Genomic DNA, 72,089 nt, shown 5'->3' on the forward strand with positions numbered 1-72,089 from the left:
ACTCTAAAAGAATAATTTATTTTATATACCTATTAATTGCAAAATTGGGTAGTATGGGGGTATGGGGTAATTCCATTCAATTTTGGCAGACCACATTAATTGATAATATCTTACAGTGCAATTTGAAATACGTGATATCTTTTTGGTCTCCTTGTTCTGGAAATGCATCCTAATATTTCTAATAATGCCTGTTTTGATAGTTTTAATTATTGAAAAAAAATTTAAATTCTTTTCTTACCCCTAACTTTGATATGAGTTTCCTAAAACATTATTTTTTTGTTAGTTCAATTTTGGGACTTACCTTTACCACTGCAAAAATTTAAAACTGATCACATCGAAATCTTAGTCGCAGTGAACTCCAGCTTCCTCAGCTATCCTTCATAACTTCAAATTCAGATAACCAGAATAATCTGTGTTGCTTATCTTCTCACAAGCAACAGTATCCATACTACGATAAGGTGATAAGAACTGCATAGAATCCCCAAGGCAGGAGTCGAACCCCTTGTAAAACAATAAAACCTTGTTAGATTTGTACCTCTGTTCCTTTGTTAATAAAACCAGTATCTTGCTTGTTTTTTTCTAACTGCAACTAACCACTGAACTGATGGTTTCATTGATTTCATCACTTTAATCCCTACATAGCATACATATTACTCTTTCACTATTTAGTTTACACATAGCCATGTTGAAGTGCAGCCGTGGCCTGTTGAATGAATTTTGTAAGGGATTAACTTCTTTGAGTCAAATTGTATTATCCTGCATTAATTGCTTTGTAACCTACTTGCACACAACTATAAGCCTTGAGAATTTCTCTTTTCCAGTCCCAGAACAATGACATACACGAAAAGTAATCTCTGTCCAACTTGAAAAAAATTCTTTTTTAACTATTGCCAACATACCACTCAATGCCATTATTTAACATCTATCGTTTCCACATATGTCTCTTGAGCCTGTTTAATTTATGGGGTATGTCAACCACTTTCAACTCTCAGTAATATCTTTTTCAGTAAATACAACTTCACTATATTTAATCAACTCCTTTAAATCAAATGTGTTAAAGTTATTTGAACCAGGTATTGTTTATCTAATCTTCTTCTAACAGTATTTTTTGTTACTTAAACACTACCTACATATTAGCATTCAGAGAAATCTGATAACAACAGGAAAATTTTCCCTTTTTCTTGGGCAGAGGCAGATGTGAAACAGCAACTATTTATTAATTTGACTAATCAGTTGTCTTCAGATGCCAATTGCTTCTCTCCACCCTTTGTTTATGCATTTATATTTGAAACCGCTTTTTGTCATGTGAGATGTTCCCAGCATTCATATATATTTAATCTTTTTTCCTTCTCCTATTACATTCTTCACCTGTTTCTGCTTGTCTGTGTACTTTACCCAATCTTCCTGCTGGCTGGATTCTTTGTACATTTTGAAAGCCTTCTGCTTATCACTGCCATTACTCTTAAAAGACTGGGAAAGTCCAAAGGGAGTGCTTTTTGTTGAACATTCTTCCCCCCTTTATTAAAGAAGATAATAGGAATAATAGGATCATCTTAAATTTCCCTTGATTTTTTTTTTAAAGAAACATCAATTTTCTTCCATACATAAAGGTGTTCAAGTGGAGGTTCCTGCCAGCTGGTCACTCTAGTAATATCATTTAAAGGCAACAGCTTAGAATGGCTCCATTGCAAACAGCTGAAAGGGGGAGGAGGGTGAAATGTGTGCCTGGGACAGTTGAGTGCCACTCTGGAGTTGTCTGACCACAGAAAATCACACCAAGTGCTGGCAACAAAAATTCCTATACCCCTCTCAATAGATTGCCATCTTTGGACCTTTAATCTCTTTTAATTTGGCAGCACGAATTTGATTCAAAAGCATTTCCTTTTAAAGTAGTCTACAGGAATCTGTGTACATGCAAGACCAACCTGCAACTCATTGCTCTCACCAAGTGCCAGCACTCATTAGAAATGTATCTTGGGAAATTGTAAGAATCTATTCTAATGAATGAATGGAAAATAAGAGACTGTGAAACTGCTATTTCCCACAATGCACTCCCTTTGAAATCCACTGGGACTGTTGGATCACATAATCAGTATTCCAAATGTGACCTTATCAATAATCGATATAAGGTTAGAATAATTTGCTTTAATTCATTGTCAAATGCCCAGTAGACATTATTATATTCAAGACATACAATTATTCAGGCTATGTTTTCAATACTATTCACTTTAATCTTTACGCATCAGTATGTAGCAAAAAGGGGGATTTTAAATAGATTGGATGCTAATATAATTTTACATTCAGAGCAAAAGTCTTTTCCTGTTTGAATGTAGCTTGTCAGTGAAAAAACAGCAGCAAATTCAATCAGAAGAGATAAAAGTAAAAACCATTTACTGTACAATCTCACCATACAACCCTGGCACATCACAGTCAGTGAAGGATACACTGAAATAAATTGTCTTCCTTGCTGCCTGGGTATTAAAATTTCTCCAGATGGAGGGCAAGTAGAAAAATCTGGCATGGAGAATCATTTAATACTTTGGCAGTAAAAACAAAAATCTGTCCTATTCAACTGTGCTTACATCTAAAACACCATTTTCTGTGCAAGGTAAATCCTTTGTTATGCAAAACCAAATTTGGTACTAGACATTCAAACTGTAGAGAGACAAAGCATTTTCGTAATAACAGCAATTAGTAAAATTTTACATCCACTGGTTTTCAGATCCTTTTCGGTTTAATTGATACCTATATCCAATATAAAATTGAGATTAGTGTTGTTCATGTTCTGCAAAAAGAGAGGATTATGTGCATCATCAGTGCATAATTTTGGGCAGCTAAGGTAAACCTGATTTAATACTGTTCTTGGTTATAAAAAAATACATCTGTTTTTGTGCCAGTAAAGCCAATGCATATTATTAGCCAGACCCATTAGTGTATTCAGTGAGAAGCACCTATCTTGGATGTTATTATTTTTACTTTTAACCTACACATGGAAATGAATGGAAAAATAATTCAAAGTATAATTTTAATAATGGAATCTTCCTACAAATTTACATCTGTGAAATTCTATTTTCTTTATTGAGTTTAAATTCCTGCTTAACTCATAGGAACTGCCCTGGCATTACGTGTAACTTAAGTTGTTGGGTTTCAGTTCTGGATAGAGATCCAGACTTAATGGAAAATTCTGTAATTCATTTCAAATTTTGCTTCAGAAAGAGCCACTAAAAACTGATTTAAAAAATCTAATTGATAGTTAACCCATGTAAGAAATATATTATCTGAATGGTATTTTAATTCTCCATAGACCAATTTGGTTTTTATTGCCTATATATATTACACTCCCAATATCTGACCATGTCTTCCTGCTTCTTGTATTACCTACCCATAAATAAACCAGGCAATTAGTTTTTGTCTTTATTTATTGATCTAATGTGATATTATGTTGCCCTTTTGGAGGAATCAGAAGAACATGATAGATATCCAAAATGATGCCAAGGGTTAATACAATACTGGGATATAGTTGTTAATCCTAAGCATGTTGAGTCAGGCAGAACTCATGTAAAGTATGAGTACTGAATCAATAGAGACTCAGTCTGTAAATGGAATGCAGCTTTCTGAATGAATACAAGACAGAAACAGAAGAAGAATGCTGGAATAGCAGGGTGGCACAATGGTGTGGCTGTTAGTATCGTTCCCACACAGCTCCAGCCTGGGTTTGATCCTAACCTCCAGTACTGTTTGTGTGGAGTTTGCGCATTCTCCCTGTGACCTTAAAGGTTTTCCCCAGGTGCTCCGCTTTCCTTCCACATCCCAAAGATGCGCCAGTAGGTTAATTATCTGCTGTAAATTTCCCTTAGAATAGGTGGGTGACAGGTAAGTCAGGAGGGAGTTGATGGGTATGTGAGAGGGAATAGGTTACAGAGAAATGAGAAGAGAAAGGATTACTGGGAATGCTCTGGGAGTCAACTTAGATTCAACAGGCTGAATGGCCTCCTTCTATGTTGTAAGAAAATATGAAAATATGAGAATTCCTTGCTCTTCTGCACTGATAAAACACAAATCTTATCTGTTATAATATTGAGCCCCTAAGGTTTCCTTCAATAATACATTGCCTTCATAATTCAGGCTTATTGCTTGGGATTTTGCAAGTAGCTGCTGATATTTCCTTGGATTTCTCAATGCTACTGTGAGCTTTCCAGCATTATTGTTGGTTAAGCTTCATGCTGAAGTTGGTCCAGGCTTGAATTAGTGCATTTGAATGGAGAAGAACAATAGTGAGGAAAATGGGTACACCTAAAGCGATTTTAATTTTTAAAAAAATAATTGAATTAACTTTAATGAATTTAAGTATTTTTTGTGTTGTTTGGTCATTTTACAAATTTTATATTTTTACATTTTTTGAATTGGAATTGGTTTTTATTGTCAATAGTACTGAGGTACAGGGAAAAGCTTGTTTTGCATACCGTTCATACAGATCAATTCATTACACAGTGCACTGAGGTAGTACACAGTAAAACAAAACAAAATGCAGAGTATAAGGTCACAGTTACAGAGAAAGTGCAGTGCAAGTAGACAATAAGGTGCAAGGTTGTAACGAGGTAGATTGTGAGGTCAAGAGTCTATCTTGTACTAGGGAACCGTTCAATTGTCTTATAATAGCAGGATAGAAGCTGTCCTTGAGCCTGGTGGTACGTGCTTTCAGTCTTTTGTATCTTCTACCCAATGGGAGAGGAAAGAAGAGAGAATGTCCAGAGTGGGTGGGGTCTTTGATTATGCTGGCTGCTTTACCAAGGCAGCGAAAAGTATAGACAGAGTCCATGGGGGGGGGGGGGGGGGGGGGGGGGGGGGGGGGGGGGGCGGGGGAAGGCTGGTTTCCATGATATGCTGAGCTGTGTCCACAACTCTCTGCAGTTTCTTGCAGTCCTGGGAAGAGCAGTTGCCATACCAAGCAGTGATGCTTCCAGACAGGATGCTTTCTATGGTGCATCAATAAAAGTTGGTGAGGGTCAAAAAACTGGACATGCCAAATTTCTTTAGCCTCCTGAGGGAGTAGAGGCACTGGTGAGCTTTCTTGGCTGTGGAGTCTACATGGTTGGATCAAGACAGGCTACTGGTGATGTTCACTCCTTGGAACTTGAAGCTCTCTTGACCTCAGCATTGTTGATGTAGACAGGCTCATGTGCACCCCCCCCCCCCTTTCCTGTAATCAACGACCAGCTCTTTTGTTTTGCTGACATTGAGGGAAAGGTTGTCGTCATGACACCACGTTGCTAAGCTCTTTATCTCCTTCCTGTACTCCGACTCATCATTATTTGAGATCCGGCCCAGTATGGTGGTATCATCTGCAAACTTGTAGATGGAATTAGAGCAGATTTTGGCCACACAGTCATGAGTGTACAGGGAGTAGAGTAGGGGGCTGAGGACACAGCCTTGTGGGGCACCAGTGTTGAGAATAATTGTGCTGGAGGTATTGCTGCCTATCTTCACCGATTACAGTCTGTTGGTCAGGAAGTCAAGGATCCATTTGCAAAGGGAGATGTTGAGTCCCAGGTCTCAGAGTTTGGTGATGAGGTTGCTTTATGATTTTTGAATTATTGAAAAAATCATTAATAGTATATTTCATTTTAAATTAACATGATTGCTTGTGAATGTCAGAGACAGCTTCAACAGCCTGTTCAGATTCGACATATTGGGTTGGCCAGTTGGCAAAGCTTTTCATTCAAAGTATATGATCAGAAGCTCATGTGCTTTACCAGTTAGGAGGAAGTTTTGTTGAGTTGGAGTAGGGGCTCTTAAGATAAAAGTGGGTTATAGGTAGGTAGCTACCTTGGCCAGTATTAGACTCATAGAGTCATTCAGCTGGGAAACAAGCCATTTGGCTCCCCACGTCCAGTCTAACAAGTGGGCACCCATACATATTAATCCCATCTTCCAGCACATGGCCCATAGCCTGCTACTCCTAGGCAATTTAAATGCTCATCCAGATGCTTCTTAAATTCTGTCAATGACTCTGTCTCCAACACTCTCTCTGGCAATGCTAGACATCCTGCCACAAGAATTCTCTGTCATGTCTAGACATAGCAGCCTCAATCACAAAGCATTTTATGATGTTAAGTTCCGTCTGAGCATCAGTGTGGTGTAGAAGGAATATATAGAAACTGTCTTACTAATGCTGGGTTGGAGATGCCATGCCTTTCTGTAGTCAGACAACTTTGCAGCATCATCACCCAGGGTCCTCATCAACTCAGGCAATATTAGATGAATTTGAGAGACAAATTGGTGAGGAATCATTGGTGCACAGGTTAAACAAATGTAGGAATAGCACATATCCTTGAGGTAGCCCAAAATTATGAGAGGAGACTACAACCTTTCCTGCAAGCTACATACCCCAACACTACACTACAGCAGCTACAGCACTAGTAAGAGCAAGGTCTAGTCATTCATTGAAAGGATTAAACAGATAGCTGGATGCAGATGCAGCTACATTAAACCATTTTATGCTATTTATGACTTTGGTTAAGGCTGATCGGAGAGGATCAAATGAAGGGTTATGATTAAGACATGCTTAGCTTTGTTAGTTGGTAATCTAATTAAGGACTTTGGGAAGAAAAGGAGGTTTTTAATGGAGTGATTGCTAGGAGCTGGGATGTAGCTTCTCACCAGGATGGTGCAAAGGAGGGGAATTGTGACTGAAGATAGTAGCAGAATGAGGCCCCTTTCAGATTTAATCAGTACATGTTGTTCATTCTAAGTCATCCATCAAATGAGCTGAGCCACTTCAGAGGAGCAGGTAAGAATTAACCATATTATGGAGAGTTATAGTTGCTGAAAGGCCAGACCAGGTAAGGAAGATGGATTTCCTTCCTGGAAGGACATAAGCGGGGAGGTTTATCAACAATCTGGTGGTTTCATCGCAATTGTTACAGATATTTTTTTAAAATTTCAGATTTATTTAATTATTTGAGTGGGAATGAAGATCATATCCAGAGTTGTCCCCAGGCCTCTGGATACTAGTGAAGTTACTTTCTTCTTCCTTACCCTTGTTGATGCAACAGACTTCTATATTTTCTGTTTTAGTTTCAGAATTCTAACATTACCAGAGTTTGATGTATCATGTGTGTTTCTGGATCACAACTCAACAATGCAAAAACGTGGAATGGTAATAAAAATCCATCGACCTTTATTTTTTTAAAATGTCATACGTTTTATAGGGCAACCTTGTAACATGATTGCAAATCTCTCCTTTGACTCTTAGGTCACCAGCATTCAAAGATACTGTGAATGGACTGTGATGTACTGGTTGCCTTATGTGGTAAAGCATTCTGCATTCAGTAGCAAAAATGTTCCACTATTACAGCCACCACCTCCAACAACGCCCTCCACACACCACACCACCCCCCCCCCCCCCCACCTTCTAAAGACTGGCTTAGCTTCATTCCTGAGAGCTAGAACTGCAGTCACAGCACTGATCTCTGGGAGACTAAAAGTGGTTCCCCTTTGACCTGGCAGGCAACGATTTCATACAGGCTGTCAGCATGATTGATTGATTTAAGGTCAGATCAAAGCCGGCAGATTCCAGAAAGCTTGTCGATAGCCAGGCATGAAAAAAAATATATACTTGATGACAAGGTCCATAATCACTGGAAAGTACTGATTACACACTAGAGTAGCAGAGGTTTGGTTTTTATTTATTATCTTACACTAATAATAACCCTTTTCCTCATTTAGTCCACACACCTCTAACTACCCTAAGCTGTATACCTAGGATTTTATTAGATACAGATTAAGTGGCATTGATTCAGCTCCTCATTAAATGTGGTACCTTGGGGCCACAGGCTCCATGGCCTTGTGGTCTTGGCTAATCCACTGAGGCTTTAAGTAGTTTGCTGTACTCAATCGATAAATATGGCAGTTTGTGTCTAGTTTATTCAATAGAAAGAACCCATCAAATGAAGAAAGGCTATCTGGCAGATATAGTTTAAGTCCATTCACAAAGTTAATTTTCATCAGTGCCCTTAACATTAGGATCCTGGGCAATGTTGACTATGTTAAAAATAAGCAACTTATGCATATCTCTTCGATTATTGTATTAATATTAATCATTGGCAGCCTTCTGAATCACAATTAAACATTAATGCTGTAGCTTAAATAGGCATTTTTAAATTGTCTCTGTCTGGTGTAGAGGACACAAGCAGCCAAAAAATAGTGTTACTATACTGTATTTACACCAGCACTTGGCTGGGGTTCTGAGAGTCCAAGTGATGTGTCCAGCTCTTTCATGTGGGAGGACACTTGGAACAATCTGTGATCGCTGCAGGACTCCAGTTTAATTTTGAGATACAGATAGGCATAGCATGTGTAGCTGCTACATTGTCAATTTTACAGGAGCTGTCTATCCAACAGTTTATAAAGAGCTACTAGAGATTGTTCAAAATCTTTGATTTCCTGCACATTTATATTTGTATGTGTAGCCTTTGCTTTAAAATATAGACCTTTAAATATAGTTTTATTTTCCAAATCCTTCCTGCAGAAATATAATCAGGGATTCAAAATAGGATCCTCCCCACCTTCTCACATTCGTGCAACTCAGCACCATCTGAAACCCAGGGTTAATGGAGCAAATGGATCAAAATTTGATTCATGAAATCCATGTACTGCCCTTGGGGCACAAGACGCAAGGCAAATATCATGCCAGACTTTATCTGGTAGCAGATAAAAGTGGGCTAGGATGAATTGCTTCCCCGTTGACTTTCTATTAACAACAGTAAATCTTGTGTCTGAAACTCAAGAAAAACAAACAGAATAACTAACTGCACATTAATAAAACAACTCTAAAAATACATGATGTGGGAACTGAAATGCTGGTCTGTTCTGTGTTACATTGGAAACTTCCATATGATGCACATTTTCACTTAGGTCCCTTGTGAAAGAACATTCCTCTTCCAACTTCCAGTTCACTTTTTTTCTCTCTGTTGCAGCTGACTGAGATGCAGGGATTCCTGTTAGTACTCTTAGGAAGACCCCTGGTGGCCAATATTGTCAATTCATAAACAGCACTTCTAGTAAGTTCAGTATCGCCACTAACCTATATCAAAGGCTAAAGTCAAAGCACTGTTAATACTTGTAGGTTAGTTTATTACAGAATTTAAACTAGCTGTAATGTCAGGGTCCAGAAAGATTAGTCGTGTCATTGAAAGAATACTTACAGGATAATATCTGAAATGATAATATTTGAAAATATTTATTTTGAAAGGAAAGTTATTGTTCAAGATCTAGGCAACATTCAGGCCTGGGCTGATAAATGGCAAGTAACATTTGTGCCACAAGGGTGTCAAATATTGACCATCTCCAACAAGGAAAGTTTAACCACCTACCATTCACATTCAATCACATTACATCACTAGGTCTTCCACCATCAACATCATGTTGGGTACCACAGACCGGAAAGTCAAAGGAATCACTAATTAAATACTGTGCCCACAAGGTTAGAGGCCCTTATCACCCCAAAGCTTTCCCATCATCTACCAGGCAGAATTCAGGATTGTGATGGAATATTCTTTCCTTGCTTGATGAGTGCAGCTTCAACAAAACTCAAGATGCTTGACAGCATCCAAAACGAAGTGATCAATTGATTGGTACTCCATCAGTCACCTTGGGCATTTGTTCCCTTCACTATCAGTGTACAGCGGCTGCAGTGTGTCCCACCTACAAATGCACTGCAGTTACTTGCCTAGGCTAGTCCTACAGCACCTTCCAAACCTGCCACCTCTCCCACCAAGAAGGAAAAGCACATCAGATGCATGGCAATACCACCACCTGCAGGTTCCCCTCCAAACTGCACACCATTCTGACTTGGAAATATATTGCTGGCCTTCATTGTCACTGACTCTAAATTCTGAAACTCCCTCTTAATAACACTGTGGGAGTACTTTTACTCGAAGTCCTGCAGTGGTTAAAGAAGGTGGCACCTTCTCAAGGGCAATTAGAGATGGTCAATAAGTGTTCACTAGTGGCGCCCATTAATTAATCAAAAACAACCTTCATGTTTAAAATTTATTTGAAGCTGGAACTAAAAATCAAATTAATTATTACTCTTTGTTTGCATTTCTCACTAAGATGCAAACTTCAGTGACTTAAAGGATCACCACACTGCAGGATCCTCAGGAGCATTGAAGTACAGGGGGACCTTGGCACTCTGAAAGTGGCAACAGAAGTGGATAGGGTGGTAAAGGCGGCGTACAACATTCTTGCCTTCATCAGTTGGAGTGCTGAGTATAAATTCAGGAAGTCATGTTGCGGCCATATTAAACTTTGGTTAGGCCACATTTGGAGTATTGTATCAGTTCTGGTTGCTGCATTCCAGGACGAATGTGGAGGCTTTGGAAACAAGAAGAGGTTCACCAGGACTTTGCCTGGATTAGAGAGTAGTGGCTACAAGGTAATAAGCTGGACAAACTTGTATTGTTTTCTCCGGAGCATTAGAGGCTGAGGCAACCTGATAGAAGTTTATAAAATTGAGGTAGATTCTCAGTCTTTTTCCCCCCCAGAGTGGAAGTATCAAATTCTCGAGAACATAGCTTTAAGGAGAGAGTGGGAAAGTTTAAAGGAGACTTATGAGACAGAGACACAGAGACAGAGACCTTTATTTAAGAAATCTTTATTAGTCACATGTACATCGAAAAACACAGTGAAATACATCTTTTTGTGTAGTATGTTCTGGGGGCAGCCCGCAAGTGTCATCACGCTTCTGGCACCAACATAGCATAACACAGCTTCCTAACCCATACATCTTTGGAATGTGGGAGGAAACCAGAACACCCAGAAGAAACCCGCACAGTCATGGGGAGAACATACAAACTCCTTACGGACAGTGGCCATTAATGAACCCGGGTCGCTGGTGCTGTAATAGAGTTATGCTAACTGCTACACGGAAAGTGGTAGGTACCTGGAACGTGTTGCCAGTGGAGATGGTGGAACAGATATAATAGCAACATTTAAGAGGCATTTAGACAGGCACATAAATGGGCAAGGAGTGGAGGGATATAGACCATGTGCAGGCAGATGGGTTTGATTTGGATTGGCATTATGGTCAGCACAGACATTATAGGATGAAGGGCTTTTCCTCTGCTGTACTGTTCTATATCTATATCAATATCAGACCATCAACAACTGCAGCCTTAAATTTATGAACTTTTAAGTTTGACTGAAATCAAAGCTACTAAGTTTATTCAGGAGACGTGATCTCTCAGGATGTATTTGTCCGTGTCATTTCCTATAAAACTAACTTCAGAAAGATTGCTTGTAATAGGAAATCCCATATAATATTGCATTATACCAGATGAAAATAATGTAAATATAATCTTATCTTTCAGAAAAAATTAAAATGGCATGTCTGTGTAGTCCTAAAACCAAAAATGATTACAGCCCTATTCAATGTCAGGGTCAGCGTGCATGTGTCAGAGAAAAACTGATATTATGCAGGATTGTGGATAATCCAGAAACTCTATTCTACAATCCAATACTACCATTTTACTGTGGAAAAAATATTAGGTTCAAAATGGGGAGGAAGAGATAGAGGTAGAAAGGTTTAGGAAGGAAATTCCAGAATTTAAGACCTACACAGCTGGTTGTCAATAGTATGAACCCTCTATGTTCTGATAAATTCAGAAATTTAAACTAATTGAAAACAGAATATATAAAATTCAGAAAAATGAGTCATAGAAAAAAATGTTCTGAGTCCATTAAGAATTAGTCCATATGAATAACTTTATTTTTGCCCGTGGTCAGAGGATGTTGTTTGGGTCCTTTGTCATTGACTGTGGTCATTACCTAGTACATGAGATCGTTTTACCTGTTATTTGTCAGCCCAAGCCCAGAAATTGTCTAAAACCTTGTGTAGACTGCATAGACAGATCAGCTCTGAATAGAGGTGAAGACTGGAAACTCATCAGCTGAACTTTGTCCCTGAACTTCAGACAGAATTAAATCCCTCAATGAAGTAGCAAAAGGTAATTGGACCCAGGATACAGCCCTGATAAACACCAGGAGCAATGCCAAAATCCTGCTATTATTGGACTCTAACAAATATGATCAGTTCCCTCCACTTCAGGTCCACCTGTAAGCTCCAGGGACTTTTCTTATTAAACCTGCATTAAACTTAATGTTGTTTGGGCTCCCTGGTGCCACACTCAGTGGAATACCGTGGTGTTGAAGTCTCTCCTTAATGTTCTAGTCTTGAGTCTGAAAAATCTGCAAAAGGTTTCTGAACCATTGGAGTAGATAAGGATTAGTCTATTCATGACATTAGATACTACCTATTGTTTTAGTGTTTAATATATTAAAAACAAGTGAAAATATTATATTATATTTGATGACCTTCTTCTGCAAGCAAGTGAGCCCCAAGGGAAGTCCTAGGTTGTGTAAGAATAACACATTTATCTAGTGCTTTTTGATTGCCCCAAAGTGCTTGATCACCAATACAGCACTTTGGATTTGTGGTTACTGCTATAATTTGGGAAACACAGAAATGAATAATGTGCACAGTAAGGTCCCACAAACAACAATATGATAATTACCTTATTGTCTAGAAATTAAACCCATTTGCTTATATTTTTTAATCCATGATTTTACAGAGAAGCCATTTTGCGCATGTGAGATTGCACATATGATCATCTCTCAGTCAAGTATTGACCATTGGGAAACTGATCCAGTCACTTAATGGGGGAAGTTCATCAAAATGCGATTGATGTTTTTCTAATGTCATAAGCACATCTAATGTTGTCATTAGTGTACAATGGCCATTTTTTTTCATTTACCAACAGAACCTAGCTGCTAAACGTGAACCTTTTAGTTGTATTTAGCACTCAGAGAAACTGATGTCCTTGTTTTACTATCTCCACCGCATCTGTTCTTCAGATGAGGGTTTCTGTTCCAGGACATCTGAAATGTCTTCCTTTTTCAAGAAATGAGACTTTCTCTCGACTGATGTTGATGGAGCCCTCACCTGTATGTCCTCCATTTACCAGACATTTGCTCTCACCCAGCCTCCCTGCAGACAGCTGAGCTAGAGCAACAATCTGCTGGAGGAGCTCAGTGGGTTGAGCAGTATCTTCTGGAGCAACAAACAATCTGCTGGAGGAACTCAGCAGGTCAAGCAGCAATTGAGATTTTCTGTTTTCAGAACAGAGATAGAGTTCCCCTGGTCTTTACCTCTTACCTGATCAGCCTCCACATCCAGCTTGTCATTCTTCATCATTTCCACCAGATGCTACCAATCACACCTTCCCCTCCTCACTTCTTTCAGCTGTCTGCTGGGATCACTCCCTCCATGACTCCCTGGTTCGCTCATCCCTTCCCACCAACCCTTCCCATCTCCTGGCACCCCTGCCACCATAGGACATGCAACAGCTGTTCCTACGTCTCTTACCTAATGGCAATCTGGCTAAATGTGACATTATGAACCACTCTCTCCAAGATCAGCACTCAGTGATTTGGAATTTGTATAAAACAGATAAAGTATTTACTAATTAAAGGTGGATAGGTGAGGTAAAACATAATTTGCTTCTTTAAGGTGGTAAATTGCAATAATTGATCTTACAACTAATAAATGTAAAGTATATCTATCCCTTAAGGTCACTTTGGACTTCAATACAACCTGACTTTTCATTTCAGTACTATTTTTGACTTATCAAAACTAAGACATTTAACTTCCAATGATTACTATTTACGACTATAGTGTTTCTCTCTGCAGATTATCTGGAATAATCTTTCAAGAAATATTTTTACTCTTAAGGCAAAGCCCATCTGTGTTTGATCTCTCCGTCAGAGGCTGCTAGGAAGTGTGACTCCATCCTGGATGAGGTCAAGAAGCAGATGGAGCAGATTCAAAGATTACATGAAAGAAACAGTAAGAACAATGCTTCTTAAACTATTTCCTTCTGAAATGCTTGATGTTTTTTGAAAAATGTTGTGAGAGGTTACTTTTTCAGCTTTTACATTTGACCTTTTAATACATAGGGGCAGCCAACACAGAATTGCATTCAACTTCCAAAAGCTTAGATACCTAAGGATTTCCATCAGACTGCAGTATTGTCAGCAGGAGATTTCTTCAGATACTATTCATCTACGTAAAATTATTTCCTAATAAAATAGACTTCAAAAGGTGTGTTTAAGTTTTGCAAGAACTTTTCCCTTGAACAACTAAGCTTCAGGGTTTAGCTTTAAAGGATTTTATGAATATTTTGAACATACTGCATGATTATTTTTAAATTTCCACCTTCAGTTCATGAAACTATTAACTCTATGCTGAGTTGTACATTGAACATTACAGCACAGTACAGGCCCTTCAGCCCACGATGTTGTGCCAACATTTTATCCTGCTCTAAGATCTATCTAATCTTTCCCTCCCACATAGCCCTCCATTCCTCTGTCATTCAAGTGGCTATCTAAGAGTCTCTTAAATGTCCCTAATGACTCATGACTGTGTGGCCAGATTCTGCTCTAACTCTATCTACAAGTTTGCAGATGATACCAACGTTGTAGGCAGTATCTCAAACAGCAATGAGTCAGAGTACAGGAAGGAGATAGATAGCTTAGTGGAATGGTGTCATGACAACAACCTTTCCCTCAATATCAACAAAACTAAAGAGCTGGTCATTGACTTCAGGAAAGGGGGCAGTGTACATGCACCTGTCTACATCAATGGTGCTGAGGTCGAGAGGGTTGACAGCTTCAAGTTCCTGGGAGCGAACATCACCAACAACGTGTCCTGGTCAAATCACGTAGATGCCACGGCCAAGAAAGCTCACCAGCACCTCTACTTCCTTAGGAGGCTAAAGAAATTTGGTTTGTCCTTTTTGACTCTCACCAACTTTTACCGATGCACCATAGAAAGCATCCTATCTGGATGTATCATGGCTTGGTATGGCAACTGCTCTGCCCAGGACCGCAAGAAGCTGCAAAGAGTTGTGGACACAGCCCAGCACATCACAGACACCAGCCTCCCCTCCTTGGACTCTGTCTTTACCTCTCGTTGTCTTGCTGAAGCAGCCAGCATAATTAAAGACCCCACCCACCCGGGTCATTCTCTCTTCTCCCCTCTTCCGTCAGGTAGAAGATACAGGAGCCTGAGGGCACGTACCACCAGACTTAAGGACAGCTTCTACCCCACTGTGATAAGACTATTGAACGGTTCCCTTATACAATGAGATGGACTATGACCTCACAATCTACCTTGTTGTGACCTTGCACCTCATTGCACTGCACTTTCTCTGTAGCTGTGACACTTTACTCTATACTGTTATTATTTTTTTTTACCTCTACTACATCAATACACTCTGTACTAACTCAATGCAACTGCACTGTGTAATGAATTGACCTGTATGATCAGTTTGTAAGCCAAGCTTTTCACTGTACCCCGGTACAAGTGACAATAATAAACCAATAATGTATCTGCCTCCACAACCTCTTCCAGCAGTGCGTTCCATGCACCCACCACTCTGTGTAAAAGACCTACCTCTGACATCCCCCCCCATAGCTTCCTCCAATCATCTTAAAATTATGTCCCCTCGTGTTAGCCAATTTCGTTCTGGGAAAAAGTCTCTGACTGTCCACTCGATCTATGCCTCTTATCATCTTGTACACCTTTATCAAGTCACCTCTCATCCTCCTTCTCTCCAAAGAGAAAAGCCCTAGCTCACTCAACATCTTCTCATAAAAATGATTCCCAATCCAGACAGCATCCTGGTAAATCTCCTCTGCACCGTCTCTAGAGCTTCCACATCCTTCCTATAATGAGGCAACCAGAACTGAACACAATACTCCTAGTGTAGTCTAACCAGAGTTTTATAGAGCTGCGATATTACTTCATAGCTCTTGAACTCAATACCCAGATTAATGAAAGCCAACACACTATACGCCTTCTTAACAACCCACGCAGCAACCTTGAGGGATCTATGGATGTGGACACCAAGATCCCTCTGTTCCTCCTCAATTAACCTCGTATTCTTTCTTCAAATTCAAATCTTCCAAAGTGTATCACTTCACACTTTCTCGGGTTAAACTCTATCTACTACTTCTCAGCCCAGCTCTGCATCCTATCAATGTCCTGCTATAACCTACAGCAACCTTCTACACTATCCACACCACCAACCTTCGTGTCATCTGCAAACTTACTAACCCACCCTTCCATATCCTCATCCAAGTCATTTATATAAAAAAAAATCACAAAGAGCAGGGGTCCCAGAACAGATCCCTGTGGAACTCCACTGGTCACCGACCTCCAGTCAGAATACGCTCCATCTACAACCACCCTCTATCTTCTATGGGCGAGCCAATACTGAATTCACACAGCTAACTTTTCCTGGATCCCATGTCTCCTGACTTTCTGAACAAGCCTTCCATGAGGAACCTTATCAAAAGCCTTACTAAAATCCATGTACACCACATCCACTGCTCGACCTTCATCAATGTGCTTTGTCCCATCCTCAAAGAATTCAATCAGGCTCATGAGGCATGACCTGCCCCTCACAAAGCCGTGCTGATTTATCAGCCCATGCTTCTCCAAATGCCCATAAATCCTGCCTCTAAGAATCTTCTCCAGTAATTTGCCCACTACTGAAGCAAGACTCACTGGTCTGTAATTCTCAGGGTTATCCTTACCCCCTTTCTTGAATAAAAGAACAAGATTTGCCACCCTGCAATCATCTGGCACTACTCCTGTGGCCAGTGAGGATGCAAAGATCATCGCCAAAGGCACAGCAATCTCTTCCCTCGCTTCCTGTAATAATCTTGGATATATCCCATCCAGCCCTGGTGACATCCATCCTAATGTTTTTCAAAAGTTCCAGCACACCCCCTTTCCTCAAGAGGAGTCGCCCTAACACATCAGCCTGTTGTATGCCATCCTCAAACGTCAAGGTCACTCTTACTGGTGAATACTGAAGCGAAATATTCATTAAGGACCTCCCCTACCTCTTCCGACTCCAGGCACGTTTCCTCTTTTATCCCTGACTCTGGTCATCCTCCTATTCTTCACGTGTAGAACACCTTGGTTTTCCCTGATCCTACTCACCAAGGCTTCTCATACCCCCTTCTAGCTCTCCTAAGTTCATTCTTAAGCTCCTTCCTGGCTACCTTGCAACTCTCCAGAGCCCTGTCTGATCCTTGCTTTCTAAGGTAAGCTTCCTTCTTCCTTGTAACAAGATATTCTACATCTCTTGTCAACCACAGTTCCTTCACTCTACCACCCTTACCCTGCCTCAATGGAACAAACCTATCCAGAACCCCATGCAAGTACTCCCTAAACAACCTCCACATTTCCATTGTGCACTTCCCAAGAACATCTGTTCCTAATTTATGCTCCCAAGTTCCTGCCTAATAGCATCATAATTCCTGCACCCCCAATTAAATGCTTTCCCATATCGTCTGCTCCTATCCCTCTCCAAGGCCATGGTAAAAGGTCAAAGAGTCATGGTCACTGTCTCCAAAATGCTCTCCCACTGAGAAATCTGAAACCTGATCAGGCTCATTGCCTAGTACCAGGTCCAGTATGGCCTCTCCTCCAGTCAGCCTGTCCACATATTTGTCAGGAGTCCTTCCTGGACACTTAACAAATCCTGCCCCATCTATTGCATTTACACTAAGGAGGTGCCAATCAATATTACGGAAGTTGAAATCACCCATGACAACAACCCTGTTATTTTTGCACCTCTCCAAAGTCTGCCTCCCAATCTGCTCCTCAGTGTTTCTGCTGCTATTGGGCAGGGGGGGGGGGGGGTGTCTGTAGAATACCCCCAGTAGAGTAATCGCTCCCTTCCTGTTTCTGACTTCCACCCACACTGACTCAGTAGACGATCCCTCCAGGACATCCTCTCTTGCTACAGCTGTGATACTGTCCCTGATCAGCAAAGTCACACCCCCAGCTCTTACCTTCATCTCTGTCCCCTTTGAAACATCTAAACCCCAGAATATCCAGCAATCATTCCTGCCTTTGTGACAGCCAAGTCTCTGTAATGGCCACAACATCGTCGTTCGACGTACTTACCTATACTCTAAGTTCATCGCCCTTGTTCCTGATACTTCTTGCATTAAAGTAGACACTTCAACCCACCCAACTGACTGCAATTTTGCCCTTTCAACTGCCTATCCTTCCTCACAGTCTTTCTACACTCTGCATCTACTTGTACACTAAATGCACCAACCTCTGACCTATTACTTGGGTTCCCATCCCCCTGGGAAACTAATTTAAACCCTCCCCAATAGCTCTAGCAAACCTGCCCACAAGAATATTGGTCCCCCTCCAGTTCAGGTGTAACCTGTCCTTTTTGTACAGGTCGTACCTTTCCCAGAAGAGATCCCAATGATCAACAAATCTGAAACCCTGCCCCAACTCCTCACCCATGCATTCCTGCTCAACCATTCCTGCTCAAACTACTCGTATCCTCACTGGTGCACGGCACAGGCAGCAATCCAGAGATTACGAGCCTTAAGGTTCTGCTTTTCAGTTTCCTAACTAGCTCCATATATTCCCTCTTAAGGGCCTCGTCTCTTTTCCTACCTATGTCATTAGTACCAATATGTATCATGACTTCTGGTTGTTCGCCCTCCCCCTTCAGAATGCTGTGATCCAAGGCTTCCCTGACCCTGGCACCTGGGAGACAACATACCATCCAGGAGTCTTTCACATCCACAGAATCTCCTGTCTGCCCCCATTACTATGGAATCCCCTATCACCACCGCCCTCCTCTTCTCCCATCTTCCCTTCTGCACCACACAACCAGGCTCAGTACCAGAGACCCAGTTACTGTATCTTCCCCCTGGTAGGTCATCCTCCCCCAACAGTACCCAAAGTGGTATACCTGTTATTCAGGAGAACAACCAGATGGGTACTCTACACTACCTGCCTATTCTCCTTCCTTCTCCTGACACTCACCCAGCTACCTGCCTTCTGCAGCTTAGGAGTGACTGCCTCCCTGTAGCTCTTGTCTACAAACTCCTCATTATCCTGTAGGAGCCAGAGGTGTTCCAGCTGCAGTTCCAGTTCCCTAACATAGCCTGTAAGGAGCTGCAGCTGGATGCACCTCATGCAGACTTAGCTATCAGGGAGACTGGATGTGTCTCTGAACTCCCACATCTCACAAGCTGAACACACCACTGACCCTGGAGCCATTCTAATTACTCTACCATGGCACTAAAGGAACAATCAGAGAAAGGAAGACAGAAGGAAACTCATCAGAGACTTACCTCAGCATCCACCTCCTCTCACCAAAGCCTCAAGTACTCCACTCTAACACTAGTCCACTCCACTGATACCTACCTTCCTTTTATTCACTGCTGTTAATTAGCCAATCAATGAGTAACAATTTGCAAATGTGCCTCTTTTAGATTCTTGCAAGGTGCAACTCACAAGCACACGAACAGAGACTCACCTCTTTTCAAAGCTCCGGCTCTAAATCTCCTCAAAGGTTGGAATCATCCAGTGATTCACCAAAATCATAATGTTATTTTCTCAATCTGGAATGTGAGTGATAGCAGGTCCTGAATGGAACCACCAGACACAATTAACTTCTCACCTCACATGATGTCCATACACATGTAATGTGCATTTATTCAATATAAACAAATATGAAGTTTTATGATTCAAATCCCTTTGGAGAGGTTTCCAACCGCATCACATGATCTGTACTGCCACTTATTAAGTCATAAATTACAAACTATATGATTGTAATAAACTATCTTTCCTCATCCTTCTTGATATTCTTGCAGTTGTTGACAGAATGTACTACACCATCCTTCTCCAAAACTTTTTCTCTGTTCTACCTGGGGCTGAGACTTCCCTTGCCTAGTCCATCTTTTTTTTTTGTTTCATAGAGTTATACAGCATGGAAACAGGCCCTTCGGCCCAACTCATCCATGCCAACCAAGATGCCTATCTATGTTAATCCTACTTGCCTGTGTTTGGCCCATTTCACTCCAAACTTATTTTGCAGAGACTAGATGGGAGCTCTAGGACACCTCCTTTTACCTCTCCCTGGATCAGGACCCAACTGATGGTCATCAGGCCACTGTTTTCCCATACTGTCGCAGACTTCATCACTTCTAGAGACGTACCCTCCACAGCCTCCAAACCTGATTGTTCCCCAAACCTGCAATGCCCATTTCTATCTCCTACCTAAGATTCACAAATAAGAATTCCCTGGTAGGCACATTGCTTCTGCATGCTCCTGCCCTACTGAATTCAGCTCCTCGTATCTCAACTCTATCTTGTCACCTCCGCAACCCCCCACCCCCCCCCCCCCCCCCCCCGTACAGCCCCTTCCCACCTACTACATCTGGGGCAGCTCACATGCTCTCCACCACTTCAACAACTTTCAATTCCCTGGCCCTCACCGCCTCATTTTCACCGTGCATGTCCAGTCCCTGTTACACTTCTATTCCCCCAACAGGAAGGCCTTGGGGCACTCTGTTTCTTTCTGGAACACAGACCTCCACCAACACCCTCTTCCACCTGGAAGAACTTGTGCTTACCCTCAACAACTTATCTTTTGACTCCTCCCACTTTCTCCATATCAAAGGTGTAGCCATGAGTTCTTCCATGAGCCCCAGCTATGCCTGCCTTTTCACTGGCTACGTGGAGCAGCCCATGTTCCAAACCTACCCTGACACCAATCCCCAACTCTTTGCCCGCTACATCGATGACTGAATTGGTGCCACTTACTGCACCTGTGCAGAAGTCGTCAATTTTATCAGCTTCGCTACCAGCTTCCACCCCACCCTCAAGTTCACTTGGTCCATCTCTGACACCTCTCTGCCCTTTTTTGATATCTCTGTCTCCATCTCAGCATACAGATTATCCACCAACATCTACTACAAATCCATTGGCAAGCACAGCTACCTTGACTACACCTCCTCCAACCCTGTCACTTATAAGGACGTCATTCCTTTTTCTCAGTTCCTCCATGTCCGCTGCATTTGTTCTTGAGATGAGGCCTTCCACTCCAGGACATCTGAGGTGTCATCCTTTCTCAGAAAATGGTGTACCCCCCCCACCACCCCCCCTCACTGTTATTGATGGAGCATGTCCTCTGTTTTCCACATTTCTGCTCTCAAGCCATCCACGTCCTTCCCTCCACCCCCGCCCCCCCCCCCCCCAGTCACAACAGGGATAGAGTTCCCCTGCTCCTCACCCATCACCTCACCAACCTGCACATTTGCACATCCAGCGTATCATTCTTTGCAACTTCTGCCAGCTACAAGGTGATCCCAGCATCAACCACATCTTCCCCACCCCACCCCTTCCTGCTTTCTACAGGGATCACTCCCTCCATGACTCCTTGTCTGCTCATCCCTCCCCAGGCACCCTCCCTTGTAACCACAAAATATGTAACACCTGTCCCTCCACTCCCTCTTCACCACCATCTGGGGCCTAAACAGCCCTTCCAGGTGAGGCGGTCTTTCACATGCATATCCCTCAGCATTATTTATTGCATCCAGTGCTCCTCTACACCAGTGAGACCGGACACAGACTGGGCAACCGATTCACCAAGTACCTGCGCTTCATCTTCCATGGACATCTGGATCTCCCAGTTGCCAGCCATTTTAATTCTCTACTCCTCTTTTAATTCCCACACCAATATGTCTGTCCCTGGCCTCCTCTACTGCCAAGTTGAGGCTAGACGCAAACTAGAGGAACAGCACCTCATATTCAGCCTAGGTAACCTACAACCTGGCAGCATTAGTATTGAATTCTCCAACTTCCAGTAACTGCTCCCCCTCTGTCCCTTTTTTCTCCCCTCCTGATCCACCTGACCCCCATCACCATGTCCCTTTCCCTCCTCCACCCTTTCCATCCGCCTGTCACCCAGGCACTCCTCCCACTGGTTCCCCTCCCCACCTCCCTCCCCTTTATTCCATGCTCTGTCCTCTCCTATCAGATTCCATCATCTTCAACCCTTCGTCACGTCCACCTATCACCTCCCAGCTTCTGAAGCCATTCCCACTTTCTCCTCCCCATCAGTCTATCAATTCCTCTACCCCCCTCACCTGGATCTACCTATCATCTGCCAGCTCTTACCTTTCAGTCCAGCTGAAGGGTTTCAACCTGAATTCTTTTCGGCAGGATTCTCCAATAGGTTATAAAAATGACTGTGGTAATTCCAAGGTATCGCCTACGAAAAGTTCCCATTAAAGGGTCACAGAATTTGCTGCTGCATAAGTACCAGAAACTGCCCTTACTAGAGAAAAACTCAATTGCTCTGTAATACACCCAACCACTCTCTTGCTTTCATAGAGTTGCCATCAGCAATTCAAGTACTGAAATCCCTATATTCTGCTCAACCATGCACCCTGCATCACATCAACCCAAGCTTTGGTTACTGATCACATCAAGGTGAAAATCTCCTGATTAATACTGGTTAATTATGCCAGATTGTGCAACTGTACAAATATTACCCGAGAACTAGTAGAGGCTTATTTATAAATTCCTTCTCATCTCACCGCTTGGTTGTCTGCTGAACCTCTGTTGTGGTTCTTGTATAAGAGTGGCTGATTAGGTGATCATAACTTGCAAGACCCATTAATGTAGCAACATTGAGCTTCAGCAGAAAAGCGAAAGCAGAATCAGGGAAAGTGGAATGAGTAGGAAATATACTCAGTGACAAACTGGACAGGACAGACAGATTTTAACAATCTAAACTATAAGGCAATGGCTGACTACAGATTAGAAAAAATGATTAGGGTGCAATAATCCTCTTTATAAAGAAATTGGGCCACCTGCTGCAAAAAGATGCCTCCAATACCACTGGGAATCTTTAAAAAATGCCAATTTTACACGAAATACTTATGTTCTGTTGGCACTGTGATTAGCAGGACTCAAAAGGTGTAGCTGAAGAGACAGATTCTTAAGTGGCTTCACAGAGAATTCCAAAGAGCAGAGTGCAGTCTTGAGAACGATCAAATGATGGCTCAGCAGATACATGCTGGACTCCAAAGATAAGATGGACTTGGAAAGAATGGCCATGGAGCAAATCCTCTGGGGAAAAGGGAATCAATTAAGCGTCAGGCATTTTTGTAAGAAATGACATTGACAAGGGATTGCAATAATGGAAAACCTATGTCACTCAACATTCATGTCAAATCTTAAGTTTAAGGATTTTGATAATTTCACATTTTAACAACTAGTTTTGTTTTCCTTTCTCATTATAGCACTAAGAATCATAGAACAGTACAGCACAATACAGGCCCTTCGGCCCACAATGTTGTGCTGACCTTTAAACCTTACCTAAGACTATCTAACCTCTACCTCCCCCATATCCCTCTATTTTAAATTCCTCCATATGCTTATCAGAAAATGCTTATCCATGCTTATCAGAAAACAGAAATATTGAACAGCTTAGGCCCTATCCATAGAGAGAGAGAGAGAGAAACAAAAGTTAATTTGTCAAGCTGATATCTATTAATGTATCAGTGAGGTTAAAAATGATTTTCTGATTGAAAATCAGAAATGTTTAACAATTGACAAGATTATCTCTAAATAACAATGGCTGGCATGTAATTTTCAGATTTTTACCTGCTCTATCACCTTTAGTAGCTGGTTCAACCAGAGGCTTTGCCAGCTTGTTCATCCACTTGAAAGTGAGAGATTACAGCCAGACCTTATATGGGCTGACCTGATATGCCCTAATAGCATCGTCTAGTTGTAAAACTAATGTCATATTTACATATGGAGAAAAGTGCAGTTTTAGCATACAAGATTCCCAGCTGGTCACAACCGTTAGACATCCATTTAGGTGTGAGTTAGAGAAGCGGAGGATGGTAAAAGTGTAGCTTAATGTGTTAATTATCACAATGACGCAAACATTTAGTTTATGTATACACAATTCTCTTGATAATTAATTCAACAGTAAACTGAAGAATTCTTAGTCATACATAGGTTCACTAAAAGCTTACATCGTATTTGCACAAATCACTCCAGACCTTAAATATTACAAAAGGAAAGCGACAGTCAAAGTAACCAGTTCTTCTTCAATTTTACATAAAGGTACATCTTACAGTTAGTTTTAAATATTTTAACGCAAACTTGCAGATGTGACACTAGGGCATTCATCTGCCATTCTGATTACTATCACATATAATGCCAACTATATTACTGCAAAAGATTTTAAAGTACATTATAGGGAACGTATTTTAAAACAGTATATTTTTTAATTACTCATTACATATACAATGCTATGTAGATAATATGAAGAACAGTTTGCTCCACTTCCACATTTTCTTCCATCCATACTACATTATGTCAATCAGAGGGTGGCTTTATTTGCTTTGCAGCTTCAAGTTTGGTTAGCATTTCTTCCCACTGAACAAACTGTTTTGAAAGGAGCAAAATCTGAGGGACATAGTTAAGGTAAATTGAAAGGTATTTGTGGCACCCTGAAAGGACAATACAGAATTATAATGTTCAAGTGTTAACTCCAAATATGAATTCCACTGCAAAAGCAAAATGCAGTAAATGCTGAGGATTTGAAGTAATTAAAAAAGAGAAAACAAATACTGAACAGCTTAGGCCCTATCCATAGAGAGAGAAACAAAAGTTAATTTGTCAAGCTGATATCTATTAATGTATCAGAACCAGAAAAAGTTAAAACAAGTTTTAAAATAGAGAAAAAAAACAAAAGGGAATGACTGTGGAAAGGCACAAGGCAAGAGAAATCGAATGACAAAAGGAATTAAACTACATTCATTAAATCACAATAAAAAAAAAGGTTCCTTAGTTATTCTCCATGTGTTCCAGCAGCCCACAACAGCACCAAAACAAAAATGTCTCCTGCAGCCATTCCTCGTGTTATGGCCGTTCAGAAATTCCCCCTTCTAGAATTCACAAATCACTACCCAAAACTTTGAGATATGGAATGAGCTCCTACAGAATTTATGTGGGAAAAGTAAATAAACACAAAATTTTCCTTTTTTCCAACTTGCATTTCTTGATGCACAGATGATGTGGCTTCGCATTATGGAAAATTGTGATACTGACCATTTTCTAGGAATGCATCAACATTCTCTTCCGTGCGCACCCCCCCCCCCCCCCCAACACACACAGAACCACCTCCCAGTCACCTGTACACCGTAATTTCGAAGTTTGTCTTGAAACTGTCTCTTTAATGAAATAACATTGGCCCAAAAGTAAGGTGGACAAACCTCAAGTGCACCTTTCATTTTGTCTTGTGGCTACTGAACTGTCAAAAAGATTCATGGAAATTTCAGTCCACAAAGAATCTAGATTAGAGTTCCCCAAACTTTACTTCAAATCATAAAACATTTCAGATTCACCAAGCTATGAATATATCCCTGGCAGCATGCATTTTATATTTTAATCCCTTAAGTGCCAATTTTTTTTTTAATCTGCCTGACTCACTCCATTTGCCAAGAATCTTCCTGACCATCTATTCCTATCATCCATCCAGTTGTCTCCCTCTGTCCTCTGCCACCACCACCAATGGCCTGGTCAATCACTAAGCTTTTCTCTATTGAGCACCAGCAGATGCCTTTCATACCCCAAGGTACATGTATCAGAATTTGGGAGCCTTCAGTCTAGATTCCCTGCAGCTAGTAATTTCAATGAACCTTTTTGCTCATGTAGTCACTAGACAAAATGAAAAGTTTTATCCACTTTTGCTCATCATTTCTTATCAGATGTATCCATCTGAATCCAAAATTCCCTTTGACAGAATCATGTTACTATATAAAACCAGCTGGAAATCATCATCATCCTCAGTCCACACGACACAACTTGAAAAGAGGCAGGCAAGTCTTCTTCAAGCTGTCTACTGCAGTGTCAATGCTATTGTGCTAAGTGAACTAGAATTCCACACAAACAACATGATCTGAGGAACCATATAAAAGAATTATGAATGTTATAAACTGAAGGATACCATTTTGTTATACTCATCTAGCATCTTGGTTACATCTTCTGTGATTGCATTACATTGATCCTGCATAAAACACAAGAAAGAAAATGTGTAGGACAATGGATTTAAAAACATCTAAGCTGAGAACAGTAAAGTGATCAATACAGATCATTAAATAGACAGATTTTTGTCTAAAATTTATTTGGACATATTATTCTTTCAAAAATTTACAAATAACGCTTTAAATAAAACAGTAAAGAAATCAGATTGGAGGGTTTACTGCATCCCAATTTTTAGACTTGATAGTGAACTAAAAATTATTCTATGAAACAAACTCAATTAAGAAATGTATAAAATTTGGTGAAAATAAAATACCTGTTCCTGAATTTGAACCTGGGTCAGTGCTTGCACCCTTGAAGAATAGTTAGGCACAGCTGAAGGAATACAAGCAACAAGTTAGTGGTTTTTTTACACAATAAACAGTAGTGTTACATTCTGCACCATTCATGCAAAAAGGGAAAGAGGGGATCTATCAGAAGGAAAACGTTAAAACAAGTTTCAGGGTACAGAGAAAGTAGAGCAAAACGAAAGGGAAAGACTGAAAGGGCAAGGGAAGGGAAAGTGGGCAAGGGGAAGCAGGGCTCAGGGAAAGTGACGGCAGTAAGGAGAGGAGGAAAGAGTTTCTTCACGTAAGGTTCCTTCATGTTCTTTGTGCTTTTAAGGGCAAAATTGTGCACAAAGAGAAAGTAAAAAGAACACAAGCATCATCGGAATAAATAGAGTACTGTGGTTAAAAACAGAGATTGGAAGAAAAGTGGGACATTTTCTGGTACATGCTCACATTTACCTTTAATGTGCTCACTCTCGAGATAAGGCTGCTGTTTTTTCACCATTTCTAGAAGACGCACTTGGGAATGAATGAATTGCTCCTCTACAATGGAAGAGAAGAAAAAAAAATCAAAGCTAGTAAGGCTTTGTCATGTATTCCACAAACTAACACACACTCAAGTCTCACAAATATGCCAGCACAACTGTCACCTTGTGTACTGCAACAATTCTGTACAGTATTTGCCACCGGAATGTATTAGAACGTAATTTACAATTAGACTGATTTAACAGGTAGGTGAGATATGGAAATTTACAATACATTTTACTTTTCTTGCAGTATGTATCTGTTGGGTATAGTCAGGTGGAATGAACACTTGCCAGATCAGTTTCCAAACTACATTCACAATTACTTATCTGTTCTCCAACCCGTTCAATTTTACAGATTCTTCTCACTAACTTCTGGCAGTGGAATTTAGGGCATAATGGAAGTATACAAGTTTCCTCTCTGACTACAGGTAATTTTCCAGATTTCAGGGATGCAAATATTCTGCTCAATGTGCAGTCAGTTCCAGCTACATCACTGGTATAACAATCAAGCCTCCTGAATGAACACTGTTGTCTGGTTGTATAGTCTTTGACTAGACTATTGAGCTTCTCACACCTATTCTGCCATTCAGTTACATTGTAGCCAATCTGTGACGTATCTGCACAATCCTAACTCCTGTACCGTATTCCCTTTAATAGCTTTGGTTGACAAATTTCAGATTTAAATTCTCAGATTTAAAATGAATAGTTCATTTACATCAATTGCTTTCTGTAAGAGTATTTGAAATTTTTACCACTCTTTGCATGCTTGGTAATTTAACACGTGCCCAGGTAGAAAAAAATATGTAACACTCTATCGAAGTTCAATATGAAAATCAGCAGTGGCATGATCATTCATCTGTGTTGTAACTTCTTCACAGCACATACTACTCTAGTACTCTCAAATATAGAGCTAGCATTCTATTAGCCTTTATGATTATTTTCTGTATCGAAGGCACAGTGACACAGCAACTGGAGCTGCTGTTTCACAGAGCCAGAGACCTGGGTTCAATCCTGATTGTGGGTGCCATCTGTTTGAAGGTTCCATGTTCTCCTTGTGAATGTGTGGGTTTTCCCTCAGATGTTCCTGCTTCCCCCCCACATCCCAAAGACATGCGAGTTGGTTGGTTGGTTAATTGCTTACTGTTAACTGGTCTTAGTGTGTAGGTGAGTGGTAGAATCTGGGGTGTGGGGGTGGGGGAATTAATGGAGAGGAATTAACAAAGGGTTAGTGTAAAAGGGTAGTTGATGGCTGGCATGTAGTTGGTGGGCCAAAGGGCCTGTTTACATGCTGTATCCCACTGACTCTAACATATTGAAATGATGTATTTGATTTTCCAAATCTTTGTACCTTCTGTGTTTTGAGATTAACTTTTCTGAAATTGTTTTTTTTTTAAATTTAACTTATATTGCCTACGTTATTCTTGTGTCATCAGTAAATTTAAGTGCCATTTTCAATAGGAAGGGTAGCTAAGTGGTTTAGCTACTGGCATCCAAAGACCTTTAAATGCCCTTTGACATAGCCTAACAAGGCACTCCATTCAATGAATAATTAGAGCACCTTGCCAGAAATGCCCACATCCTGTGAATGAATAAATAATATCAAAGTAATTTTCAAATACAGTGAATAGCTGAAGGCCCAAAAAAGATTCTTACAGGAGAATGTGAATATCTGCCCACTGTTCCTCTTCTGTTTTCTCCAGTTTCCAAACTGGGACAACTTTTTCTCCAATTCCATCAAAAGTGATGAACAATCTCCGAACATAACAAATACCTTCTGAACATCCATCGGCATATCCCTGCCCCTTACTTCATAATTTCTTCAAAAATTTCAATCAGGCTGGTCAGGTTTGACCCAGCTTTTACAATTCTATACAGGGTCTTTCCAATAAATGCAAAATTGTCAAATCATTCAGTCACACCATCTTTAATTATGGACTCTGGTAATTTCCTGAACACAGTGCAGAGATTCAGCATCTTTAAGACAGATATTCTATAGATCAGGATATAGAGACGAGTTTTGAAAGCCTCATGAAAACAACATTACTTTTGCAACATGCATTCCTTTGGGGGTAATAAATCCCCAGGCCCTGATGAACTTCATTGGTTTTAATTCGCCAAAATTCCCCAAATTAAGGGGATGGTTCTATTTTACTGGACAATAGCAAATTAATTTCTTAGGTTATTCTGTGGATATAGGGGAACTGGTGGATGCACTATTCACCATACTAAACTTAAATTACCAGAAGATATTTGATAAAGTGCCACTGCAAAGGCTGATGTGGAAACTAAAAGCTCATGATGTAGTGGGAGATAGACTGGCTGTCTAACAAGACTGATACAGTAGCACAGAAAGGTTTTATTCTGGTTGTAAAAATATACCAAGTGTTGTGACACAGGGATCAGTGCTGGATCCTCAACATTTTACAATTTATATGAATAACTTTGATAAAGGAACAAGTGTGCTTGCTAAATTTGCTGATGACAAAGTTAGGCAGAAAATGAGGTGAAAGGACACAAGGAGGCAAGAAAGGGATATTGACAGGTTAAGTATGTGGGCAAAAATCTGGCAAATAGTCTAATATCAGACAATGTGAAAAGTGTCCATTTTGGAGGAAGAAAATAAAAAACAGTTCTAAATGGCAAAATTTCAGAGCTGAGATGCAGAGGTATCGAGACATTCCAGTGCATGATTCATACAAGATTAGTATACAAGCGCAGCAAGTAATCAGGAAAGCCAACAGAATGTTATTATTTATTGCTGAATACAAATATAATTAGGGTATGCTTCAATTTACATGAGGCATTGGCGAGACTGCATCTGCAGTACAGTACACGGTAGATGTCTACTGATTTAAGAAAGGATGTAATGCATTTGAAGCAGATCAGAGAAGGTTTAATAGACAAATACTTGGAATGGGCAGGTTGTTCTATGAGGAAGGATTACACAAGCTAAGCTAGAGTTTGGAACAGTAGGAGGTAACTTAATTAAACATAGAAGATCCTGATGGGGAATTTGTTTCTTTTGTGGGAGAATGCAGAACTGTTTAAAAATAAGGCACTGACCATTTACAATAGGAGTGAGGTGAAATCTTTGCTTCAGGGGGTATCAAGCCTAGAAACTCTTCCTCAAAGGGTGGTTGAGGTTATGTGGCAGCACATTAATGCAGCGGTTGCTCCAGTTTCCTCCCATATCCCAAAGATGTGCAAGTGGGTTAATTGGCTGGTTGCCCTGGTGGAGGTAATAGGCATGTGAGAGAGCGAGAGAGAACAAACAGATTGTATGGAAGTAAGTAGGAGAATAGGACTTATGGAATTGATCTGAGAATTGGCAATAGAATCTCACAAGAAGTTAGGACAAATGAGAAAATATGACAATCAGAAACAATCTTACTGAATGGCAGGGCAGGCTTGAGGGCTGAGTGTCCTACTCCTCCTCCTGATTCTTATGCTCATATGTGGAACTTCTGCATTAATGAATTCTGCCATTCCACAGTTACCAGGGAACTTGTACACAACTTCCTACATCTTTCACTAAAGTCCTACTTGCCTGCTTACTTTTAATTATATTCTCGCAACATTGAAGTGATTTGACTCAGACTACTCATCTTGTTTACTACTTTCCTCATTTTTCCTGCAAGGCCTTTAATCTGAAAAGGTTGTTCTCAGATCCTGACCGTCCTATTGCCAAATCTAAGTAAGAGCTACCACCTTCAATTTGTGCCTACATCAACTAGTTCCTTATCGCTTGCATGCCGAGTCCCTATGTGGGCCGGTCCTTATACTAAACATGTCTATTCAAATATTTCTTACTTTTCTCTCCTGATTTAAGCACCTCACATGCTTTACCTTTCTCGTTAGCTACAGTGTTCAAAGCAACCACTTCTAACAATTCAGCTCCCTTCCCTTTTACTCATTTTGAAGCCATTAAGATTCCTTCTCCCTCGAGCCCACTGATCTACTAGTTGAAAGTTCCTGTTACAGCCTATTTATCCTTTGTGTTAGGTCTCTCATTCTAGCCTTGTTCGGATGGAGCAGAGTTTTGTCCCATCAAACGGCATAGCGCTGCTCCTTTCTTATGTTCTTTCATCTTATCAACTTCTGTGAAGTCTTTTGAAGTTAAGATTCCAGCACATACTGATCTTTAAAGTAATTTCTATGGCTCTGTGAATTTCAAAAGTCAAATAAAACCTTTGCAAGAATATTAAATTAGACATTTTTCAAATATGTCTTTACACAAAAGCAAATGTAGTCAATAAATGATCAAAGAGGGCAGACTTTATATTAACAGTATTTATTCCTAACACTGTCAGTGACTTGGGATTAGAAAGCAGCAATCACAGCAGTAGACTGCTGTTTAAAGAACTGAGGGAAAAAAAAGAGTAACTAAGAGCAATAAGGTTAATTTATCCAGAATAATATAGTGAGCGAATGATAGTTGTGTGTAAAATATGTGCACGATCTGTCACTTAAAACAGGGCAGTCAATGAGGTTAATTCGTAGAAAATATAAATGAGATTTACTGCTAATAGTATTTTTACTGAGATCTTTGAAGATTAAGTAATTGATCCTTACCTGCTAGAATGAACTCTAGTTTCATAGCATCTGGAACATCAATTCTGTCTATGTACTGAGGGTCCAAGTACTTTATTAGATCATCAACTGTAAATATTGAAATCACACAAAGCTCGTTAAAGCTTACAGAAAAAGGCAGGAACCTTACAAAGACACTAAAATTGACTCTGCACAACACTAATGCAAAGAAAATCTGTCCATTAACCAATTAATCATGTGGACAAAATCAACCAGGTTGGCAGGACATGACCACTTTTGCTGGAAGTAATGCTTATAGTCTAATAGCAGCTTCTCTCTCCCTTTATCTCTAATAATCCCTTCTATCTGCTTGCTAATGCTTTGAGTCATAGCCATGGGGCTATAATTTCCTAGTTATTGCTCTTTTAAATATGGGCATTACATAGACTTCTTTTAATCCATGAAAACCTCCATCTACAAGGACCATTGATTACATAAGAAAAAAACTCATCTTGTCCCCACTTTGTTTTGTGAAGCACCCGTGTTCAGTTCACAGGAGTGACCCTGAGGTTCCAGCTGCTTGCCACTTTAAACTCTGCCCTGTTTCCACTTTAACCTTTCTGTCTGTGCCCTCCTAAACTGTTACAACAAGGCCTAACACAAGCTCTAGGAGAAACCCCTCATCTTCTGCCAGGGCATGTTGCAGCCTGCGGGACTCAATATCCAATTCTCCAACTTTACGTAACTCATTCTTCCTATCTGTACCTGAACTGGCCATTTCTACCCCTCATCATTTTGGCTCAGTTTTTCTGTTTCTATTCTCACAGTCTGACCGACTGAATATGCTGCCATTAACAACACATCATACAGCCAAAGAATAGTATGCTGGTAACTGCATTCATTAACTCGCTTGGACTCACCCTATCAGAAATACCCCCACTGTAATACCCATCCCTCCCCCCACCTTCTCCCTCACTGAAACCCAACTCATAATTCTCTCTATTCCAATTCTGACAAAAAGCCTCGGACCAGAAAAGTTAACCGTTTCTCTTTCCACAGATGGTGCCTGGCTTGCTGTGCATTTCCAGCATATTCTGTTTTATTTCAGATTTTGATTTTCTGTTAGTTCAGCATGTACATCGCGAAAATCGTATGCTTTCAGTTAGCACCAGATCCAGAGCTCTAGCAGTTGAACACCGAATCTCGATCTCTTCAGTGGGCCAGTATAAACTTGGTTAATATTGATACAGGTTTTCTGCATCATGGGAGTTTAACCAACAGCAGCAAATCATTAATTTTTTGGATATTATTTTGTATAATCGATTGCTCTTACATGTGCAAACCTCTGGCTTTAAACAGAACTCCATTATCTCATCCACTAAAGCCATTAAAGCTGGTCACACTCACTCAGTCACAACACAACCCAAACTGCAGACAAGCGCTAACATCTGAGGAAACAATCATCATTCCTTCAATTACAAAAAGTTTTCTTAACAAGTGATTCTTCTCAATGATTCTGCCATTGTGTTGACTCTAGCAATCAGAACATTTGCTCAATCAATGCTGTTTCTGAAATACTTACTTCTCTCATCAAACTCATAACATTTCTATAACAGAAAATAAAAATCTACTGCATAGACTGCCATCCTAATTTATTCCCTGCATCTCAAAACTCCTTTGGCTCTTTTACTTACACTACCTTTTTAAACCAATACATGGTGATATTTGATCGTTACTTCCAGATTCACCTTTTATTTTCAATTTAGTTTATATTTTTCAAACTGCATAGTTATTGCTTTTAATCTTTACTTTAAAACTACAATACATGAATAATTTTTCCTAGTATAAAATCTGGGAACGCAAAGTGAATAGGATTGGAATCAAGTTATGTAGAAAAGATAAGCATATTAGTGATAAGCATATTAGGAAAAAGTTTCAAAATGAATGCAATACGTAGTTCAATCTTGCACTGAGCATAATTTATACTTACTTTTCTTATACAAAGACTTTATCCTCTCCCTTTTGCTGGAAATATTACCCAAAGAGGCCTGGATTTTTACAACAGCATCGGTAAACTAGAAAACAATGGAAGTCACTGGATAAGTGAGCATTGTGTAAATTTTGGGTCAAGATCTTTTTACTACAACATTAAAGCTGGATCCTTTTCTCACCTTCAATCAAAATCTGGCAGTGATTTTTTGATCACAACTGATTCCCATACGCCAGTGCAATTATTGTGCACACATAACATCCTAACATCTATATTTTACAGCAAATAATTGAAAAAATGAACCGTTTCAAAAAGAACAGGCAACTTTTTATTCCAAACTGGATTCTCAGAAAAATGCTATAATTTAAATGGAATTCCCATTAAAAGTAGAATTACTCTTGCCCTTTTTTTGCCACTATCAAAAATGTCTCATCCTTCATTAATTTCAATCAAAATGTTTCCCTGCTTCAATCTGAGGTTCCCACCTGCTTTAAGAAGACCACCAGCACGCCAGTACCTAAGAAAATCAAGATAACATGTCTTAATGACTACTGCCCAGTGGCCCTGACATCCACCATCACGAAGTGCTTTGAGAGGCTGGTCATGGTACGCATTAATTCCAGCCTCCCAGACAACCTCAACCCACTGCAATTTGCCTACTGCCAAAACAGGTCTACGGCAGAAGCCATCTCCCTGGCCCTACAATCATCTCTGGAGCATCTGAACAGTAAAGACACCTACGACAGACTATTGTTTATTGACTACAACTCTGTCCTCAATACTACAACTCCAAGCAAACTCATCTCCAAACTCAGAGACCTGGGACGCAACACATCCCTTTGCAAATGGATCCTTGACTTCCTGACCAACAGAACACAATCAGTGAGGATAGGTAGCAACACCTCTGCCATAATTATCCTCAACATGTTTGAAGATGGTACCACCATAGTGGGCCATATCTCAAATAATGATATGTCAGAGTACAGGAAGGAGATAAAGAACCTAGTGACATGGTGTTATGACAACAACCTTTCCCTCAATGTCAGCTAAACAAAAGAGCAGGACAGGAAGGGGGTCAGTGCACATGCCCCTGTTTACATCAACGGTGCTGAAGTCATGAGAGTTGAGAGCTTCAAGTTCCTAGGAGTGAACATCACCAATAGCCTGTATTGGTCTAACCATGTAGACACCACGGCCAAGAAAGATCACCGGCACCTCTACTTCCTCAGGAGGCTAAAGAAATTTGGCATGTCCCCTTTGACCGTCACCAATTTTTATTGATGCACCACAGAAAGCATCCTATCTGGATGCAACTGCTCTGCCCAGGACCGCGAGAAACTAGAGTTGTGGACACAGCTCAGCACATCGTGGAAAACATCCTGACCTCCATAGACTCTGTCTACACTTCTCTGCGCCTCGGTAAAGCAGCCAGCATAATCAAAGACCCCACCCACCCCTGACATTCTCTCTTCTCCCCCCTCCAATCGGGCAGAAGATACAAAAAGCCTGAAACCACGTACCACAAGGCTCAAGGGCAGCTTCTATCCTGCTGTTATAAGACTATTGAATGGTTCCCTAGTACAATAAGATGGACTCTTGACCTCATAATCTACCTTCTTATGACCTTGCACCTTACTGCTTACCTGCACTTTCTCTGTAACACTTTATTCTCATTGTTATTGTTTTATTTTGTACTACCGCAATGTACTGTTGTAATGAATTGATCAGTATGCATGGTATGCAAGACAAGTTTTTCTCTGTACCTTGGTACATGTGACAATAATAACCAATTTACCAAAGAGTATAGCCAATCGATTAATGACCACGAAATTCATTCATGTTTGAGTAAATTTGTTTTTATTCTTTTCAATTATTTATGTGCGCATAATGGTCTAGGATGTATATAATTGTTGAGCAGAATATCGACTAGAGAGAATGCACTTATAGTACATCTTATAAAGCTGCAACACTTTGGTTTAGCCACTAGAGACTGCAAGTGATCTGCAAACAAGTTAAATACAGGTAGTTCCCAGGTTACAACAGAGTTCCATTCCCGAGAACTGTTTGTAACCCAAACTTTTCACAAGTTGGAAATGAACAAAAACAATGTGGGAGAGGATCACAGAAACAAGTGTGACAGGAGAGTGAGCAAGCGTGGGAAGAGTGGCCACCAGCCAGCCTCAATGACTCAATGAGTGCCTGAGTGAGTCTGCTCAGCGCTCCCAGCTCTGCTTGGCTCAATCCCGCCTCTGACAGTTGCAGCTTGATGGGGTGGGTGGGAGAGGGGTAGAGAAGGCACACAGAAATGCCCGGTTCCAACCCAGCAGAAGATGCCTGCAGTCCCCAGGAAATCCATCCTGCCAGTCTCCCAAATGCTCACTCAGATGTACAGGGTTTCCATAAAGTGGGCATTTATAGCTCAGGAGGACTTGTAAGATCATTTCCCCAGAATTCAACTTAATTCCAGTACTTCAGCAGACAAACTGAAATTTGTAAAATGATTTATCCCTTGATAAACCTAAGTGCTCAATAACTCTTAGATAGTACTTATTTAATGCTCTTGGGATAAAGAAAATCACAGCTCATTTAAGTCACTTAAATGGTAAAATATCTGTTTACATTTCTGCCTAAATAAGATAAATATCTTGAAATTGGTCAACACAGCATCACGTTTGGGTAATATGATTCAACTTCAATAAAAAGTTATTTCCAAAGTGAAATCAGATGCACACTCCACACAAAATTAGAAAACAGAAGGAAGTCATTCAACTCACCTTGTTCATGCTCATCAATAAAAGAGCTACACAAACTCAACCCACTTTCCAATATTAGGCTTGTAGCCCATTCTATAAGTACACTGCCCAACAAAGCTTTCTTCCCCCCCCCCCCCCCCCCCCAACAACTGAAGCTAAATCCTGACGGTGCTGTTGGACTCTACATAGGAAATCGCAGACCTTTAGAATTTATAACAAGGAGAGAGGAATTTTCAGTCTGTAGAATTTTCAGTCTCCTTTCATCTGGATGTGGACCAACCCTCTACTATCCAGCCGTGGACCAGGCAAGCTTTCTTACAACTGGAGTATTGTGCATCATTTTGGTCCCCTTACCCAAGAAAGGACATGGTGGCATTCGAGGAAAGGAGATTCGCCAGGTTTATGAGCAGATTATCCTACAAGAGGATAGAGAGGTTAAGTCTTTATTCTTTCTTTAGGAGAATGAAGAGATGATCTTATTGAAATAAGATCCTGTGGGTAGATGTTGAGATGTTTTCGCTAGTGTGAGAGTCTCGAACAAGGAGGTAGGTTCCAAGGGGCCGATCATTTAAAACTGAGATACAATGATACCTTCACAAGGGGTAATGGGTCCCTGGAATCCAACCCCCTAGAGGGTTGTGGGATCTGGATCTTTAAAGTGAAGGTAGCTGAATCTTTGACAGACCGGGGGATTGAGGGTCATGGGGACCGACCCAGAAGGGGAGCACAGATCAGCCACCGTCATGTTGAAAGGCGGGGCGGGTTAGAGGGGCCGAGTGGCCTTCTGTTCCCATTGTCTCGCGTTCCGCCACTCCCCCAGGCCCGCCGGCCCTCACTCCCCTTGCCCTCGGCCCAATCCCTCCCCCTACCTGGGCTGCCTGCACCGGCCTCTCTCCGTACAGACGAGCCTCCAGCTTCTCCAGGCGGCTCTGCAACCGCTTCAGCTCCGCCATCGTCGCCGGTCGCTGGTCGCTCGACCCCGCCCGGCCGTCGCACAGGAAGTGGCGTCAGAGAAAGAGAGAGACACGCCGGCGATATCCGGTGGGAGTGAGGCAGAGGCTGTGTCCCGGGCACCGTCGGAGGTGTTGCTGCCGCCGCTGGGCTGCAGGTCAGTGTTACACGGACACTCGGCTTGTTATACAGGTCAGTGTTGCACAGACACCCGGCACATAGATACCTGGTCCACAGGTTGGACTGGGTACCGGTCAGTGCTGCATAGGCCAGCATTACACAGGTACCCGGTCCACAGGTCTAGCGCTACACAGGCACAGGTCAGCGTTACACAGACACCCGGCACATGGGAACCTGGTCCTGTGTAACACTGACCTGTGGACTGGGTACCTGGTCAGCGCTACACAGGCCAACGTTACACAGGTACCTGGTCCACAGGCCAACGTTACACAGGTGGAGACACAAAAGATTCTGTAGATGCTGGAATCTGGAGCCACACACACAAAATGCTGGAGGAACTCAGCAGGTCAGGCGGCATCTATGGAGGGAAATAAACAGTAGACATTTCAGGTCGAAACCCTCCATAAGAACTAGCAAGGAAGAGGGCAGAAGCTGGAATAAGGTTGGGGGAGGGGCACAGGCTGGCAGGTGAGAGGGCAGAAGGGGGTGGGGAGAGGGAGGATGAAAGGGAATGATGCAGGAAGCTGAAAGGTGATAGGAGAAAAAGGGTTGAAGAAGAAGGAATCTGATAGCAGAGGACAATAGACCATGGACTAAAGGGAAGGAGGTGGGGAGGGGAAAGAGAAGGGGTTAGGGGGCCACAGGAATGAGGGAAAACAGAGGGGAAGTGTTACCAGAAGAGAAATCGATGTTGATGCTGTCAGGTTGGAGACTACCAAGGCGGAATATGAAGCGTTACTCCTCCAACCTGCGTTTAGCCTTAATGTGGCAGTAGAGGAGGCTGTGGATAGACATGCTGGGATGTGGAATTGAAGTAGGTGGCCACTGGGAGATCCTGGCTGTTGCAGCAGACGGAGCGAAGGCATGCGACGAAGCGATCACCCAATCTGTATTGGGTCTCACCGACGTAGCAGAGGCACTGGATGCAATAAATGACACCCTCGGATTCACAGGTGAAGCAGTGCCTCACCTGGAAGGACTGTCTGGGGCCCTGAATGGTAGTGAGGGAGGAGATGTAGGGGCAGGTGTAGCATTAGTATGGTTGAAGGGATAAAGTGGAGGGACCAGGTACTTTGTCTGTCCTCAGTTAGTGTGAGGAAGATATGCCCAGAAGATCCAGAGCTACTTCTCTGATACCATGGACACTAGACGTCTGTGGCAGGGCATCCAGGCCATCACGGACCAGAGCCCCCCACCTTGCACTTGTGACAGTGACGCCTCCCTCCCAGATGCACTGAACGACTTCTGTGCTCGGTTTGATGTACTTAACAATGAACCTGCGAGCAAGACACCTTCACCGCTCAATGACCAGGTATTTTGTCTTTCCTCAGCTAGTGTGAGGAAGATATTATCCAGGGTTGACCCTCGGAAATCAGCGGGACCTGATAACAGTCCGTGTGCTCAGGGACTGCGCAGCCCAGCTGGCAGGTGTATTCACCGACATCTTTAATGTTTCTTTGAGCCAAGCAGTTGTCCCTGTATGTTTCAAATCTACCTCCATTATACCAGTGCCTAAAAAGATGCCTGTAACCTGTTTAAATGACTACCGCCCAGTGGCACTGACTTCAGTCATCATGAAGTGCTTCGAGAGGTTAGTCTTGCAACACATTAAATCCATTTTCCCTCCCTTACTGGACCCCCTTCAGTTTGCATACCACCGCAATCGGTCAACTGAAGATGCAGTGTCCTTTGCCCTGCACCTGGCTTTGTCTCACCTAGATCAAAAGGACACATGTTAGAATGCTCTTTATAGACTTCAGCTCTGCCTTTAGTACTATCATCCCACAGAACCTCATAAGGAAGTTACACCTACTGGGCCTTAGCACCTCCACCTGTAATTGGATTCTGGACTTCCTCTCTGAAAGGCCACAGTCAGTTCGTATTGGAAATACCACCTCAAAAATCACCAGGCTGAGCACTGGAGCTCAGTCCACTGCTGTTCATGCTGCTGACCCATGACTGTTCTGCTAACTCAAGCTCCAACCATATCATCAAGTTTGCTGATGATACAACAGTGGTGGGCCTCATCAGCAGGAATGATGAAACAGCTTACAGAGAGGTGGCGGCGAGGCTGGTGGATTGGTGCTCAGTCAACAATCTCTCCTTGAATGTGGACAAAACAAGAGAGATGATTGTGGATTTTAGAAAGGCTCAGGCTGACCACTTACTCCCGTGCATCAGTGGCGTCATTGTACAGAGAGTCAGCTGTTATAAGTTCTTGGGAATACATATAGCAGACGACCTGTCCTGGTCAACTAACATCTCTTCCCTTGCCAAGAAGGCACAGCAGCGTCTCCACTTTTTACAGCGGCTGAAAAGAGCAAACCTGCCCTCCCCCACCCTCACTACATTCTACAGGGGTACCATTGACAGTGTCCTGACTAGCTGCATCTCTGCCTGGTACAGTAACTGTAACATCTCTGACCGTAAGTCTTTGCAGAGAATTGCGAGTACAGCGAAAAAGATCACTGGAGTACCTCTTTCCTCCATCTCGGATGTTTACAATACATGATGCACGCATAAGGTTTATAGAATTATAGACGACCCCTCTCATCCCTCCCACGACCTATTTGTCCCACTGCCGTCTGGCAAGCGGTACCGGAGCATCCGGGCCAGAACTGCTAGATTGCACAACAGTTTTTCTCCCCCAGGCTGTCAGGCTCCTGAATACCCTGGTAGACAAATGCCGCGTCAAAAGCTCTGGTTTGCACAACGGCGTATAAGAACTTTGGCTGCTGCTGAACATGTTTATACAATGAGTACAACACACTGAGCTCGTATTTCTCTTGTCCAACTCGGTTTTGCACTAACTCTGCACTAAATTTGTATTTTGTATATACCGTATTTTTGCACTATTTGTACTTGCACTATTTTTTATTTGATTTTTTGTTTTTTGTTGTGTTTATTGCATGTCTCCTGTTCTATGTATGTCCTCTGTTGTGAGAGTCTGGGGGAAATGACATTTTGTTCCGTCATGTGTTTTTATAGCATGGATGAATGACAATAAAGTAACTTGAACTTGAATAAGTGCTGGGGGGGGGGGGCCTCATCAGTGGGGAGGGAGAAGTGGACAAGGGAGTTGCAGAGAGAGCAGTCCCTGAGGAAAGTGAAGAGGGGGGGAGAAGTGCCTGGTGGTGGGATCCCATTGGAGGTGGCAGTAGTTGTAGGTTACACAGGTACCTGTTATGCAGGTCAGCGCTACCCAGGTACCGGTTATGCAGGTCAACAGAGTGGGGAATGTTCGGCATCTGACTTTTCAGAATTGGGAAAATCCTATCGCTGAAACAAAGGTGGAGTCGGGGAGGGAGCTGAAGGAGAATCTTAAGGGTAGGAGGTGGGATGGGACAAGTATAGAAACAAGGAGGTATGGATTGTGTTCTGGTGCACTCGGGTCCAATGCTGCTTTCCTTCCTCAACCTTTCCTATTCGTGCCGTTATCTGGGAAAGAATGTTAATATATTGAAAGTAGTTCAGAATCAGGTTTATTATCACTGACATATGTCATGAAATTTGTTTTGCAGTAGCAGTACAGTGCAAGACATAAAGACATAAAAATTACTATGTTACAAAAATAAACAGTGTTAAAGAGGTGTAACGAGGTAGCGTTTATGGACCATTCAGAAATCTGATGGCGGAGGGAAAAAAGCTGTTCCTGAAACGTTGAGTGTGGGTCTTCAGGCTCCTGTACCTCCTCCCTGATGGTAGTAATGTGAAGAGGGCATGTGCTGGGTGGTGAGGGTCCTTAATGATGGATGCCACCTTCTTGAGGCACTGCCTCTTGAAGGTTTATTAAATTCACATGTGGAATGGGTGGGTTATTGCCTGAGAAAAGGGCGCTCAGGCTAAATGTGCCCAGTATAATTTAGAATAGTCAAGGGGACTTGATTGGAACAAGAACCTTAGGGGGCTTGACAGAGTAGACATATAGAGAATGTTTCCTTTTGTGAGAAAATATAGGACCAGGAGCCGTCTCCTATTTAATGCAGATGAAGGGATTTTATTTTCCCTCAGTAGGTCATGAGTCTTTGGATGGCACAGTAGTGCAGCTAGTAGAGCTGTTGCCTCTCAGTTTCAGAAACCCAGGTTCAATCCTCATCTTTGACACAGAGTGTGGAGTTTGCATCATGCCTCATGCCCTCTAGATTTCTCCTTCAACTCCCTGTGGTTACCAATTTCCTCCTGATGCTCCCGTTTCTACTTGCATCCTAAGAATGTACAGGTTGGTAGGTTAATTGGCTGTTGTAAATTGCCCTTTGGTATACAAGTGCATGGTAGAATGTGGGGCGAGTTGATGGGAATGTGGGAAGAATAAAATGGGTTAGTGTAGGATTCATATAAAAATGGGTGCTTGATGCCTGGTGTGGATTTGGTGGGCCATGAGGCTAGTTTCTATGTAGTATCTCATGATTCTACCTCAAAGGCATTGGAAGCAGTCACTATCGAATCAAACAAGCTTACAGCACAAAAATTACCGCATCCACATGGACCTATTTTGCCTATCTACATTAATCCCACTTGCCTACATTAAGACTGTATCCTTTTTATGCCTTGCCTTTTAAGTGTCTGCCTAAATGCCTCTTTAATGTAGTAATTGTATCTGATTCCACTACCACCTCTGGCGGTGTATTCCAGATATCTACCATTCTGTGTAATAAAAAACTTTCCCCTAATATCCTCTTTAAATCCCCTATCTCTCACCTTAAAGCTCTTCTTTTTCATGGGAAAAAGATTTGATTACCTACCTTATATATGAACATAGAACATACAGCACAGAACAGGCCCTTCAGCCCACAATGTTGTGCTGACACAGCTATTCCCTCCTACCTACAGAATGCCCATATCCCTCTATTTTCCTCTCATTCATGTGCCCATCCAAGCACCTGTTTATAGCCCCCAATGAATTTGTCTTCACCACCCTATCAGGCAACGCATTCCAGGCATCCACTACTCTCTCAGTAAAAAAAAAAGTGCCCCTCACGTCTGTTCTGAACCTACCCCTTCTCACCTTAAATGCATGCCCTCTGGTATTGGATCGCTGATAATGTTATCAGGACCCCCACAGCCTCCCTTGCTCCAGGGAAAACAAGTCCAGTCTATCCATTCTCTCCTCATAGCTAAAGTCCTTCAATCCAGGCTCTGGTGAACCTCCTCTGCACTCTCTCTAGCGCAATCACATGCTGCCTATTGTTTGGCAAGCAGAACTGCACACAATATTCCAAGTGCAGCCTAACCAGTGTTTTGTAAAGTTGCAATGAAATGTTCCAACCCTTATATTCCATGTCCTGACCTATGAAGACAAGCATGAATGTGGTTAAGGCAGGTAGAGAGACGCTTGATAAGCCATGGGGTGAGAGGGTACTTTGAATAAAGGGGAATACAGAATTGAGGCTGCAGACAGATCAAGCATGATCTTATTTAAAGGCTTGAAGGGCTGTGTGGCCCACTCCTGCTCTTTTCGTCTTCCAGGATCTGGAGCACGTCACCTAGGTACTTCTAGGTGAAGCAATGTCACCTTCAAAACTCAGTAAATTTAGCATTGAGTTTGTCTTTTCTGATCATAACTAGCTTTTTCTGGTGGATACTGCTGATGATTTTGGTCTTTGTAAATCTCTTTATTTCTCTTTCTCTTGGCTGGGGTTTCTGGAACTAGATAAGATGAGATATCTTTATTAGTCACATGTACATCAAAACACATGGTGAAATGCATCTTTTACGTAGAGTGTTCTGGGGGCAGCCCTCAAGTGTCACCACGCTTCCTGCACCAACATAGCATGCCCACAACTTCCTAACCCATACGTCCTTGGAATGTGGGAGGAAACCAGAGCACCTGGAAGAAACCCATGCAGACGTGGGGAGAACGTACAAACTCCTTACAGACAGTGGCCAAAGTTGAACCCGGGTTGCTGGCACTGTAATAGCATTATGCTAACTGCTACACTACCGTGTCATGTGGTCATATGTGGTCAGTGATTTGTGACAATGGAAAAAATCTTCGCCCTGATGGGAATAAGCGTTTACCCCCAAAAATTTTCTACTCAAGAGATTGATAGATTTTAGATATTAAGGAAATCTGGTGCACGGGATAGTGTAGGGAAAATCAACCATAATCTTATTGAAAGCTGTAGCAGGCACATGGGGCCAAATAGCCTACTTCTGCTTCTAATTCTTGGGTTCCTATGATACTGTTTTACTTATTGTACCTTTTGTCTTGCACTTTCATTCCTTTAGTTCATTAAATCCGTCCTGCCTTGCACTTTTTCACAGACTTTGTCCTGGCAAGCGCTCCCCATCCCAAACTTTTCCCTGTTTCTGCAAATTTGGAACATTTTGTGTCTCAAACTTTCACCAAAAGATGCTGATTTCAAGCATTAATTCAGTTTCCCTCCTCAAAGATGCACCCTGACCTGATTATTTCTGTTTGTTGAACTCGGACTTCCCAGGTATATTAAGGTTAAGATTAGGAGAAGAGGCAGAATTTCAAAGAGCAAGAGTTCTGAATCACAACCAATATTTAGGCTGCATATTGGTATGTCTCTATAATCAAGTAGAATTAAAATTATTAGATAATTTCCTTTCCAACCATGCCTGGAGAATGGACAGTAAGTGACTCTTTGAACGTATACTGTGTGTGTGTGTAACTATCCTCCAGTCACTGCATTTTGATGGAGAAGTCACCCTGTGATTTTTGAGGAGACATTGCTATAGTTTTGATTTTGAGTTCCTTTTATTTCATTCTGCAGTAACCATGCTATCTGTGTAGACGGCTATTGTAGACTGACTCAGGCCAAGTCCTGCCTCTGGGTCACGGGCTGACCAGTTAACTGACTCTCTGAGTATAGGTCCCTCGACCAACACCTGAAACAGTAATTTGTGCTTGGATCTCTCTCTAAAATACTTTGAATGAAAAATTTGTTGATTCTGTTGGATAGAAGAAATGAAATCACTGGAAAAGTGGTAGAAAATAGCAATTTCCTAGTGACTGCAGAGACACTATTGATAAAGATAAGCTGAGTAGAAGAGACATGAAGTGAAAGTATATAAAGCTTTTCCCAGGTGTCGTTATGCTCTTTGTGTTACAGTATAATTTCAATCCAAAACCATTCACTTTCTCATTTACATAATACTGTATATGCACCATAGGATTCCTACTGAATAGTAGATAAGGAAAGTCTGATAAATATCCCATTTTTGTTTTGCTTGTTGATCTCAGTGAAGTAGAATAAATGCTATAACAAAAACAGAAAATGCTGGGAATATTCACGAGGTCCACCACTAGCTGTGGAAAGAGAAAGAGTTAATACTTAGTGTCCACTTCAAAGTATTATAGTGAAAAATCTTTGACTTGAAAGGTTATTTCTGCTTTTCATTCTGGAGATGATGCCTGGCCTGTTTATTTCCAGCATTTATAATTTATTTATTATAGTTCTTCTACAACTGTGGTATTTAACTTTTGGAGTGTAAATTCCAGCATTGTCCTTGGCCTCCACGGTTGCAATTGTTAGCTCCTAAATCCAGCTAGAATCTGGCGAGGATAAGATCAGCTTCTGTTCTGATGCCTCCATTGGTTAATAACTTGTGGTGTGGCTGCTTAACTGAGCTACTAGAGGGTTCTCGATGTCTGTGCTGAGGTTGATTAGCACATCTAGGAAAGAAGAAAGTATAACAAGCACTTTTAATAATTTTAAAATAACTCAGAATGGCAGATATAAACAACTAATTACACTTAGAATTACAAGTTCTGTTTTCATCTGTTTGGAATTACAGGAAGTTTCTTAAAATGGAAAACTATCAGAAAACAAAAATCACAGAGTTGGCTTGTCCACAGCCAATTGCCAATCTTCCAAAAGATACTATTGAAATGAAGGTGAAGGAAAGCAGCAAAATAAGAAATCTCGTGGGATACGCCATTGGCAAGATGGAATCAGACAGTACCAAAGAAATCCTTTTCACCGGCACTGGGAAAGCAGTCAGCAAAGCAATCAGCTGTGTGGAAATCATGAAGAGAAGATTAAAAAACCTCCATCAAATTACCAAATTGTTTTATAAGCAGGTTGAAGAACTCTGGGAACCCATTGTTTCTGAGGCAGGGTTAGATAGTTTAACTGTAAAAAGAAACATCCCTGCTATTTGCATTCTGTTGTCAAAAGATGAACTGCCTACGAATGAGCCGGGTTACCAACCTCCGGGATCATTTGACGCTTTCTGGATACGTTCTTTAAAAGAGGAGACACTGGCACAAAAGAAGAAACGAAGAGGTGGAGCAGGGATAGGTAGAGGGGGCAAACAGCATGGATCTGGAAGAGGAGAGAGGCCCAAGAAATCCAGAAGCTAAGGATGATCATATAATGATCAATCATTTGAGAAATGTTATTATTTAATTCTTGTGCTTTTATATAAAAAAACTCTAAGAAACTTTCAGCAAGTGGCTCGTGTATTTTGTTTTGCCAGTCTATTGTTATTTTTATGAAAACATGAGATACTGCTTTTTGATATGGTCATTCTTCAAGGCCTGTAAATTTGGGCTGGGAGTGGCAATAGAGTTTTGTATCATATTTTTACACTAGATCTAGTCCAGTTCTCAGCTGATATCCAGATGCATGGACATTCCAGTAAGATGCATCGCATAGCAATTAGGATTGCAGAACTTTATTGATTTCCCCTCCACTCCCACTGCAAACCAGGACTGATTGTTGAACCTGTACTGCTAACTGGGTAAACTCATTTGAAACCAGGGAATCAGATCTATAATGTTCCTAACTTTAGGGCTTAGCTGGGTTTAGTGTAATTGCTACCTGAGGATCTATTTCCATCAACATCTCATTTTTAAGTCAAATGCAGACTTCTTGCAACTGGACAGAGCATTTTGTTTTATTGTGCTGCTTTGTGAGTTGCTATGATAGCAGTAAATTGCAGTGCTGTTGTTGCACCATATCCCAACATAAACTTTTTTTAAATGTTGCCACACCAAGCCCTTTTATAATGCCAAAAGATAGCTGTGAACTATGTACAGCAAAATTATCCACTTCCATCCTGTAACAAAGCATCTCTTTGTATGCATCAAAGCATTGCAAACAATTAACAAAATAAATCCCAGGTCGCTAAGCTTGAAGGTCCATTATGGGAATTGATTAGCATATCTTGCAGCTAATTATTATAGCTCTTTTGCTCATGGTTATTTTATACTTGGATTTTATAGATTACATTTGTTGCATTTCTATCACATTTTATATTTTCTAACTTGCATTAAGATGTGATAAATGGAACTGTAGTTTTCTCATCCCTTAACAGAATATGAGCTAAAATATAAGGAAGGGAATACGAGCAGAGTTTAGACTCCTTAGAAACAAAAGAATGCTTATCATTTGATTTTAATGAGAACATTTGCAGTAAAGAAGGCAGCTAGCTGTGCTAAATTTTAATATTTGTGAGATACAGTGACAAATTGTCAACGTGAGCACGTTAATAGTTAAGTACTTAGCAGCAGTTAGAGTCTAATGGATTGTACCCTTCCTGAATATTCATAGAGACCTTGGTCATTCATCAAAAAAGACAACACTGCAGTAATCTATTCAGCCTTGCTATCTTGTATTTCAATTAAATTTCATCTTCAAAGCTTGGTATATCATATAGCTGGAAATATTGATAGTTGTGTGCTCAGGATGAGATTCTCCATTTATGTTGATAAACTATGTGCTTTCTTGTTTTTTTTTAATGCTTGGAATGCATTAGTATCACTTGCAAAATTGACCCTTATTTAACTGTTTGAGGTATTAATCTTGTGCAGATTGCAAAGCAAAAAGCTATCAATACTGAAAGTCTGAAATAAAGTCTGGAAATACTGCTCATCAGACAGCCACTTTGGAAAGAGAAAAAGAGTTAACGTTTCAGGCAATGACCTTCAATGGAATTTTGTGAAGGGGTTTCACTTGACCTCCTAAGAATATTACATAATGTTACATTGGATGATTCCAATTCTTGTATTTACAAATTATTTTTTAACCTTTTATTATGTGACAGACTTGAGATTACATAATACAGATGACCCCCTGTGTTACAGCTGTTTGGGTAATGGAAAGTTATCCTTCCAAAATTCACAAATCACTACCCAGAAATTTGACATGCTGAATAAAATTTGCTCTCACAGAACTTGTGTGAGAAAATGTAAATAAATAAACCACAAAATTTATTTTCTACTCACTTGTGCAGGCGATGCAGCTTCATGTTATGGAAAATAGCGACTATGGACTGTTTTCTAGGAGCGCAGGGGTGTCAGTATTGCACTCTAGTCAGAATGCAGACTTAGAATGTATTCTTCGAAGTATGTGATTTGCTTAGATCTGTCAATATATCAGAAGATTCTATGGGACACCAATCGTGTGCAACTGTGAAGTTCAAGTGATGTGTAACTTTTCTACTGAGCCTGATTGTAGATTGTCATTATTTAAAGTTAATCAGATAATAACATTTACATAATTTTCTCTTGGTTTCCTGCCTTACTGACTCCTTGAATGAGTGGTCAAAGCAACATTGTAGCTAGTTCTTTATCCACTTGGAAGTCTCACTGATGTTAATGATCTCAGAAAGACCTGAAAGTTTGAAATTGAAAATAAAAGCAGAACGTATCATCGATGAATTTCTTCTGTATCTTGCAAGTGACTCCCAACCAGAACAGAAATGTTAACCCCTTCATTGTGTTAAAAAGTATAAATTATTCTGTTTTTCCTGTTCCAAAACAAATTGTTTATGCATTTCATTTCCTTGTAATGAATGTGCCCTGCCTAACATAAGGTTGAAAATTTTACATTAATGTGTAACCCATCGAAAATACATATTTTTACTGAAAACACTGATCTCAGCACATTAAAAACAATGCTGCAGTGAAGATGAAACCTGGTGGCTGGTTTCAGAGCTCACACGCCCATTGCAAAATGTTTTGATTAGGCTGACTGATATTAGAAGGGATTACATGCAAGGTAAATAGTGTTCATGGGATATCATTCTTGCTCCCCTTTATCTCTAAAATTTTAGCCTTGATTCATAGCCATATAGCACAGAAATACACCCTTCCCCCCACCCATCTCTGCTGACCATCAAGTACACATCTGTATTAATCAGATTTACCACCACTTGGTTTGTATCCTTCTATTCCTTGGCGATTGAAGTGTCATGGAGTCATACAGCACAGAAACAGGCCCTTCAGTCCACTACATCCATGCTAACCATTGGATACATCTGCACAAATCCCATTTAGCTGCATGAGATCCTTGGCCTTCTATGCCTTGATGTATGTTTAGTGTTTGTCTAGATACATTTTAAATGTTAAAAGAGTTGCTACCTCACCACCCTCTGAGACAGGGCATTCCAAACACCCTCTGGGTGAAAAAAAAACTTTCTTATATTACCTGTAAACCTTTTACTCCTTACCTTAAACCTATGCCCTGTAGTTAGAAACACCTCTGCTATGGAGAAAAATTTACTATTGTCCTTCCTATCGATGGAAAGAATCCTGCTAGGATTTTCCATTTACTGTATCATGTTTAAAAGTAGTTTTAATAGTAAAAGGCCAATTGATTTTGAAAATGTGATCTTGATCAAAAACACCCCTTTGGTATAAAATTGTCAATAGAATTATTCAGCATGTGCTCGACCAAATCTAGTGGCCTTCAGTGAGGATTAGGAGCATATTACCTCTTTGGTAAATAAGATGTTGAGATAATATTCTGAAAGGAATTTTGTTTCAATGAAAAACATTGCCTTATTGTTAAATTCAAACTAAAAAGACTTCACATGCACAAGCATACTATTTGGTTTGAACAAAACAGTTGTAATACCTAATGAATGTGGGGGATTTATTCTCACAGTTTGGAGGGGTGTAACATATTGGAATCCTGCTGAGACCATTCATAGCTGAATGAATCAAAGCCATTTTCACCAGCACATACATGATGGGTCGAATGGCCTCCTTCACTAGTGTTTCATTCCAACATTCTACAGAGATTCCCATTGTCAATCTTGAGATGGTTTTTATTTGAATACATGGAAAGCACCCCTAGCTAAACTGGCAATGCAACTGCTTAGTCACTTGAGAGTGTAGGCCAGTTTCAAAATGGTCAGCTTGATTACTGACTGGGCACACCACTGGCGTTTCCAGGTTAGCTTTGTTTTCCTGTTCTCCAGTTTGACCTTAGAACATTAAATGGGATAGAAACCCTACTTTCGAAGTAACTTTTCCTCCCTCCTGACCAAGCATTTGGTCATCTACCTTCAATACTCCTGTAGCTTAGTGTGAAATACAGTTTTATGTTGTTGCTATTTGATGTAAAAGAATTATATAACTGCAAGATATTTTTGTGTGTGTTTCTTGGATAAGCTGTAAACATCTATGTTTTGCTGAATATTTTAATATTATTTCAGGTTGTTAAACTATAAAGTATCTACGTTATATTATTGTGGCAGGACTTGCTGCTGGCATTGAGCTGTCCAGGCACACAGTGTAACCCTGTAAGTAGACCAGAACATAACCTGACGACTAAAGAGCTGAGAAAAATGATAGTTGGTGAAGCCAGGCCCCAGGCTTAGCCGGTTGTCAAAACTGTCAAGAAAAATTAATGTTTTTGAATGTCCCTGACATCCATAAACTATGAAGAAGCAATGTCATAAATGGAAAAACAAAGTTAAAACACAAACAATCCCATCATGGCAACTGGGAAATTTAAATTGATAGAATAAATCTGAAATAAAACAAAACTAGCATCAGTAATTGTTCCCTTAAAACTCTCAATTATTGAGAAAACTCTTACCTGTGACACTTGCTGTTGGGGACATAACTGAAGCCCAATGTCAGCCCACTTGGCAAACCCCAGCAAAGAGTAAGCTCAACATTCCACAGTTTGCACAGAAATCCAAAAACGGCGGCACTTAGTATTTGTAGGGGGAGAGAGAGTGAAAATTAATGTATCAGGATAATGACCTTGCATTAAAGCTGGAAAAACAAGATATATCAGAATCAGATTTATTATCTGTCATATGTCATGAAATTTATTGTTTTGCGGCAGTACAGTGCCAGACATAAAAATTACTATTAGTTACAAAATTTAAAAAGTTGCTGAGGAATGGCAGATCTAAAGGGGAAGGTCTGTGACAGGCTGGAATATAGGAGGGATTGAAAGACATGAGTGATAGAGCCAGTGGAAAGAAGGCCCATTACCACGTTTGTGTTGAATTTTTCTTCCCTCTTCCCTATCAGAGACATGCCTTTTGTTCGCCCTCCCTTTCCTACAATTTTAAGCTCATTTAATCTCAAGACTTTTTCCCAGGGCAGTGGAGTGTAGAATGAGAAAATTTAAAGGAGATTTGAGGGACACAGTTTTCACACAGAGGGTGGCGAATATCTGGAACAAGCTGCCAGAGGAGCAGGTGGAGGAAGTTATAATTACAATATTAAAGTCTGCGGTGGATAGAATCTTATTAGGCAAGCAGATGAAAGGTTACTGGGGAAAGGCAGGAATACAGATTTGAGGTTACAATCAGATGAGCCAAGATTTTATTGAATAGTGGAACATGCTTGGAGGGCCAAGTGGCCTTTCCCTGCCCCTAATTTATATGTTCTTATGTTCTTAGTCCTTTGTTCCACCACTCAATAAGAATATGGCTGATTTTGTTTTTACTTCAGTGCCACTTACCCGTAGGATCCTTTTATTGTTGGATTCCCTTGATATCTAAAAATCTATCGGTCTGTCTCGAATATACTCAGCAACTAAGTTTTGGACAGGTACTAGAATAGGAAAGGAATAGAGTGATACTGGCCTAAGGCAGACAAGTGGGATAGGCATCATGGTCAGCATGTTGAGGTGGGCAGGAAGGTCTCATTTCTGTGCTGTATGTTTTATGATTCCATAACAACTTGAGAGAACAGACAAGGCCTTATCATATTCATCCATCAATACCTCCAGAAAAATTGCACACTCTCAGTAGTGCCAGCCTAAATTTTTATACTTGGAACTGCAGAGTGGATCTTAACCCCACACCCTCAAACATAATATTGTTACTGATTGATCCACAGCTCACATTCAGTTAATAGATATGGCTTCTCCCTACATGATGGTCACTCTAGATGTGCAAAATGCAGAATGAAATATGAACCACTTTCATACTCTGATTCTTTTCATAATTCTGCTCTATACATCTTTGTTCTGATATCAAGGGTAAACATTAAACAAGTGATACCATAGAACAATACAGCACAAAACAGGCCCTTCGGCCCACCATGTTGTGCCGTCCATCAAACCACCCTCACACTATCTAACCCTTTCCTCCTGCATATCTCTCTATCTCATGTTCCTCCATATGCCTATCCAACAAACTCTTGAACCTGTCCAATGTATCTGCCTCCACCACCACCCCAGGCAGTGCATTCCATGCACCAACCACTCTCTGGGTGAAAAACCTCCCCCCGACATCTCCCCTGAACCTCCCACCCATAACCTTAAAGCCATGCCCTCTTGTCTTGAGCATTGGTGCCCTGGGAAGGAGGCGCTGACTGTCTATCTATTCCTCTCAATATTTTATATACCTCTATCACGTCTCCTCTCATCCTCCTCCTTTCCAGTGAATAAAGCCCTAACACCTTAAGCCTCTCCTCATATTCCATACGCTCTAATCCAGGCAGCATCCTGGTAAATCTCCTCTGCACCCTCTCCAATGCCTCCACATCCTTCCTATAATGCAGCGACCAGAACTGAACGCAGTACTCTAAGTGTGGTCTAACTAGAGTTTTGTAAAACTGCATCATCACTTCGCGGCTCTTAAACCCAATCCCATGATTTACGAAAGCTAACATCCCATAGGCCTTCTTAACTGCTTTATCTCTAAATGCTCTAAATGAGGTCATTTTTCATTCAGATGTAAATACACTGCATAATGGGAAGGGAAGGGTCAGTGCTTTTGTCATTCTCCCTGTGAATACCCAGCTGAGGACGCTCAGGCCTGTTCAGTAATTAGATGGGAGACTGTGTCATTGAGGATATGACTGATAACATACTTATTTCACTTAGTCAAACCATTGTGTTCAATGCTTTTAAAATCTAATTGAAATGGATTTTGATTCATGCTGTTTTGCCCTGTTCTCGGATAGGGCAAGGACAAACTTGTCTGATGGGTAATCCATCGCCCTTCCAATAGCCTTGAGTTTTGAATGTCTCTGAATTTTGAAAAATATATTAATGCAATTGACTTTCAGTTCCATTCCTTGTCTTTCCACGTGTCTATACGTGCATGCATTACAGATGACTGAATCAGTGTCTGTTAAGCACATGAAGACTTTGATGAGGTACACAGGAGGTTACTAGAACAGTTGAAAAGATTGGGATTACAACTACATGGATAGATTTGTTCTGAAGCAGAGAAACTGAAAAGGTGAATTGATAGAGGAATCCAAAATTGTGAATTCTTCAGAGAAATAGGAACTTCGAAATAAAGAAAAACTTAAGTTTTTGGTATTGGTATTGGTTTTATTGTCACTTGTACCGAGTTACAGTGAAAAACTTGTCTTGCATACTGATTGTACACGTCAATTCATTACACAGTGCACTTAAATTGAGTTAGTACAGAGTGCATTGAGGTAGTACAGGTAAAAACAATAACAATACGGAGTAAAGTGTCACAGCTACAGAAGAAGTGCTGTGCAGGTAGATAATAAGGAGCAAGGTCACAACAAGGTAGATTGTGAGGTCAGAGTCCATCTCATCGTATAAGGGAACCATTCAATAGTCTTATCACAGTGGGATAGAAGCTGTCCTTGAGCCTAGTGGTATGTGCCCTCAGGCTCCTGTACCTTCTGCCTGATGGGAGAGCAGAGAAGAGAAAATGACCCAGGTGGGTGGGGTCTTTGATTATGCTGGTTGCTTCACCAAGGCAGCAAGAGGTAAAGACAGTGTCCATGGAGGGGAGGCTGGTTTCCGTGACGCGCTGGGCTGTGTCCACAACCCTGCAGTTTCTTGCGGTCCTGGGCAGAGCAGTTGCCATACCAAGCTGTGATACATCCAGATAGGATGCTTTCTATGGTGCATCAATGAAAGTTGGTGAGTGTCAAAGGGGTCATACCAAATTTCTTTAACCTCCTGAGGAAGTAGAGGTGCTGGTGAGCTTTTTTGGCTGTGGCATCTATGTGATTTGACCAGGGCAGGCTATTGGTGATGTTCACTCCTAGGAACTTGAAGCTCTCAACCCTCTCGACCTCAGCACCATTGATGTAGATAGGTGCATGTACACCACCCCCTTTCTTGAAGTCAATGACCAGCTCTTCTGCTTTGTTGACATTGAGGGAAAGGTTGTTGTTATGACACCATGACACTAAGCTCCTTATCTCCTTCCTGTACCCTGACTCATCATTTATTTGAGATACGGCCTACAACGGTGGTATCCTCTGCAAACTTGTAGATGGAGTTAGATCAGAATCTGGCTATGCAGTCATGAGTATACAGTGGCATGCAAAAGTTTGGGCACTCCTGGTCAAAATTTCTGTTACTGTGAATAGCTAAGCGAGTAAAAGATGGCCTGTTCTCCAAAAGGCATAAAGTTAAAGATGACACATTTCTTTAATATTTTAAGCAAGATTACTTTTTTATTTCCATCTTTTACAGTTTCAAGATAACAAAAAAGGAAAAGGACCCAAAGCAAAAGTTTGGGCACCCTGCATGGTCAGTACTAAGTAACACCCCCTTTGGGAAGTATCACAGCTTGTAAATGCTTTCTGTAGCCAGCTAAGAGCCTTTCAATTCTTGTTTGGGGGATTTTCACCCAGTCTTCCTTGCAAAAGGCTTCTAGTTTGGTGAGATTCTTGGGCTGTCTTGCATGCACTGCTCTTTTGAGGTCTATCCACAGATTTTTGATGATGTTTAGGTCGGGGGACTGTGAGGGCCATGAAAAAACCTTCAACTTGTGCCTCTTGAGGTAGTTCATTGTGGATTTTGAGGTGTGTTTAGGATTGTTATCCTGTTGTAGAAGTCATCCTCTTTTCAACTTCAGCTTTTTTACGGATGGTGTGATGTTTGCTTCCAGAATTTGCTGGTATTTAATTGAATTCATTCTTCCCTCTCCCGGTGAAATTTTCCCATGCCACTGGCTGCAACACAAGCCCAAAGCATGATTGATTCACCCTCGTGCTTAACAGTTGGAGAGGTGTTCTTTTCATGAAATTCTGCACCCTTTTTTCTCCAAACATACCTTTGCTCATTGCAGCCAAAAAGTTCTATTTTAACTTCATCAGTCCACAGGACTTGTTTCCAAAATGCATCAGGCTTGTTTAGATGTTCCTTTGCAAACTTCTGACGCAGAATTTTGTGGTGAGGATGCAGGAAAGTTTGGACTGAATTCTCTATGCTATATTTTTCCCCTTTTGACATTGATATCTTCCTGAAATCATTAACTTTCTTCTCACATTCAATCACATTCCGGTATTAGTATCATCTGCAAACTTCTTACTCATGATCCTACCTTTAAGCTATTTCATTGTTCTAAACAATGGAAACCAGTTGCCTGATACTGAAGTCTACGAAGCTTACTGGATATGGCCATGCAGTCAGTAAAGCTCCTGACAACTATTACCCTTTGCTTTCTGCATCTAAGACAATTTTGGATCTAACTTGCCAATTCCCTTTGGAGTTTCTGGACTATTACATTCTTAATCAGTATAAAATAAAGAAGAATGTTTTCCAATGATGCTCCTAAAGAGCTTGACTGAACAGGGAAATTGACAGCCTTTGCCAAGCATATCCATCAACACCGTTTTATCAAAGAATGCTTTAAGAGAATTGGAATATATTTAATAATTTATTTTATGTTAGAATTTTATAAGTGATTTGTCTGCTTCCACATCTGTCAATTTGTGAGCCTGTGCGTTGACTGCTTTCTTCTTGTCTCTCTGCCAAAGATTCTTATCCTGCTGTTTTCCATCTGTTGACTTCAATTTTCCTCTCTTCAGTCTAATTATTGGGTCAATAATGAGAGGGCTTACTTAATGTCATTAAAAGAATCTGTGGTTACATAAGGAAAAACTTTTCTTCTTAGAACCACTTGATCAGGCTATGGATATAAATTCAATAACTGCAACTTCGATAACAGAGGAAATTGGATAAATACTGGAAATGATATTGCTAGGAAAAGGAGAAAGAAATTAAATTAAATGGATTGCTGTTCAAAAGTGTGAGGGTACCGGGTTGATAGGTTGTGGCCTCTGTTATACTGAACTAACGTTGTGGTTGAGACATTGAACGTAATTGTCCAAAGGCATTTCTCTGGTTGCCTACAGCAATGCTTCAAGCAGTGCTGACAATCTGTAGAAAATCCATCAAAGTTACACCCCCGTGAATGGCGAAAAGGTGTCCATGGGATGAATCCCCTACTTTTTCTATGCTGAGTGCATAATACAGACCAACACTTCAGTGAAGAAGTGAAGGGGTACTGCTCTGATAGATTTCCCACATTCCAGATTAGATGTTAAAGTAAGGGCTCATCTACCCTGCAAGTGTATGTAAAGGATCATGCAACACTGATCGAAAAAGAACAAGAGAGTTCTCACAGTATCATGGCTGATGTTTATTCCTCAACAAATGGCACTAAAATTGAGATGATCAAGTCATTTATTTAATGGTTGTTTGCAAGATTTCATTACTATGTTTACCAGTACTACAATAGTTCTCTTCTTCATCTCTCCTTCATTTCTCATCCCTCTGCAATATCTATCTCAAGCTTTTCCTTCCTGATGCTCCCTTGTTATTGTCCACATCTTTTGCACTCAGCTGCCTCTCTTTCCTCCCATCCTGAACCAATTTCATCCATTCTCCTCCTTTCCCATTTTCTCTGGCCACTGTCTCTCCACATTTGTTCAAAACCTCTTTCTTCATTCACTGCCCTTCTCTTTTTTTCCCTTTCTCTTTCCCTCTCCATATGTGCTTTTGATATCTGTTTCTCATCTTATGCTTCTTGGTATTGGTATTGGTATTAGTTTATTATTGTCACTTGTACCAAGGTACAGTGAAAAGCTTGTCTTACAAACCGATCGTGCAGGTCAATTCATTACAAAGTGCAGTTACATTGGGTTAGTACAGAGTGCATTGATGTAGTACAGGTAAGAACAATAACAGTACAGAGTAAAGTGTCACAGCTACAAAGAAAGTGCAGTGCAGTAAGGTGCAAGGTCACAACAAGGTAGATCGTGAGGATATAGTCCATCTCATTGTATAAGGGAACTGTTCAATAGCCTTATCACAGTGGGGTAGAAGCTGTCCTTAAGTCTGGTTTTACGTGCCTTCAGGCTCCTGTATCTTCTACCCGATCGAAGAGGAGAGAAGAGAGAATGTCCCGGGTGGGTGGGATCTTTGATTATGCTGGCTGCTTCACCAAGACAACGAGAGGTAAAGACAGAGTCCAAGAAGGGGAGACTGATGTCCGTAATGCCCTGGGCTGTGTCCACAACTCTCTGCAGTTTCTTGTGGTCCTGGCCCTTTTACACCCTTGGCCAATGGAACTATTTGACCTTAAGGAATTTTAGAAATCCTAAATAGTTTTATGTTCTTTTAAACTGAGACATATGGAATGCTGCCCATGGTTTTCACTGGGCTAAGAATTAGTTTCCTTGTACTGCTTCCTAAACGTACAGCATAATGTTACTATTTCCAATTTCTGGCTCTTAATATTGCACAGAACCCCCAGGGAACCAGCATCAAGAACTAAATCAATCAACAATAGTGACTCAGTCTAAATATAGTTTAAATAGGCAGTGTAAAGGCAAATGTAGAATTGGTTCATTCAAAAGTGAAATATCAAATACTTTAGTGACGTGGTTTAGTTTTGAATAGAAGCTATTTTAACTCCAGCATGCTTCATTGAAAATGGAGTGGTAGCTCCAAACTTTTCTGCTGCTTTTGAAAACAGGATTGAGGCGTTTCAACTCCCAGACCTCATTAGAATTTCACAGACAGATTTCACAATTTGCTGATCCATTGGGAAATCTCTCCTTTTCCAGAGTGCAATTTCTGGCATCTCAGCTGGAAGTCTATTTGAAACAGCAATCTGGCTCCCTAAAGTGTCTCCTGGATACATTTTGCTGATTATAGAAGTAAAAGGTCAGAAGTGTCAAGAAAACAAGCCACTCGATTCCCTGAAGCTTGTCAGATGTCCTGCACGATGAGGTCAAGTGCCAGAAGGACACATAAATACCAGTCATCAAAGCATGCTTTCAAAGAGTTTGAGCATATTTAACTTGCTTATTCTGTTTTAGCATCATATACATTGTCCGTGCACCTACTTGCTTTTCATCTGCCTAAGATGCTTAGCCTGGTGTTTACCATCTGCTGAACCAGACCTTCCTCTCCTCATCTCGGGTCTTGCAAGCTCGACCGCTTCATCAAGCACCTTCGCTCTGTCCGCCGCAGCAGCCAGGACCTCCCGATGGCCACCCACTTCAATTCCACATCCCACTCCCATACTGACCTGTCTATCCATGGCTTCCCCTACTGCCACGTTGAGGCCAGACACAGGTTGGAGGAACAACACCTCATATTCCACCTCGGGAGTGTCCAACCTGATGGCCGTAACATCGATTTCTCTAACTTCTGGTAACCCCACCCCTTCTTTTTCTTCCTCCCTGCTCCTTTGTCTTTCCTTATTCCTGTGGCTCCCTTCACCCGCCTTGATGACCTGCCCATCTCCTCTCCTCCCCTCCTCCATCCTTTATTCCATGGTCCACTGCCCTCTCCTACCGGATTCCTTCTTCTTCAGCCCTTTGCCTCTTCTACCTATCACCTCTCAGCTTATTACATCTCCCCCCCCCCCAACCCACCTACCTTCCCCCTCTCACCTGGACTTGCCTATCATCTGAACTCACCTATCCCTTGCCTGCGTGTTCTCCTCCCCTTCCCCCCACCTTCTTATTCTGGCTTCTGCCCCTCTTCCTTTCCAGTCCTGATGAAGAGTCTCGGCCCAAAACGTTGACTGTTTATTTCCCTCCATAGATGCTGCCTGACCTGCTGAGTTCCTCCAGCACTTTTTGTGTATTGCTCCAGATTCCAGCATCTGCAGAATTTCTTGCGTCTCCACAGGCTAATTATCTTGAGTTTAGGCACTGATTGCTCTGGCTATCTCTCCAAAATTCCAGACTCTTCCAACCTAAGTCTCATTGATTTTCATTAGTTAATCAGGAATTCTTAAACATTGTCTTGAGCCAAAGTCAAAGAAGGTAACAATATGTTATATTGTCCTGAAGGTGGCAGCATATGAACTGTGATGAGTTGCTTCATTAACACTACATAGAATTCCATAGACATTTAAGGTAAATTGATGCAATGGATGTAATAAGTGCACAAGTGGGTATCACATTTACTTCAGCAGTATAGCTGATCCTGTGCCTCAGCACAGCTACCCATTCAATTCCGTATCATCCCATTCCATGTTAAAAAACCTATTAATCATACTAAGCAACTAAATATCCAATACCATCTAGAGTAGAGAGGTAGAAATATTTACAACATTCCACATCCCTTCTTCACCGTTCTAAGTGCTGGCCTTTTATCCTGAGAACATTCTCCATGGTTCTGGAGTCCAACCAGAGGAAACAACCTCACAACATCTATCTTGTCAATCCCTTTCAGAATTGTATATTTCAATATCCCCTCTTGGGAGAGAGAACATCACCTCCTCTTTTTCTAACCTCCAGTATCAACCAATCTGTCTTAATTGCTTTTCATAGGACAACCCTACAGTGAATTTTTGCTTCCTAACTCAAAGACTAGTGTATACTTCCTTAAGTGTGTAACCCAAACTGCAAAGAGTACTCTTAAAGTCACATAAATTTGATAGATTGGTTAAATTGGTTTATTATTGTCACATGTACCGAGGTACAGTGAAAAGCTTTGTTTAGCATGCCATCCATACAGATCATTCCAACACATCAGTGCATTGTGTTAGTACAAGGGAAAACAATAACAGAATGCAGAATAAAGTGTTACAGTTATAGAGAAAGTGCAGTGCAGGGAAGCAATAAATTACAAGGCCATAACGAGGTAGATTGTGAGGTCAAGAGGCCATTTTATTGTACTAGGGAACCATTCAATAGTTATTTAACAATGGGATAAAAGCTGTCCTTGAGCCTGGCGGTATGTGCTTTCAGGCTTTTGTATTTTCAGGCTGAAGGGATGGGGGAAAAGAGAAAATGTCTGGGATGGGTGGGATCTTTGATTACGCTGGCTGCTTTACTGACGCAGCGAGAAGTGTAGACAGAGTCCATGGAGAGGAGGCTGGTTTCTGTGATGTGCTGAGCTGTGTCCACAACTCTCTGCATTTTTTTGCGGTCTCGGGCAGAGCAGTTGCCATACCAAGTTGTGATGCATCTGGGCAGGATGCTTTCTATGGTGTGTCTATAAAAATTGGTGAAGGTCCAACGGGACATGTCAAATTTCTTTAGCCGCCTGAGTAAGTAGAGGCACTGGTGCACTTTCTTTGCCATGGTGTCTACGTGGTTGGACCAGGACAGGCTGTTGGTGATGTTCACTCCTAGGAACTTGAAGCTTTCAACTCTCTCCACCTCAGCACTATTGATGTAAACAAGAGCATGCACACTGCCTCTCTTCCTAAAGTCAATGACAGGCTCACACAAAATGCTGGAGGAACTCAGCAGGTCAGGCAGAATCTATGGAGGGAAATGAGCAATTGACATTTTGGGCTGAGACCCTTCATCAGGGTCTTAACCTGAAATGTCGACTGTTCATTTCCCTCCACAGATGCTGCCTGACCTGTTGAGTTCCTCCAACATTTTGTGTGTGTGTTGCTCCAGATTTCCAGCATCTGAAGAGTCTCTTGTGTCTCAATGATTCTTTTGTTTTGCTGACATTGAGGGAAAGGTTGTTGTTATGACACTATGCCACTAGGATCACTATCTCATTCCTGTACTCTGACTCATCATTATTTGAGATACGGCCCACTATAGTGGTGTCATCTGCAAACTTGTAGATGGAGTTAGAGCAGAATCTGGCCACACAGTCGTGAGTGTACAGGGAGTAAAGTAGAGGCTTGAGAATGCAGCCCTGTGGGGCACCAGCGTTGAGGATAATTGGAATTTGTTTATTATTATCACTTGTACCACGGTACAGTGAAAAACTTGTCTTGCATACCATTCATGCAGATCAATTCATTACACAGTGCATTGAAGTAGTACAATGTAAAACAATACAGAATGCAGAGCAAAGTGTCACAGCTACAGAGAAAGTGCAGTGCAAGCAGACAATAAGATGCAAGGTCATAATGAGGTAAATTGTGCGGTCAAGAGTCCATTTTATTGTACTAGGGAACCATTCAATAGTCTTATAACAGCGGGATAGAAGCTGTCCTTGAGCCTGGTGTTACATGCTCTCAGACTTTTGTATCTTCTGCCTGATGGGAGAAGGGAGAAGAGAGAATGCCCTGAGTGGGTGGGGTCTTTGATTATGCTGGCTGCTTTACCGAGGCAGTGAGAAGTATGGACAGAGTCCATGGAGGAGAGGCTGGTTTTTGTGATGTGCTGAGCTGTGTTCATAACTCTCTGCAGTTTCTTGCAGTCCCAGGCAAAGCAGTGTTGCATCCAGATAGGGCGTGTTCTATAATGCCTTGATTAAAGTTGGTGAGTGTCAAGGGGGATATGCCAAATTTCTTTAGCCTCCTGAGGAAGCAGAGACGCTGGTGAGCTTTCTTGGCCGTGGTGTCTACGTGGTTGCACCAGGACAGTCTATTGGTGATGTTCACTCCTAGGACCTTGAAGCTCCCCACCCTCTCAACCTCAGCACCGTTGATGTAGGCAGGTGCATGTGCACTGCCTCCCTTCCTGAAGTCAATGACCAGATCTTTTGTTTAGCTGACAATGAGGGAAAGGTTGTCGTCATGACACCATGTCACTAAGTTCTCTATCTCTTTTCTGTACTCATCATTTTTTGCGATACAGCCCACTATGGTGGTATCATCTGCAAACATGTTGATGGAGTTAGAGCAGAATCTGACCACGCAGTCATGAGTGTAGAGGGAGTAGAGTAGGGGGCAGAGGATACAGCCTTGTGGGGCACAAGTGTTGAGAATAATCTTGCCAGATAACCATAGGGTAGGTGTTGCTGCCTGTCCTTACTGAGTGCGTAACCAGTGGCCTCTACAATCTCAGCAAGACTTCCTTCCTTTTGTACTCTAACCTTCTTGCAATAAAGAACACATAATTTGCCTTCCTAATTGCTCGATTATCTGTATGTTAACTTTCTGCACTTCATGAACCAAGATCCCTTTGCGCATTAGCAATCATTAATTTATCAAACTCTACGCAGTTCTTCATTCTGAAATCCATGAATATATCCATAGAAACCTACATTGTTAGGACAGACTGAAATTATAAGATAGAAAATTCTTTTCTACACTTGTTCTGTGGGGTTTTATTTGGAATTTTTGCATTGTGGGAATTCACGTGAGACACATCGGCAAAACTTCTCATTCTGCAACACAGGAACATTTCAAGGAAGCTGCAACTTCAGCTATGCAATGCTGACATAAAGTTATTAGGCCATTGACATCTATAACAGAAGGGTAGCCCAACTGGAATTCCATTTAGGCAGCAGAGGGATAGACCTTTACAATTTTATAAGATAGCTTGCTCCAACAAGGTCAAAGACATAATCAATGGTATCCACATTGCTTTTGAGCCTCAGAACATCCACTCAATTATGTGAAAAGGAAGGGGATACGGCTGACCTAAGTAACTGTGCCATCATAATAAACTAATACCAATACCAATTTCCCAGCAATGACCTTGATGAGTTCCTTTAACCATATTCCACAGTAAGCTATCTGGTCCAGATGGCACAGTTACTTAGGTCAGAAATTCTTCAACGTGTTCCTTCCACCAGATACTCACTATCTTACTATGCTTGATAATTTCACCTACATTTCTCTGAAGGTTTCATGTCATAGCTATCAGTGAGTTGCTTGACCTCCTATGTTCTTTTCACTCAAATGTATTCTTTAGTTTATGAGTTTTCTGTTGGACCTCAGAGTTCAAATGCCTTTAGAGCTGCTTGTTTTCCTTCCAGGATTCGTGGAACTTCTAATTCAGGAACACCTTGATGTGCAGTTAATTAGTTCCTGGATTTCTTGGTCGGCTGCATCAAATTGAGCTTTGTCACAGCAAGAAATTACCAGGTAGACAGAGGAGAAGATTTGAGAATGTATTCAAAGTGTCCCAGAAGAAGCTTAACATCCTCATCAATTTGCATGAATATTTGTCCCTTGGCTGTACAATGTGGAAATATATGTAAATGAGAAGCTCAAAGCTATGCTTTGGGAGCACACAGAAATCCAATGTAAATGGTGGAACGAATGCGTCACCTTCTGAATTCACTGCATTAAGCAACTCCTGACCTAATTGTGGCAGAGTCTGTGGGTCCCAGCTTGGCCTCATCAGCAACCCCAGAGCCCACAGAACCCTTGAGGGGTTGCCTTCAGGAGGTATTATTGTGTACTTTAGCTGTCTCTTCAGTGGAGTGGTCACTCAAGTAGAAATTTCCTGAACCTGGAAGGCCTGGGACATGTGCTGGGTGCTACAGCTAATGCTGCTCCTGTTACCATTAGACCTGCTAGGAAGACAAAATTCCTGCAATGTTGCTTTGCTGTGACTTGGGAGTCATCCTCAAGGACTCAGCTCAAAATCTCCTTCTAGATATGATGTTTCTGAAATAGTCTACTTTTTCACGAGTCTTTCAGGCATTTTCTTGTGTCTCGCAACTCTAAATCGGTATGTAGCCTTTCCTTCAGCACCCACACATCTAAAAGCAATGTTTGGTTCCTTGAGCATTTTGAACGATCTTATGCCACATAACCATAATCACTACATAATTTCCCCTGGGCGGCAGATACTCCAATCAAGCCTAAACAGGAGGAATCATATGTCCCAGATCTTGGGTTTGCAGGGTTAAAGCAGAGGAAATTGGGCAGGGTGAAACAGTTGAGTAGGGAAGATGTTTTCAGTTCTCACACTCTTTTTTTCCCATCGTCATTGTTATGTAGTGACAGATGAACAATGTTTAACAACCTCATGCTCAAAACAGGTCAGAGCTTTAAAGATGGAAAGGCCCCTTTGGGCAGGCTGCCTTTGGCTGTCTCTTCTACAAAAAGTCTGAACAAATGTGGCATATATGAAGTGAAGCAAATGAGGAGGGTGTTTGGGCTGAAACAGAAACAGGAGTAGCCTACACTTGTTCCAGCATTCAATAAGATCATGGCTGTTTATTTTTAACCTCTGTGCTACCATCCTGAATTAACCCCATATTCTTTGATTCCCTTAATATCCAAAAATCTATCACTCTTTTTCTGGAATATACTCAGAGACTGAGCTTTCACAACCCTTTTGAGGAGACAATTCAAAATATTTGCAACCCTCTGCTTGGGGAAATTTCTTCTCATCTCAGTTCTGAATACTGACACTTATTTTGAGACTGTGACTCTTATTGTAGGCGTTTCAGCCAGGGAAAATGCCATCCCGGTATCTATCCTGTCAAGCCCTGTTAGAATTTTATATGTTTCAATGAGATCATCTCTCATTCCTCTAAACCCAGGAAAGTATATGTATCTCTCTTCATCAGACAAGACATTGATCCAAGAATCAATCTGGTGATCCATAGTTGTACTCCCTCTATCTCATATGTATCCTTCTTTTGGACTGAGGACTAGACCTAAACACAATTTCCAGGTGTGATTTAGCAGGCCATTACATAATTCTAACAATGTGCCTTTACTTTTGAACTCAAATCCTCTTGCAATAAAAGCCTACATGCCAATTGCCCTTCCAATTACATGTTGTTCCTGTGCAGTGACATCCAGTGATTTGTGTACAAGCATAGCCAAGTTCCTCTGAACATCAAACATCCAATCTTGTTTACAAACTACCATGCTTTTATATTTTTTAACCAAAGAGGGACTATGGTCTTACTCTCTTTCTTTAACCTTCCAAATTTCTTCACTAGATTTCTGCACTTCATTATTTAGTTCAAAGCCCCAACTGTAATCATAGGTTCTTGATTTGATGGGATACCAGTCTCATTCAGATTCAGGTGAAGCCCTTCTCAAAGGCTCCTTTTTCCCCAAATTGCTCCAAAGACCCATGAATTGATATCCATTTTTTCCACACTAATCTTTGAGCATGTATTTAACTCTTTTATCATAATGACCCAATGGCACATGGTCCAGATAATAATCCATACATTTTTACCTTTATGGTTCTGTTTTTTTAAAAATTTGGACCCTAGTGGTGATGTTCCTTCAACAGAACCTTTGTTTTAGTGCTATGTATGTCATTGGTTCCCACAGCCAGGATTGGTTCCCACAGCTATGCCTTCCCATTCCAAGTTCTGTTCTGACCCCAAAGAGATCTCCTTTACCCTGACAATGGTTCAGGACTCAAACTCATAGCTGTGGAGAACAATCATTATTGCAGTCCCTTATCACTCCAACATTTCTTTGTATGCCGCCAGATTGAATAGACCCCTAAACCACAGTGAGTAAGTTTGCTCAGGTTCCCTCTATTCTCTGCTCTTGCCAACAGAGACTGAAAGAATCCTATATCCACTGGACAAATGCAAGGGCTGAGGCTCCTCCAACACTACATTATGGATCTCCACAGCTCCCTCACTCATCAACACATCCCTGTGTCAGTAATTTTCCAGTGGTTTGTAGGGGAGCCATGAGCACAGACTCCCATTTAGTGACGCCTTTAGCAGAATGGAAGTTCGTGATGGAATTTCTGATTTGAAAGAGTGAAACTACCGCTCAAGGTAGGCTATGAATAAAAGGAATCAGAGGGCAGGGTACTACCTTGTCAACCCTGGTCATGTTAGTAAACTGTTTGCAGTCTATCTTCAGTACTGGGGCAGAAGGAGTTGGCATTTCCCTGAGTCAGCATGTTATTTTTCTGCTGCCAAGGATCTAAGTCAATAAAGTTGAATTTTCTTCCATTGACCCTGTGCTGATATCTTCCACTGATGTTTGAATGTCATAATTCTCTTAAAAAATATTACTCATCTATGCCGTGAAGGTAAGGTAAAAAAAACCAAGCACTTCTCCTTTCTTATCTGTATCCTCAGACTGCTGCTGAATGTTCCTGATGCAATCATAAGTAACACTGGAACCGTCCCGATATGATGTCCAAGTTTCTTCCATTCTCTTCTTCTCAACAGTGTGCCAAGGATTGGATGTGCGGACAAGCAATGGTGGTAAGGGAATGCAGTGGTGATAATGAGGACTAGTGGTAATCAAGGGAAGTGGTAGTGATATTGGGAGATTTGAGCACGCAGTGGCAGTCAGTGGTTGGGTGGAAATAGGGGAAAGGGTGGTGATCAGTGAATTATTCCAGTTCAAAGTGCTTTTGTGGTGACAGAAAAGAGGTCACAAGGAGTTGGGTGGTGACTGGGCTGCGTGACCAAGAGAAGCATATGGTGGTCTGAAGTGTAAAGAGAGCTTGTGTTGTGTGACAGTTCTGTTGGAGGGGCAATCGATCATGAATGATATTGTGGCAGTCATGGAGATTGGGCAGTCAGTGGTGATCAGGGTTATGTGTGGACCTGAGTGCTGATTGTACTTTGGGTATAAATTGGGTTGATCAGGGTTTTGTGGCAAAAAGGAGTAGATGGAGTTGTGAAGAGTGGGAGAGACTGGTGGCATCTGGGGATTGGTGATAACAATGGAGTTTGTGGTCGTGGCAAGAGAAAGGTAGAAGGGGAAAGCAGTGGTAAATGGCTGGTGATCTGGGATGACTGGTGATCACAGGATAGATAGTAGTGGGGGAGCAGAGTGATTGGTGGGTGTTGGTACTCTGCTGGGAAGATGTTAGTTGTGGGGAGTCATGGCAAACTGGGGCTGGCTGACAACGGGAGGAGCAGTGACAATGGATGGATCAATGGCTTTGGGGTGTAGGTGGCAATTAGGTGGAGTATGACACTGGAGGGGTGAATAGCCATGGGCAGGATAATGATAATAGGGAGTGGGTAGTAGGTCAGGGGAGCAGTGGAAATGGAGGAATGGATGGCTTGAAGCAGCTTTTATTATTTGCCTTAACGATCAAATTCTGTCTAAAGAATTATGTAAGCATTTGATAAGCTGGTTTAATGCAGTTTAGAACATTCAAGGTGACTGTAGCACTTACGTCAGCATCATCAATTAATGTAGCGACTGTGCCAAATTAACCAAGGTCATCAGTCAGTCACAAATGTCCAAAGTAATTTCTTTCGTCTTGATGCTTTGATTTGGAAAGACAACCTTATATTAATTCTCAGCATCATTTAGCAGCTCTAGGGAATCAAAGAGGCATTCTATGTCGCTGCTAATTTCTGCCCTAGTTTAGATTTATTCAATTGCATCTATTTGCCTAATCAGTTAATCTATGCATTATTAATAATGTCTTTATGCCTTAAATTTCGGAACAATTCAATTTAAAAAAGGATCTTATGCCTTCCCAAAGTGCAGTTATAAATGTAACAATAATTGCTTGATTGATTCATCCTGCATTTAATCAAGAATGTCTGACAAAAGAACCTCATGTAAAATTGCAGTGTTATCCTTTATGGACCAGTCACATAATGGCTGTCAATGGTACAAAGGATCAATCATTAAAAAGAAAATCTTGCCTTCAGATCTTTTGCAATTTAGAGATCTGTAGCTTTGACAAGGGGAATCCATTTTGCTCACTCACATTTGAAATTTAATGCCATCTGTTTATAAAATTGCCTGATCAATAGCTTTTTCAAGGCATTGTATCAAAATACAAGATATTTAAGAGAAGTGTCTCATGCAACAGACTTTCCCAAGGTACTTTATAAAATAAATTGATTGACAACAACCAGGAATAATGTGAGAAGCATTGAAGGCAAAGTCAGAAAGATAAGACTGTGGGATATCTTTGAAGATGGAGAGAGAAGTGACTGGGAGTGAAAAGAGATTTCACATGATGTATTTAGGTACCTTATTGTTTTAAAGGGAAAATACATTCAACTCAACTGTTCTATTTAAATATAATGAAATGTCCTACTGTGTTTATGGAAAAGTGCTGCTGAGAAATATGAAACATGCTCAGTGTCCATAACACCGCTGTGAATCAGACACTTTATATTAGTGCAAGCTGCACAGTGCTATTTACAGTATAAACCAGAAGCATGTGTAACCCTGATTCATCAAGGTCTTCAGAAAAAGCATGTCATGGCCCCATGAATTGTTCATTCTGCCTACAAGCAGACTCATTCAGTTTTCACTTTTGGTATGTAACTCTGTTGTTAGTTTTTTTTTCATTTGACTTGCTTTATTTCCAAAACAGAATTTACTCAGGAAGTTCTCAAGATGCAGCCCATATTTCAAGTGATTGTGTCACTTCAGAACATATAAGACTTATGGCCATCATGTTGGTGCATCTTTCTCCAGCTGCAGGTTCTGGAGAAGCAGGATCAGAATAAGCAAACTGAAAGTTGAGTTGTATGATTGAATATGGCCCAGCCTTAAACCACAGCTAATTAATATGGAGAGTTTGGATGAAGATCAAAAAATTAAGAAGTATCAGTGTAAAATATAAATATAGGCTTAGAATTTCCATGGAGCTGGTCTAACTACAATTTTATTGGTTTAGGTAACAGAACATGTTTCTTTTCAAAGAGAATCAATTACTTCTGGAATCAATAACCAAAATATATGGTAAATATGTAGAAACAGTTGTTTATGGCATATACGTTTGAAAGACTTGATTCGACTGGCTTCTTGGACTACAATTACAATTTCATTGTAATTTTGATATGTGTCAAAGTAGCACTGTCATGATTTTTTATGCTGTTAAGCCATTTCCAGCAACAGCAGGAATTTTTTTCCCAAGTTCTTGTATGTATAATGACACAGAAGGAAGACATTTAGCTCATTGAGTGCATGCCAACTCCCAGGGGAACAATACTTTAGTCCCATTCCTTCTCTCCTTATTTCCCTTCAAAGTATTATCTCTCACACATAACCATCATATCCCTTTTAATTCTTAGATAATTAACCTCTAAAAGATTGGAGAAAACCAGAGCACCACGAGGAAACCCACACCATCACAGAGAGAACATACAGAGTCTGCACAGACAACATCCAGAATCAGGATTAATCACAGGTCCCTGGAGTTGTGAGGCAGTAGCAACTCATGCTGTGTTTCATATTGTCATCAGTGAATTGTTTGCCCAGATAGATACCTTTTCTCAATTCCCCTTTAGGAAAATGTAACACCAAAGAACCTTTTATCATGGACTGTATTTCCTGCTGGCTAATTCACACAGCCCTCCGCCATGCACTGCCTCCTCTTCATAAGTACAAACAGAAAGTGCTGGAAATGCTCAGCAGGTCAATGGCAAGAGAAAACAGAGTTAATATTTTGTGTCAGTGACCTTTCATCAGAACTGGGAAGAGTTAAGATATCAGTAAATTTGAAAATGCAGAGAAAGGGGAACTGAGGTGGCAGGAAACAAAAGGATGGGAGAGATTAATTGACAAAAGGGATGATGGTGCAAGGTGATAACAGACTCAAGGTAATAGAGGACATGTAAATGCAAAATAATTATCTGGAATTACCAAAGAACTATGGAAAGAATGCTGGAAACCAGAAACAAAAGTGCTGGAAATGCATGTTTAATTCAGTGTTGAATCTGGAAAGCTGCAATATGCCTGGTCAGAAGATGTCCTTCAAAAATAGAATGCTATTTAACTGCTGCAGTTGGTCGGTGACCATAGATACAAAATCATATCCTGGCAGTTATCATGATCCTGGTATCTAATGTCATCTTTATTTTAAGAGACAAGAAGAATGGATTGCAAGTGAGGGGAATTAAAGCTATTAACCTCAGCACTAAACCCACGTCCCAGAGATAAACCAAAGGCTGAGAGAGATTTAATATGACTCATGCAGCTATCCAGTGCCTTGGTAGAACAAAGAATCAGCATTCTTACACAAATCGATTTACTTGTCTGGGTTTTATAATAGTGGGTTAGTTACATAAAATTATTGTTAGCGTAATTTAAAAAAATCTTCATAACTTAATGTAAAGGCTCCTTCTGATGAAGTGAGAAGATATATACTTGTATTTATATGGCACCTTTCATGGGCTTGGGTTGTCAAAGTGCTTTGCAGCCAATGAACCACCTTTGAGGTTTTGTCACTGATATATCATAAGAAATGCTGTAATCAATTTTCATATCGCAAGCTCTCACAGGTAGCAGTGTGGTAACTATGGGAGAATTATTTCTATTGTAATATTATTTGAGGGTTAAATATTTTGTCGAACACCAGGGACAATTTCTCTGCTGGATTTCCAATAGTGTTATGTGAGTTTTACATTCACCTGAGAGGGCAGGCAGAGGTAGGGAATGCTCTCCTTGAGTTCCTCAGTTTTCCAGAGGTCTGTTTAATCAGTACACAATGAGTTAAAACAATTTTCAGTGAGCATGCAATTGTAAGCTGTGTATTTTGTTAAGAAATATAAAATAAATATATTCCATAGAATAAGCAAAGCAATAAAGAAGTTGTGTAAGTTGAGGGGGCTATAACCATGGCAATAAAGTGATTTACAGATTATTATATTTTTATTGAGATCATGTTTGTTATTCTGTTATCACTTACTGTGCCTTTGTTTAATTATATTTTATTCATCATAGAAAAAAATGTGCATAAACTTGTGTTCAATTCTGTGCAATAACACTTATACGGGAGTTGTGTGTCTCTATAAAGCCCCATTGAACTGGTCTAACTGAATGTTTGTGCATACTTGTGTGTGTGTGTGTGTGTGTGTGTGTGTGTGTGTGTGTGTGTGTGTGTGTGTGTGTGTGTGTGTGTGAGAGAGAGAGAGAGAGAGAGAGAGAGAAAGAGAGAGAGAAAGTGGGGGGGAGGGAGAGAATAAAGGAATGTGACAAATCACAGTAAGAAAACAGGCCAAACATACTGTCAAAGTCTCTCAACCTTATTTTCAAATTCCTCCAAGCCTCATCTCTCCCTGAATCTCTAAACTCATTCAGATACGTAACCCTCAGAGCTCTCTGTGCTCCTCTAATTCTAACCACTAGCATATCGTTAGTTTTTCTAATGGTAGCATGCCTTCAGTTATCTAGACTCTTAAGATTGGGTCCATGTGTTCATTTTGGGCAAGCATGTCAATCAATTTCAAGGTCTCCCAACCCTAGCAGCCACCTGCTGACTCCCATTATAGGGAAAAAGGTAGGAGTTCTTTCCATGCTACCATTTCATAGGCATGAAAGAATAAATGGAGACAAGGTTACAGAATTTGTCTTGGAGGCAGTGATGGAGTGATGTGGGTGGCAGGCTGCTTTGAGATCAGAATATCCAGATATGTGGAAGGGTGGAGACTTCCTGTGATGGTCAGTGGGGTTCAATGTTATTTGAGTGCATCCAAACTCAGGGAACAGTTTTCTGACAGGGAAGTGGTCTGGTGTTGGTTCGAGGGACTGATAGTGGTCAGGCAGAAGGAAACTGATCAGGTAAAGGGGCGCAGACAGACTATGAGGTATGAAATTTGGACACTGGGGATGTGGCAAGGTGGTGTTTACTGAGAGCTTAGTGGACCTTGACTAAACAGGAGCCATTTCCAAAGCAACACCAAAACAAAAAAAATGTAATTTATCCCCTGTAACTTGTTAGGTATTCAATGTGATTATAAATAATCTGTGGCTTAATTCCATTTGCACAGATCTTCTCTATATACCTTATTACTATCACTTAACAAACCCTGTTTACATTAATCTAATTTTAAATCTGGTTTAAAAATAACAATTGACTTAGCATTAATTGCACTAGCAGAGAGAGAGATACAAATTTCTGTGTCTGAAGTGTTTCCTGACTTCATATTTGAAAGACTTGGCTCTAATTTTTAGGCAATACTTTTAGCTGAGGCCCTCAGACTCATCTAAGTATAATTAGCCATCCTGGTTCCTGGGAACATGTTGACTGCCTCCGTTAAGCCCAGTGACAGGTGGGTGGGAGATTTGTTTTAGATTTTTAATATCATTGTATTTATTGACAACACACTGTGGACCCTGTGACTAATGACTTCAAGGGAGGGCAGCGCATATGGCTAGCAGCAAAAAGTCCATTTTGTTGACCAGTAAAGTCATGTTATTCAGTAAACAGAATTCTGTTTAAAGAATGGACGAAGCAGAACTCCTCTCAATAAAATTGCAGTTAATTAAAGATAATTGCATACAAATTATGTGGATAAAATCAATCTTGGTGACAGCAGTGTGGTCAGCAAACTAGCTTGCAAAGGGAATTACTCAGTCATCTTCACTTGGCTAACAATAACATTGTGACGATAAGCAATTTTTAAAATGATGTTTCCACCTCATCTGACCTCAAACCACACATTTTTAGGAATTAAAATGAACCAAATCTATAAATGACCACCGGCTTTCCATGCATCAATGCCATCAAAGCAAAAGCATTTGTCACAGCATCATGACAATTAATACTGGGAAACATCTCCATCATCTATGCCAGCTCATCCAAGGGGCAACAGAAACTTATTATGCATTGCAAAAAATCCACTTGAAAACAGTATCTCCTCAATTACTGTATCAATCTGAATTCACCAAGATAGTAAAGAATATTCTGCATAGAATGTGAAGGAGGACGAATTTTCAGCTTGTGGTGTGGTTATATTAGATATCCATGACTAAAAGATTGGCTGTAAAAGAAATCACAAAGGACAATGATTGAACCAGAGATGGCCCAATAACAGTGAGGAGCAGTTGGGAACCGGAAATGTTGGTAATGAAAGTCTCATAATTGAAACAGCAATA

General features: G+C 41.0%; 2 protein-coding genes across 2 annotated transcripts; one reads left to right on the forward strand and one right to left on the reverse strand.

The window, feature by feature from the left end:
* Nucleotides 1-23,856: 23,856 nt before the first annotated feature.
* Nucleotides 23,857-37,095, reverse strand: dctn3 (dynactin 3 (p22)). The gene is made up of 7 exons (XM_052032320.1): nt 36,959-37,095; nt 33,337-33,421; nt 31,389-31,475; nt 26,749-26,832; nt 26,277-26,335; nt 25,926-25,985; nt 23,857-24,382 (listed from the first exon to the last, which is right to left on the reverse strand). Exons 1-7 carry the CDS (start codon nt 37,040-37,042, stop codon nt 24,293-24,295), a joined length of 549 nt encoding a protein of 182 aa, XP_051888280.1. The 5' UTR covers nt 37,043-37,095; the 3' UTR covers nt 23,857-24,292.
* A 1-nt stretch (nt 37,096) lies between these two features.
* Nucleotides 37,097-47,853, forward strand: rpp25l (ribonuclease P/MRP 25 subunit-like). Its single transcript, XM_052032334.1, has 2 exons — nt 37,097-37,197; nt 44,985-47,853. The coding sequence occupies exon 2, from the start codon at nt 44,998-45,000 to the stop codon at nt 45,550-45,552; it is 555 nt and encodes a 184-aa protein (XP_051888294.1). The 5' UTR covers nt 37,097-37,197; nt 44,985-44,997; the 3' UTR covers nt 45,553-47,853.
* The last annotated feature ends 24,236 nt before the right edge of the window (nt 47,854-72,089 follow it).

The sequence above is a fragment of the Pristis pectinata genome, chromosome 2, assembly GCF_009764475.1.
Source record: "Pristis pectinata isolate sPriPec2 chromosome 2, sPriPec2.1.pri, whole genome shotgun sequence".
Lineage (NCBI taxonomy): Eukaryota > Metazoa > Chordata > Chondrichthyes > Rhinopristiformes > Pristidae > Pristis > Pristis pectinata.

Excerpts from the sequence above, each read along its gene's own strand:
- dctn3 (XM_052032320.1), bottom strand. The coding sequence starts at position 37,042 with ATGGCGGAGCTGAAGCGGTTGCAGAGCCGCCTGGAGAAGCTGGAGGCT. Across the intron at positions 26,833-31,388 it reads ACTAGAGTTCATTCTAGCAG|AGGAGCAATTCATTCATTCC; the intron begins GTAAGGATCAAT and ends CTTCCATTGTAG. Across the intron at positions 24,383-25,925 it reads TAGATGAGTATAACAAAATG|ATTTTGCTCCTTTCAAAACA; the intron begins GTATCCTTCAGT and ends TATGTCCCTCAG.
- rpp25l (XM_052032334.1), top strand. The coding sequence starts at position 44,998 with ATGGAAAACTATCAGAAAACAAAAATCACAGAGTTGGCTTGTCCACAG.